Genomic DNA, 72089 nt, shown 5'->3' on the forward strand with positions numbered 1-72089 from the left:
TTTTTCTGTCTGACTCTCTCAATCTCTCTCTCTTTATCTCACTGAATGAAAAAAAATGAAATGAAATTTATGAACGAGTCTCTCTCTTTATTCTTTAATAGCCTATCTGGTCTCAGTAAGTTTTTCTCTCTTTTGAACTGTGAGTCTCTTATTGGCTGGCTTTTGCTTTTTTCCTGTTTTTTTCTTTTTAAATTTGGCTTTATCTTATCCCTTTTTTTTGGTCAGTGTGTTGGTGTTGGTGAAATATTAATTGTCATTTAGTGTAACATGTGTTGTGATTTGTGATTAGCATTGCGAAATTTTCTGATTGTAGCTGACTATTGAGATTGGGATGCATGTTGTGCTTGTCTGTTGTCTGTTGAGTGGGGTGGTGAGGGGGTAGATGGGCTCATGGGGCCGGGTAAACAATAATTAAAGCAATGTAATGTGCAGCACATTACACTGCTTTAATTATTGTGCTGCACATAGAATGTATAATGTTCGGCTCTTTTAATGTAATATGTACAAGGGGCTAAACAATATAACAAATTAAAGCAGTACAATTAATGACAAATAAATTAAAACAATATATTTTGTTGTTACGCTAAACAACAATAATTAAAGCTATATAATTAAATTAACCAATACATTATAAAAGACAAATTAATTAAATTATTTTTGTTTTTGTTTGAGGGGTTATTATTAATTAAAGTTGTATTAAAAATGGGTTGACTGTTTAAATTATAGTGGAAATTTTGTTTTTTTCTTGAGTATGATAACATTCATATAACTAAGTAAAAATTTCTAATTAAAATTTTATTTTTTAAAATTCTTTTCAGGTTAATTTTTTAGTCATATTCTTAAAGCTAAAAGAATTATGAGCAAACGAAAAACAATTGATGCATTCTTTAAGAAAAAAGATGTTAGCAATTCAGAAATTAGGACACTTGTGGCTGTAGAAACAAATGTTAATACTTCAATGCCTGATGAACACCCCTCCAAATGTCCAAAACTTCAATTTGAAGAGATAGATCGTGATCCACGATCACGTAAACAAATATGTGAATTTCCTATCAACAAACAAGATGAAATCCGACGAGCTTATCTTATACAAGGTCCATATCAACCTAAAAATATAGACTATCCATACAATGATGATACTCATCGTCATCGATTTCAACCTTCATGGTTTGATTTACATAAGGATTGGTTGGAATACTCACCTTCAATGGATGCGATATATTGTCTACCTTGCTACCTTTTTAGTAAGAAACCAATAGGTCATCCCGGATCAGATGCATTCATTTTAACAGGTTTTAATAATTGGAAAAATGTGAAAGATGGAATGAATTGTCCTTTAATCTGTCATGTAGGGAAAGAACCAAACTCCCCACATAAAATTGTTGTGAAATGTTGCGAGGATTTAAAGAATTATTCACGACATATTGACAAGCTAATTGAGAAACAAACGTCAAAAGAATTAGAGAATAATCGGTTGCGGCTCAAAACCTTAATAGAGTGTGCTCGATTGCTAGCATTCCAAGCTTGTGCTTTTAGAGGTCATGATGAAAGCCTTGATTCAAAAAATAGAGGCAATTTTATTGAATTGATAAAATTCACATAAACTTTTAATGACAAAGTAGCTAGTGTTGTCTTGGAAAATGCTCCAGGAAATGCCAAATATACATCACCCACAATTCAAAAAGAGATTTTGCATATTCTTGCTAGTAATGTGCGAAATGCTATTCGTGAAGAAATTGGGGATGCAAAATTTTACATTCTTGTTGATGAAGCCCGGGATGAGTCGAAGAGAGAGCAAATCGCCATCCTTTTGAGGTTTGTTAATAAAGAAGGTTTCATTAAAGAGTATTTCTTTCATGTTGTGCATGTTAGAGACACTACTGCATTGACTTTAAAGAATGAGATATGTGCTATCCTTTCTCATTACAACCTCCACATTGAAAATATTCGAGGTCAAGGATATCATGGGGCTAGTAACATGCGTGGTGAATGGAATGGATTACAAGCTCTTTTTCTTAAAGATTGCCCATATGCTTATTATGTACATTGTATGGCTCATAGGTTGCAATTAGCTCTAGTTACATCATCTAGAGAAGTAAATGATTATCATCAATTCTTTGATCATTTGGTTAATATTATCAATATTGTTGTTGGTTCTAGTAAGCAGAATGATGAATTGCAACATGCTCAAGCAGAACAAGTTGAGAATATGATTGCTTCTAATGAAATTGAGACTAGAAGAGGTGCAACCTAGATTGGTACTTTGCAACGAGCTAGAGATACTAGGTGGGGATCTCATTTTCAATCTATTTGTAGTTTGATTAAAATGTTTGATGCTATTTGCAAAGTTATCAACACTATCTCCGAGGAATGGGCTAACTATAAACAACGCGATGATGCCGAGGGAGCTTATCAGGTATTAATATCATTTGAATTTATTTTAATCTTGTATTTGATGAAAGAGATAATGGGAATTACTAATGTTCTTTGTCAAGCTTTGCAACAACATTCTCAAGACCTTTTAAATGTTATGCAATTAGTTTCAATTACAAAATCACTTATTCAAAAGTTGAGAGATGATGGATGGGAGCCTTTACTTGCTAGTGTTATATCATTTTGTGAGCAACATGAAATTGATATTCCTGATATGAATGCTCGTTACACTAAAGGTCGAGGTAGATATTGTCGTCAAGATGTCGATTTAACAATGGAACATCATTTTAGAATTGGCATATTTACAGTTGCAATAGACTTTCAATTGCAAGAATTGAAAAGTAGATTTTGTGAGCTAACAATGGAACTTGTCATTCTTAGTTCAGCTTTAAATCCCAAGGATGCTTTTAGATTATTCAAAATTGTTCATATATGCAATTTGGTTAAGAAATATCATCCTCAAGATTTCACTGAACATGAACAAGAACTTTTGGTGTCTCAATTGCAACATTATGAGCTTGATGTGATAAAACATCCAAATTTTCAGAATATGAGTACAATTTCCGAGCTATGTAGGGGATTAAAAATTTCAGGAAAGTCTAAAATCTATTTTTTGATTGATAGACTTATTTGTCTTGCGTTGACCCTTCCAGTTTCTACAGCAACTACAGAACGAGCTTTCTCAGCTATGAAGTTGTTAAAAACAAGACTTTGCAATAGAATGGAGGATGAGCTTTTGGCAGATAATATGAAAGTTTATATAGAGAAGGAAATTGTAGGGAATTTCACTATAGAGATGATAATGAATGAATTTTATTCCATGAAAAATCGTCGTCAGGCATGATTTGATCCGGTTGATGACCCGACCTGACTCGAATAATGAGAGATTTACTGAGGCTTAGTTCATGGAGCAGAGGTTTGGGCTGACAAAAAAATTTTGGCCCGTTTTGTAGCCCATTGTGAATCTTGTGCACAGGATATAAAAGCTGTTTTTTTTTTGTGATTTGGGTTTTGTCTTGTTGTTGTTTTTGAGAAAGAAAAACACTATAGCCGCACATTGTAATTTTCTTTGATAATAGTAAAATTTCTACAACTCTGTGAACGTAGGTAAATTGCCGAACCACGTAAACACTGTCTTGTGCGTGTGATTATTTTTCTTTTGGCATTTTGTTTTCTCTATTTTTTTGTTTCTCACCGATTTGGAATTTTGGTTGAATTCCCAACATGTTCAAGTATATAATGATATATGAAAGTTGATAATTTTGTATCCAATAGAATTAAGAATTATATTTAGTATATCTTTGTTACAACCTGACCCCCCCAAGTATTTATTCCTGGCTACGCCCTTGGGTGTCTCTCTAATATCTTGACACATCCACCATTATGCAGGATTTGCTGCAACCATGCCAATCTCTTTATGAATGTAAGACCATCCATTTGTGTAACTTCGTGCATTTACAACACTCTGAATGCGATTTTAGAGATAGGAAACAAGTTTTTTTATTTTATTTTATTTTTCACTTATTTACCACATGCTTATTTGTAATTTTAAAAATCATGTTTTCAAAACTCACATTTCTTCTAAAATCATTTAAAACATTGAAGAGGTGACGTGTCTGTTGACCCACCATGTTAAAATGGATGTTTGGTTGGTGAGATTCCGATGCATAGACTCACACATGTATGACATACAACAAAGATGATTTTTGGTAGCAAATTGGTCCAACTTTTCTTCTCCATCAGTAGACAAAATGCAACCACTTGGCTTAGGAGCAACTCACAGAGTGTCGAGTTTAACTGACATGGCCTATTGCATTGCTTGGTTATTTAGAAATGAAATTAATGTGGGCACGTACGACCCACATTCAAAGCTTGTGCAGGTGGGGATAGCATCACGTGAAAAACAACTGGCGATGAAGAATTGAGATCGTCACGTGCATTGCAATGAAGGCTTGGGTCCATTGTTGCGGTTGGGTTTTAGATAAACTGTTGTTAATTGCAGTAGCATGGAGTCCCGTTAGGCTCTCGGTCAACTGAAACCCTATTACGAAAATTCCAAGATTTGTGTAACCACCTCAAGCCTAAACTCTACTTATATTTAAACCATAGTTCAACCTTAATTTCGTGAGAAGAATGACGTCATTCGAAACATCAAGACAAACCTTGAGAGAGCAAAATTTGTCTTTCAACCCTATCCAATTGAACATCCCCAAGAGGTTGAGTGTTCAAAACATATTAGATTACCTTCATTGTGTTGGAAGCGTTGTTAAATCACATTTTCAAGAAGCCTTAGAGTGACTGGGAGATTAGTATTGCAGTCAATAGATATTGACTTACAGAATCAATGGTCCGTTTGGATGGAGGAGTGGAAAAGTGGGATGATGGAAAATTGTGAGAGGATGGAAAATATTTAGTTTCCCTCTTGTGTGTTTGGTTGGAGGGATGGAAAAGTGGGAGGATGGAAAACTCTTTTGTTTGGTTGGAGAGAAAAATGGAAGGATGAAAAATGTAATTTATATAAATTGACTATTATATCCTTGCTGCATAATATGTAAGAAATAGATTTATTTGTACTTATTACATAATATTAAATTTATCACATCATATATATAAATTTATATTATTATTTTTATTATTATAACGTAAAAATTAGATCAGGTCACGTTGAAAAAAAAAAATGGGAGGGCATTTCAGTAAAACTGCACTGAGGCAGTTTTCCCTCATTGCTTTTCCTCCCGATTTGGGAGGAAAAAAATTGTGGGCCCAGGGAGAAAATTTTCTCCCTAGTTTTCCACTCCCCCTGTTTTCTTCTTATTCCCAAACAAAGGAAAACTCAGTTTTCCACTCCATTTTCCTTCTTACATTTTCCGTCCCTCCTAAAATCCACCCAACCAAACACAGTGCAAGTGTCTACGAAGGAATAAGATTGAAGTCTGCAGTTACTATTAGGAGTGGAGAGGTAGAGTATGGTGTTTATATACTTGTATTAGTCTATTAGAAGCCTAGTGAGTATACTTTATACCGCAAAAACCTTTATAGTGAATTTGATGGGAAAATATCCCCTCCAATTTAACCCTTTAATTCACTCCCATTTTTAGCCAAATGTAGCATTTATTTGATTTTTAAATGCCACGTGTGTTATACCTAAATAAAAATTGGAGGTTACGAAAGGATTCAATTCCAGTATGGTGTTTATCTACTTGTATTGGAAGTCTAGTGAGTATAATCTATACCAAAAAAACCTTGATAGTGAATTTTTTTTTTTTTTTTTTTTTTTTGTGAGAAGACCTTGATAGTGAATTTGAAGGGAAATGATCCCCTCTAATTTGAGTTTGGTCTACCTTCAATACTGTTTTAACTAGAATTTCATTTTTTTTTTAATGAGAAACTATCACATCACCCACTAATTAAATAAAATATGAAAATTAAAACTCACTAATACTTGCCATTGTTATTTAAAAAAAAAAAATGAGATGTCCAATTAAAAAAAAATACTGAAGATAAGCCAGACTCCTCTAATTTAATCGTTTGATTCATTACCATTTTTAGCCTTCAAGTGATTTTACCTTTGGTTTTTTCACTCCGTGAATAAATGCTGGTCTATGTATGGGTTTATTTATGGTTTACTTCCTTTACTATTTATCCATGAATATTATTGTACTTGAACATGGACTAAGTAACTTCCCAATTAAATAATTTGTTAAACTTATTAAAATTAGTAGTAAGTCGTACTAAGGGTCTAAACAACATTGTTTAGACTTTGACTTTGCCATCAACTACTTTTTGGATTGAGACTACTGTGGTTGCATCAACAACTTTCTTAAAAACACAACTTTGTCTCAATTTGTAGAAGTTACAGGTTTAGAGTGGTAGACAATTGCTTTTACATAGACCCACTACTAACATTGTTTTTATTTCCATAACTTACAACCTGTTACTCCAACAAATAGTGTAAAAGTTTATGGCTACTGTTGTTTTCCTAGACTTATTCTTGCACCCAGGGCCGGCTCAAGGCCTAGGCAAGTTAGGCCTAGGCCTAAGGCCCCACCAAAAAAAAAAAATTTCCTTGGAAAAAAAGGCCCCATTTTTCATAGTTAAAGGCCCAAATTTTTATAAAATTATATATATTTTTTAAAGGTTGTACATTTTTTTTTTATTAGTGATGTACAAATTTTACTATTAGCTTACAAATTGTCATGTTATTAATCACAAAAAACATGATATAAACATTCATTAGTTAAATTGATGAAGTTCATCAATGAGAAATAATATCACATTATATTTTGAACATTTTAAATTGCTTTTAATTAGCGTATTTTTCTTTTTCATTTCTATTAAGACTCTCAAAGTATAAGACCAATAGAACCTTAACTCAATTGAAACCCTAAAATATTTCAAAAAGATGTTGCAAGTGTGTTAAATCATCAATTATAGATTAATTTCTCCTAATAGTTTGAGACTTTGATTTTTGTAAATTAATATCCTACAAAACCGTACACCAAATAATATCTGTCCCTCTCTCTCTCTCTTGAAATCAAAATATAAAATTAAAAATTAGATTACAACTTTATTTAACTATACATCGTCTTATATCCAAAATAAAGTATCTTTTTCAATTGCAATATATTTTTATTTCTTTTTATTAATATTTATAATTCAACTATGATATTCAATTCACTATATGAAATTAACATTAGTCCAGTTGGTATTATTTATGTATTTAATGTATCAAATTAACCTTAATTTGATTAATATTAAATAATTTTATTTAATTAATATTTACATATTAAAGGCCCCGCATTAATTTTTCGCCTTAGGCCTCAAATTATGTTGGGCCGCCCCTGCTTGCACCAATTACAATGATAAGTGTATCAATTATTAAAACAAGTCATGTTAGATATATTATGGTCAAGAGACTCAAACAAATTGTAGGTTGATCATATATTTACGTGTGCAAAGTTAACTTAAGGCTCTCTAGTGTATAAACGTTACATTGGATTCATTGTAAGATCAAATATTTAATATTAGAGATGAATCTATTAAGTCCTTCCTGTTATAGTGTAGGCATAACCATGTTAAAATTTTCGGACTTCTACACCCTTTTTTTTTTTTTTTTGGTACAACTTTTCGGACTTCTACACCTTTTATATACATACATATATAAATATATATATATATATATATTTGAAAGGTAGATATAGAGTGAGTGATGGGATTAATTCGCACCAAACACATTAAAAATTAAAAAGGATGCGATTTCGGTTGGGAGATCACTTTGTACCGCTCTTTTCTCGCTTTCAATTACTCAACAACTTTCAAATGAAATTATAGCCAACTAGATCCGACCTGTGTTGCCTGCAAATTAAATCTTCCATCAAACCCATAAGTTCGCATGACCGTGGCTTGATCTCGCTCAACCAAGTTCTTCATTCTTGCAAGGTAAGCAGAAGCTTTAACTTTCTACCCTTATTACCATAATATACGAAATATAATTTTATAATCCAAATTAAAAAAAAAAAAAAAAAAAAGTTGTCACATAATTAGCCAATACTAAAACTCCTAACTTTCATTCTTGCAAGGGCTCGATTTATTGCTAAAAAATTGTATTGGCTGGAAATATGGTTTTTTTTTTTCTAAAGATAGAAAAATATACACCCACCGTAACCACTGTAATTGATACAATCATAATTCTGATAATAGTCTTAACCAAAACTAAAACAAACAGTTTTTCTTTTTTCACAAGGTAGAAAATCTACTTTAATCTAATCTAAATGTGCGTTTGGGAAGCGCGTTTGCGTTTCCCAAATGCATGTTTTGCATTTTCTGTTCTTTTTTTCTTTTTTTTTGTATGCGTTTGAGAGATCAACACAGTTACTGTTCATGAACAGTAGCCGCAAAGTTTGACTTTTTCCTCCTTTTCAGCACAAATTTTACTGTTTACGGACCCATAAATTTCACTTTTCAACAATTTTTTCATTAAAAATGGATCCCACGGTACTATTCACACATTTAAAAATTATTTTACTACAATATTTTTTAGTTTTCAGTTTCAATTTTCAGTTTTCAATTTTCAACTATATCCAAACGGAGCCTAAATATATATAGGTGTAAAATTCTCTCTTGGAGAAATTTGAACCTTGATCCTTGCCCCACCATCCCACAAAAGCTTTGCATTTATAATTGTGCAATGACTATCACACTAAGGGTGCACGATGAACATGGTTTTGAAAATCAAACCAGGCAAAACTGGATTTGCCTCTGATTCCCAATTTAACACAAATTTTGACCTGTTATTGGGTTTTTTTCAGACCGGACTAGTGGCCATTCCTCGTTCAATCGGCCAGCCCGGTCCGATTTTTAAAACTATAATGGCGGACGAAACAATTGTTAATGGCCTATAAAATGTCCCATTGATTGCTAAGAATCTGAAAAGGCTGACAATGTGCTTGTTTGAAATAAAAAATATACCTACCGCTGTAATTGAATTGCTGATGTAAGTATTTAACCATAATAGTCTCAACTGAAAGACTAGTTTGATGACCTAGACAAAGTTGAAGGAGGAATTTATTGCCAAAAACAAAAAAGAAAAAGAAAAAAATCGTAAGATTATTCACCTACCACTGTTATTGAAGCAACCACAACAGCCTCAACCGAAAGAGTAGTTGATGGCCTAGACATAGTTGAAGGAGGTCTCAGCGATTCCTATAATCTGTAGGTCTCCTGGTGTATGTCAGGTAGCTCATTTCTCTCCAATATTACAAAGAAAAAAAAAATCAGTCAAATCCACGAGATTATAAACACCAAGAATTCGGTTTAGTTGCCCAATATTTGATACCAAAACTTATGAATATGCATAATCTTTTTTGAAAAACACTGTTCGTATATTTGAAATTACCCTTTGCTCATATTATAACGGTGTACAGTATATGTCAAGTGGTTTCAAAAGTATGTAAATTGCTTGGGTTAGTGGCAAAATTGTGGATAATATTGCTCAAGTGTTAATAATAGAAGCATAATATACTATCAAGAATATAAACAATGCTTATAATCTTTCGTAACAAACCTTAAACCTCCTCCGGTTCTTTTTCTTTTTCTTTTTTTCTTATTTCTTTGCTGTCTCTCTCAACGATAATTATCTCACGGAGATGGAGGGGACCCACTATATTGTTGAGCAGTAGCCTTGTCTTACAAATTGACAATAGCTCCATAGGCAAAGCTCCATATACGCCAGAATAACGAAGTGTTGGTATTAATGATCTTTTGGCCTTAAAGACTAATTTGGTTAGTTTTAAAAAGTTTCAGACTTGATTGAAATTAGCACAAATATGTGAATGGAATTTACCCAAAAATAAAGTACGGTAGTAAAATATTTTCCAAATCCTAACCATCATTGGTACATATATTTGTTTTTTGACTCTACTTTTTGCATGACTCAATTAATATGAGGCCCTCTATAGATTACTCATAGACTTTAGTAGCACAGCAATCTGTATTTTCTAGTATATATGTATGTGGTTTCTCCTTTCACCAAAGAATCACAACATCTTCCTATGGTTTTAAAAACTGAAATAATTAAAATATTCTAAAAATGTTTGGTATTCACTATTCAGTTTGTATCGGTTGAATTGGTTGTTTTTACGGTTAAACCATTGGGTTTTATGGTTTTTATCGGACTAGTTGAAGGACCGGTTCCTGTTTCCTCTTTGGCAGTTTGCTACTGATGATTTTGGTCATGCCCTTCATTATAAAATCTATAATTGTTTGTTATTATAGGTGGTGAATTTTGGTAATTAATTTAATTAGAATTTTAATAAGAAGTTCTTATAATAGTTACAAGATTTGTGATTTCTTGTCTTTAGATAATTTTTTATTAAAAAAAAAAAAAACCTCAAACCCACAAGACCAAGACAACTTCGGTTTGGTTCCCCTATATTTGATAGCTAAAATTATGAATGTGCACAATCCTTTTATATTTTATATTACCCTTTACTCATAATAACAGTGTATCGTATATGTTAAGCAATTTTAAAAGTACGTAAATTACTTGGGTTAGTGAAAAAATTGTGTATAAGCAGATGAGTTATAGGATAATATTTCAGAAGTGTTATATAATCTTCTCCCAGAAACTATAAGCTTGCTTAATATCAAAATAATATCAATAAGTTCACTTTGAGAAGCAGTTGTTTCAATATTTAATTTAACCATAGCTTAAATTAAATGACTAGTGCAACTAATTAAAATTGAAGTGTTGTTTCTGTTGGTCCTGCTTCCTCCCTGCTGCTTTCTCTATTTTCATGAAAATGAGTGCCCTTCAACTTTGTACAATTGTGTCCGTTTCTGTAGCCTAGAAGCATGGTTCCATGTACTTATCAAAGCTGTCCTAATAATGCAACTTTTTATTTTTTTATTTATTTATTTTTTTTAATTTTATACAAGATAGAATTTCTCATCTAGTCTAATCTAAGTGTATATGTATGTGAAGCTTCTCTCTGAAGACTTGAATCTCAGCCCTTATCCCCCCACACCCACAAACATTTATATTTGTGGAGTGACCACCGTATCAAGGATGTGCAATGATTAATAATGCAACTTATTAATTGTTGATTTTTTTTTAAGGATATATATATGGTTAAATGAAATGTCAAATAAAAGACTTCAATATTTTCTAACTTTATTTTTTATGTAATTTTTATATTTACTAGAGAATATATTTTTTGTAGTTATGATAAGAAATATGGTTTCCCTTGTCAGAGTTTGACTAGTGTAATGCTAGAAGTATAAGAAATACGGTGGACCTGAATTGTAGCTTCCATTTTGGCAACAATCCTTTTTTTTTTTTTTTTTTTTTTGGTAAAAAATGAAGCTAAAAGGACTAGGATTTAAAAATTAATTTCACTTTTAATTTTTAATTATTTATATATTGAACCACATTATTGGGGCACGCACCTATTACTGTCACATGGACAAACATGCTGCAACTTGATCGCACAATTTTTTGTGTTTGATTTTATGTTTTACTAGTTATTTATTTGATTTGATTTGATTTTAAATTATAATATTTTTATAAAAAATCAAATAAATATATGACATATTATAATTCGTGAAATATAAATTAGATTATAAAAAATATTACTAAGTATTTGTTTAGGTTAACTGCCAGTAATTTGAAATGTTCCAACATGCTACCACTTGACTTGGAAAGGTTTTTTAAAAGGAAACGAAAAAAGAGGATCCATTCACGTTGCCACTACCTTATAAGAAGCTGAAATGAGAAATCACGAAGCACAAACTCAAGCGCACTATTCCTAATTTCTACTTTCGGAATCACTTTCTGTTCATTTCTTGTATTGTCAATCCAACTTAACATTCAGTCTCTGGACTGGAGATTTGGGTGCTAAAGTTTGGTTTAGATACTTGAAATGTTAATTTTATTCACTAAAAAGATAATAAATTATTTAATTTTAATAATTACTTGAAATTAGAAAGAAGAAAATGAAAAGTTGAAATCATTTTTTTAAAGAAGAAAGTTGAAATCAATTTGGGTAGATGAACAGTCAAATATTTGTATATATTGAATAATAATGTTTGTTCATGATCTGTATTTAATTATTTTATATAAAAAAAATAAAAAATCATAAAGAGAAAAATGATTTAAAAAGAAAAAGAAAAAGAGTATGGTATGGCTAATGAGGCGACTCAATAAGAGAATAGTAACATTAAATGTTACGTCTCAACTTTTAAATATATATAAATTAGTCGCTAACTTGTGCAATGAATGGAAATAACTACCAAATGAGTTTCAAGAAAAAAAAAACATTATTTTTTAGTTTGACTAGTAAGCAAAAATATATGAAATTAAAAAAAAAAAAAAAAACAATTTTGTAAAAAATGGCACAAAGTTTTATTAGTTAGGCAAAAGAAAAAAATGTTGTTTTATTAATTAGTAGTTTTTTGTGAAAACAATATATGTCAACACTATTAATTAATAATTAAGTGAAAACAATATAGGTATACATAAAATAGTTTGTAATATATATGTCAAAAGGTGCCTATTAAAAAGTTATAACTCTTCAAATTTGATATACCAAAAGGTATCTATTGAAAAGTTATAACCTTTCATATTGAATATATCAAAAAATATCTATTGATCGAAAAAGTGTTTATCTAGTGAAAATGTGCTTATTAGTCGAAAATGTGTCTATTTAATGAAAATACACCTATTGAACGAAAATGTGCTTATTGAATGAAAAGTTGTCCATTGACCGAAAATGAAAAATGAAAATGCATAACTTTTCGATGTTTTTAAATGTATATGTGACATTAATTTATATAGTTACTTGACACAATAAGAAGTGGTCCACAAAAAGTCAAACATTTTGTTTTTATGTAAAAAAAAAATAAATAAATAAAAAATAAAAAAAAGACAGTAGAGCATAATTAAGTGAATAATCGTGGCAGCTCTGCCTAGATTCAATAGTTCCAGCACTAGTATTTGTCTATTTGACTAGTTAGGCAATAAGGTTATCCATTACTATAACTGAGCTCATTCAACCAAAAAAAAAAAAAAACTGAGCTCAAGGCGATAAGAATATTAATGAGTTCATTATCGGTCCATCACCATGAGTGAGTTACAAATTACGATACAACAACAGGTAACATCCTGTGGGGAAAACCTTTTGTCAAGTTGTGGACTTTTGGTTTCTCAAAAAAAAGTTGTGGACTTTTGTTACATACTTTTTGAGTCTAGTCACATCACCGGTCTATTTTTAAATTATTTCACATTTTTCCAAAGGAGTAGGGGCCACATTTTTTTGTTTTTTTCTTTTGAATTGCACAATTTTTTGTATGTATTGCAGCAGTAATTATAACAATACAAGTGTAGTTTGCATGCATTATCAATTGATAGAATCATTTTGGTTTCAAACTAAAAGTTTCCATTGAAGTTGCAACAATTAACATAATCAAATTGCTCATAAATATTGTTTTTTCTCCCCTTCTTTTGTCTAGAATCCCTAATCTTGTTTTTAAAATTTTGCAGTCTAAACCTATTGGAGAAGTACACTTTATACTGGTAAAAATTGTAAGCAAGGCTGCTCCCCAAAAGGCCTTGTCTTACAATTTGGCACAAGATAGCTAATTGATGAAGCTCCACAGGCAAAGCTCAATAACAAAGCTCCCTTTTTTATTCGTCCTGAATCATTGACCTTGTTTATAAAACTCTATGCTCAGTTCATGGATGCAACAAAAACTGATGGATGATGCTCCATTCAACATGATGAATGTAGCACGTCATGGATGTCAAGTAGTTATGCATGAACAAGTAACTAAGCAATTGCCTTTTATGTGTATCTGTAAATTATTCTTTACAAATTTTTATTTTGAATGTGAATGACGTTTATCTCCATCCAAGTAGATGCTTGTGTTTGTGGCAAAATTGATTTGTATAAGCAGGATGCTTTTGTTAAATTTCACTTTTCTGATGATTAATATCCTAAGATAGTTTTTTTCTTTCTTTTGATATTATTGCAGCTGAAAGAAGTGTTAGTATTAATAATCATCAATAAGCAAGTTGCATGGTTCATGTTTGTTGTACTTTTGTGTGGACTTGCAAGCTTGTACAACTAAAATTCAAGTGCTGTTGGTGCCGCTTCCCATAAGATTTAGATAGGGACCAGTCAGCATGGTTGATGAGAAATTGATGCCCTCCAATTTTAATTTGTCGTTGTGATCACTCGGCCCCAACATGCTTTTGTTGTAAATATATGTTAAAAGAATATTAGTGCATAACAAAGTGAAATAATCATGTCACCTCTGCCTAGCTTTAATGGTTACAGCACTAGTAATGTCAGTAATTAGGCAATAAGGGTTGCCCATTACTAAAAGCAAAACATCCAGCAGGACCTTCTCAAAAAAAAAAAAAAAAATACATCCAGCAGGACCAGCACTATAACTAAGCTCTAAGCGATAAGAATATTGGTCCACCATCAGTGAGTGGCTAAAATACAACAACAGGTAACATCCCGTTGGGAAGACCTTTTATCACATACTTTTGCAGTCTGGTCACATTACAGGTCTATTTTTAAATTATTTCACATTTGTCCAAAGGAGTAGGAGCCACATTTTTTTGTATTGCAGAGATAATCAGTCAGCAGCAATAATATCACATTCATCCGGGTCCTGAGAATCTTGAAAGTGACCATTTTTTTTTTTTTTAATCTGTACTTTTGCCTTTTGACTCTACTTTTCTCACTCAATTATTTAGAGCTAAGAGCTCCTCTATAGACAGGTAGCACGGCCAATTTGTATTTTCTTGTAAGAAGTAGTTTCAACCTCTATTGTTTTTGGTCATGCCAATCCATTATAAAATTTGTAGTTGTTTGTTATCATATACAGGTGATGAATTTTGGTAGTAAATTTATTTAGAATCTTAATAAGATGTACTTATTTTTAAGATTTGTGATTTCTGGTGTAGTTCCCCCAAATATATTTGTATATTTGTATATTACATTACTGCCCTTTGCTCATATTATTACGGTGTACAGTATATGTGATTATGTGAAGTAGCCTCAAAAGTATGCAAATTGCTTGGGTTAGTGGCAAATTTAGACAGGACCTGTCAGCTTTGTTCATGAGAAATTGATGTCCTTCAATTTTAATTTGTCATTCATGAGAAGCCACACTCATCTAACTAGTTAATCATGATTTTCATTTTTTAAATACCACGAAACAACCTGAACACTTGTTTTATAAATACCATTTTACACATGAACAAGAAACTAAGCAATTGCCTTTATGTGTTTGTGGCAAAATTGTTTTGTATAAGCATGATGCTTTTGTTAAATTTCACTTTTCTCATCATTAATATCCTAAGATAGTATTGCAGCTGAAATAAGTGTTGGTATTAATAATCTTCAATAAGTGTTGGAATATTTTCATAAAATATGCTAACGGATGCCCTTAGGGGCATTGATTAACAATCTATTTAAAAAAATGTATTATGGGAAAGGAAAAAAAATAATTAATGTTTTGATAATTTTTTTCATTTTCCATAAAAGTGGTGTTGAAACTTTTCTAAAATGAATTGTTAACCATTACCCTAAAGTATTCATTAGCATTACCCAATTATTTTTTTTTTTGATTGGATACCCAATTATTATATATGTACTTTCAAATGTTCTTTTAAAGGAAAGAATATAATCGTTTAGGGCCTGTCACGCGTTTTACTTTTTTGAAAATAAATTAATGGCTTGCAGGTGCTTTCAATTCATACCAGCCAACGTTATGTGGACCAACTCTGCCCTTGTAATTTGTAGGGTCTTAAATTTTATTGTAAATCAAATTTTTACCTTAGCGTTAAAAAAATAAAAATAAATAAAGGGTAAATTTCTTTATAGATCTTGAGATTTAGACTAAAGTCAATAAAATTTAAGATTTTTCAAAACTTATTTAAGAACTGTAACATGTCTTAATTTAAGTATTGAATTTCTTATATTTTCTATCGAAAAAAAAAAGAGGAAAGAAACCAAAGAAACGAAAACATGTTCACTAGGAAGCTACAAGGACTATTCTTGGCATAAATCCTATTCCTATTTATTTTTGTAAAAAAATGAAGCTAGAAGGACTAGGATTTAAAATGTAATTTCACTTTTAGTTTTTATTTAAGTATATATTGAACCACGTTATTGGGGCATGCGCCTATTACCAAATTGTAATCCGATTGTTAACTATTTTATAAGAAAAGTTAAATAAATACAAAGACATATTATAATTTGTGGAATATAAATTGAAACATAAAAAAATGTATTGGAAGTTTGGAACACAAAAGATAGTACAAAATATTTGTATTCGTTAAGTGCCAGTAATTTAAAATGTTCCAACACGTTATCACTTGACCACTTAGTAGCTTGAAAAAGATTTTGTGAGTTCCAAGCAGCTCAATTGGTATTTTTAATAATTGCATAGATCTACGACTAGTTTACTTAAAAATTATTGACAACTAAATTAAACTAGAGTTGATCATTTAAGACGACTTTAAGAGAAAAGTTCTCAAACAACCATAACAAAATGTTATAGCATTTTTATAGCAAGTGAAGTGACAATCTACCACAGATCAACATAAAATAAAATAAAATTATATTGATATACACTGCAAATCAAATCAATAATATTTTAAAATTATAATGAGATTTGATTGTATTACTAGATTTCTTCTTGAACTACCGTTCTTGAAGACTTGTTTCACTCGTTGGTTTTTTTTTTTTTTTTTTAATTTGTTTTTATGAATACTCATAGGTTACCTAGGTAAGTGAGGAGGAACCAAAAAAATAAAATTAAATAATGGCATAGAACTTCCAATCAATTAAGCCACCGTGCAACTCGTTGGGTTGGAATTTGGAAACAGCCAGGCACGATAAATTTCCTCTACATAAATGACCTTCAATTATTTTAAGGCCCACTCTATGGACATTATTGTTACCAGTACCACAGACAACAGCAAAGACCTGTCACGCGTTTTACTTTTTTAAAAATAAAGTAGTGGCTGGCAAGTGCTTTCAATTAATATCAGCCCACGTTATGTGGACCAACTCTGCCCTTGTAATTTGTAGGGTTTTAAATTTTATTGTGAATCAAATTTTTACCTTAGTGTTAAAAAAAAATAAAGGGTAAATTCCTTTTACAAATCTTGAGGATTAGGCTGATGTCAATCAAGTTCAAGTTTTTTCAATACTTAATAATTTAGTTCTTAAAGTTAATTTATTTCCTTAAAATTGTTAGGTCAGTTAGTTATTTTTCTTAACTATTTTAGAAACTAAGTTAACTTTAAGAACTAAATTGATTATACAAAATGCTGTGACATGTTAACCTTAATAATAAAGCAATTTGATATAAAATCTTAGAAAACAAATTAATAAGATCAATAACAAAAGTAGAAATTTGCTAATCTTAAAACTTAAAAAATCCCATTTAGATCTTAAAAAATTTAAAACAAATAAATCAAATGAGAGATCAATGAATAATTATTGCTAGGCTATGTACATTGAAAGGGATATAACTTGTAGGACTGATAATAAAGATATCATGCAATGATTTCAAAATATGAAATATCGTATAAAGTAATTATAAAACTTTAAATATTATGGTTGTTGTTGTTGTTGTTTTTTTTTTTTTTTTTTGGTGTGGTATCGATATATTCAACTTCTCTTTTTTTTTTTTAAATTATGTATAACTTATATTTTTTTATTGACCCTCCTAAAAAAAATCTTAAAACCGCAATTACTTTATGCATGGAAAGGTACTTATTCAACTAGAAAGCCCTTAGCACCAATGTTTTATGGCTCTAAACATTACCTACTATTCCTTGGAACGGTTAAAAATCAGTAGATGATTTTGAGAATTATTAAAGAGGACTAGCCAGTAGAATATTTTAGCTATTCACTTATTCCTTAATCTTAATGATCCACATGATTCATACATGAATAAAAGTAATTAAATATAAGACCCTAGACATCCTTGGATTTATGCCAATAATCAAGATTAACAACTTTCTATCTTTGTCCTTTACATTTTTTTTTGTTTTCTAATTCTTGATTGATTATTTCCACTTGTATTAGTCTTTACAGACACAATAAAATATTATTTTCATAACAATTTGAGTTATTAGACTAACTACCACATGTCAACATAAAATGATGATAAAAATGTCAACATAAATATATACTCCAAGTATATATTTATTATCCTCTACTGATCTTTATGAATTATTTTTATTTTTTAAGAACTGTAACATGTCTTAATTTAAGTATTGAATTTCTTATATTTTCTATCCAAAAAAGAGAGAGGAAAGAAACGAAAACAATTCACCGAGGAAGCTACAAGGACTCCGGTGGAACTGAATTATAGTGTCCATCTTGGCATAAATCCTATTCCTATTTATTTTTGTAAAAAAATGAAGCTAGAAGGACTAGGATTTAAAATGTAATTTCACTTTTAGTTTTTATTTAAGTATATATTGAACCGCATTATTGGGGGCATGCGCCTATTACCATATTGCAACCTAATCGTTAACTATTTTATAATAAAAGTTAAATAAATACAAGACATATTATAATTTGTGGAATATAAATTGAAAAATAAAAAAATGTATTGGAAGTTTGGAACACAAAAGATAGTACAAAGTATTTGTATTCGTTAAGTGCCAGTAATTTAAAACGTTCTAACACGTTATCACTTGACCACTTAGGAGGTGTTTGGTGAGTGTTTCTAAACAATAATTTTCAGTATTTAAACAATATTTCACGTATTTCCATACATTTTTTTACTCACACGTATTTTCACAAAATTTTTTAAACATATATACCAAACGGATCCTTAGTAACTTAAAAAAGATTTTGTGAGTTTCAAGCAACTCAACTAATATTTCTAATATTTGCATAGATCTGCGACTAGTTTACTTAAAAATTATTGACAAATAAATTAAATTAGAGTTGATCATTTAAGACGACTTTAAGAGAAAAGTTCTCAAACAACCATAACAAAATGTTATAGTATTTTTATAGCAAGTGAAGTGACAATCTACCATAGATCAACAATAAAATAAAATTATATTGATATACAATACACCTCAAATCAAAAATATTTTAAAATTATAATGAGATTTGGTTGTATTACTAGATTTCTTCTTGAACTACCGTTCTTGAAGACTTGTTTCACTCGTTGGTTTTTTTTTTTTTTTTAAATGAACACTCATTGGTTTGTTCGGTGAGTGGGGAGGAACCAAAAAAATAAAATAAAAAAGAAATGGCACAGAGCTTTCAATCAATTAAAGGCATCGCTTTCTCAAAAAAAAAAAATTAAAGCCAACGTGCAACTCGTTGGGTTGGAATTTGGAAACAGCCAGGCACGACATATTTCCCCTACATAATGACCTTCAATTATTTTAAGGCCCACTCTATGGACATTATTATTATCAGTACCACAGACAATAATATCAAGGACCTGTCGCGCGTTTTACTTTTTTGAAAATAAAGTAATGGCTGGCAGGTGCTTTCAATTCATATCAGCCAACGTTATGCGGACCAACTCTGCCCTTGTAATTTGCAGGGGTTTAAATTTTATTGTCAATCAAATTTTTACCTTAGCATTAAAAAAATAAAAATAAATAAAGGGTAAATTTTTTTATAAATCTTGAGGTTTAGACTAATACCAATTAAGTTTAAGATTTTTCAAAACTTATTAATTTAGTTCTTAAAGCTAATTTATTCCCTTAAAATTGTTAAGCCAATTAGTTATTTTTCTCAACTATTTTAAGAACTAAGTTAACTTTAAGAACTCCTTCTAAAAAAAAAGTTAACTTTAAGAACTAAATTGATTATAAAAAATGCTGTGACATGTTACCATGGTGACTTTACCATAAAATAGAAAATAAAAAATAGTATATGATATCATGAATTATAAAAGAGTAGCCAATAGAATAAGTTTTTTTTTTTTTTTTTTTAAATTATTAATGGAACCAATAGAATGAGTTAATAATCCTCGATGTTCTATGTAAAAACATTCCTTACAAAAGACCAGTGACTATATATATAAAATGCTGTGACATGTTATCACGTGACTTTGCCTTGGAATGGTCAATAGAATAGTATATGATAACCATAAAGATTAGTCTTAAAAGTGGTTTCCATTTAATTTCATTGATAAAATATCTTATTGTCAAATAAGAAATTTAAAGTTCAATCTTCATATATATTAAAAAAAAAAACTAAAAATCTGGATAACAGGTGCCCTCAAGTCATTCATTTGTTAATGGACTATTTTTATCTTTTTATACTATTTTGATGAAAAATATAAAAACTTGTAAACAAAAACAGTTTCTTGTTTCTCTTTTTATATATATAAAAAGTTTCTAATACTATTGTATTTTTAAAAACATGAACGCTATAGTTTTGAAATACTATTATATCTATTATTAAAAACAAATTAGTTCAAAATTATAATTAGTTTTTCCTTCTTAGACTTCCAAGCACTTTATACCATGAGCGAATCCACATAGAGCTCAAGGGGTTCAAATGAACCCCTAAACTTGCCCCCTCAAAAAAAATATATATATATGATTTTTTTTTTACCCCCCTTAAAATATATAAAAAGTTGAACATCATGACCTTAAATATTTTTTAAGCCCAGCTAAAATAAGTGTGAATATAATCCTCTTAACAATATTCTAACATTTTTAACACAAAAAAAAAAAAAAAAAAAAAAAAACTCAATAACAAACCAATTTGATATAAAATCTTAGAAAACAAATTAATAAGATCAACAACAAAAGTAGAAATTTGCTAATCTTAAAACTTAAAAAATCCCGTTTAGATCTTAAAAATTTTGAAATAAATCAATCAAATGGGAGATCAATGGATAATTATTGTTAAACTGTGTACATTGAAAAAGATGTAACTTGTAAAACTGATAATGAAGAATATCATGCAATGATTTCAAAACATGAAACATCGTATAAAACAATTAAAAAAGTTTATATATTATGGTTGTTGTTGTTGTTGTTTTTTTTTTTTTTTTTTGGTGGTATTGATATATTCAACTTCTCTTTTATTTTAAATTTTGTATAATTTAAATTTCTTATTAACCCCCCTAAAAAATAATCCTAAAACTGCAACTGCTTTGTGCATGAAAAGGTACCCATTCAACTAGAAAGCCCTTAGCACCAATGTTTTATAGCTCTAAACATAACCTACTATTCCTTGGAACAGTTAAAAAATAGTATATGATTTTGAGAATTATTAAAGAGTACTAGCGAATAGAATATTTTAGTTATTCACTTATTCTTTAATCTTAATGATCCACATAATTCATCCATGAATAAAAGTAATTAAATATAAGACCCTAGACATCCTTGGGTTTATGCCAATAATCAAGGTTAACAACTTTCTAATTTATCCTTGACATTTGTTTTTTTTTTCTTTTCTAATTCTTGATTGATTATTTCCACTTTGTATTAGTCTTTACAGACATAATTAAAAAAAAAAAAAAAAAAAAAAAAAAAAAAAAAAAAAACTCATTTGGTAGAGGATTTCTTTTAGGATGGGTTGAGTTATGTTTATTATTTTAGGGTATTTGAACACTGAATTTATAGAACTCCTCCCACCGCTTCTTATTTTTCAAATAACAGTACTTAATAACACTTTTATAAATATGGTAAAAATTGTATGTCCCACCTGATTATATCCCATAAATGAACTTTCTCTCAATAGTAATGATACTTTTCCTGTACTTTTCAGCTTAAAAAAAAAAAAAAACATACACATACCAAACACACATAACACATCATATTTTTTTATCCTTTACCCATCAATTTCTACTTGATGGGTAAGATGGTTGGTTAATAAGCATATATTTTTTATCCTTTACTTTCTTAATTGTTTTTTATTTTTAAGAACTGTACAGATCCTAATTTAAGTATTGATTTAAAATTTTGGAAAAAAAATAAAAGAAGAAAGAAAGAAATGAAAAAATGAAAACAATTTCACTGATGAAGCTGGAAGGACTATAGTGGTACATAATTGTAGTGTCCATTCCGGAAAAGACCTGTTCCTTTTGTTGAAATGAAGCTAAGAAGAGGAGTAAGATTTAAAACGTCATTTCCCTTTACATATCCTGATCAATGCCCTTTAATTAGTAAGTGTATATTGAACCACATAACTACCGTTGTGTATTGGGGCACGCGCGTATTTACTATAACATGGACAAAATCAAAGATGCTGCAACTTGGTCGTTAAGTAATTTAAAATGTTCCAACATGTACGTACCCAACCGCACGAACCCAACCGCACTATTGCTAATTTCCTACTTTCTGTTCATTTCTTGCTGTGTTATCACCGGTCCAACCCATCCTCCCGACCCATCTCCCGATCCGATCTCTGCATTATATATATAAATATATATTTATATATATAAATATATATTTATTTATATAATTATTTACTTTTTTTTATTTATTAATTTTTTTAATTATCCATTTTTTATTAAACTGTGTATTCATGGTATATGCATATGAAATTTTGGAGCTTTTCTGGTTGTAGGTTATTCAGGATTGGTTTTTGGTTTGATTTTTTTTTAGAATTTTGGAGCTTGACTGGTTATGCATGATTGGTTTTTGCTGTGATTTTTTTTAGAATTTGGCTAGTTGGGTTATGTGTAGAACTTTTGCTGTGATTTTTTTTTTTTTTTTTTAAAATTTGGCTAGTTGAGTTATGTGTAGAAATTTTGGAGCTTGACCTATGCTTGGTGTTATTATGTTCTTGCAGTAGAATATGTGTGTGTTTAAACCTTAATTGAAGGTGCTTTGGGTATATAGGTGATTGTAAATAGAATGTAATGTGATGGTATTGTAATATATCAATGTGCAGTTATCAATGTGATGGTATTGTGATAGTGTAAATATTGATTGTAAATAGAATGCAATGTGATGGTATTGTGATATATCAATGTGCAATTATCAATGTGATGGTATTGTGATAGTGTAAATAGAATGCAATGTGATTTGGTACTCGTTATCAATGTGGTTTGGATGTTTTATGTTTGTGGCTGTTTTTATTTACTGTGTAATCAATAGCATGCTTGTTTACATACCTATTAGACCACAGTGTTTGTGATTTTGTTAGATGAAGAAAAAAACCAAAGCTGCAATTCTTGCCTCAGTTGCATCTGTCCTCCTTGTGAGGGTTGCATTGTTAAGGAAATTGCGACGTAGACATAGACAATTGCCTAGGGCGCCTTATGTTAACCATGCCGCCGAGAGAGAGGAATACATAAATAGTGTTCTGCATGGAACTGAGAGACATTGTGTGAATCAACTTAGGATGAAGCCTATAGCTTTCCACCACTTATGTCACATCCTCACTTAGGGGGAGCGCGTACGTCCGACTATTCACATGTCTGTTATGGAGCAAGTGTTCATTTTCTTACACATTATTGGTCATAATGTGAGGTTTCGTGTAATGGGTAGTCGGATCTATAAATCAACTGAGATTGTTCATAGATACTTCAAGGTCGTCCTTAGGGGGGTCCTGAAATTATATAGAGCTCTAATAAGACTGCGTAGCGAAGATACACCCCCAGAGATAAGGAATAGCATAAGGTTTTACCCATATTTTAAGGTAAATATTACGACTTGTGTATTTTTGTAAATTGTGAAGATTTATGTAATTTTAAACCATTATGTCTATCGAAAATTAGGATTGTGTTGGAGCAATAGATGGTACACATGTTCGTGCATCTGTGCCACCTGAAATACAAGGAAGATTTCGTGGTCGCAAAGATGGAACCACACAAAATGTGTTAGCTGCCATTAGTTTTGACTTAAAGTTCACTTATCTATTGGCTGGATGGGAAGGCAGTGCACATGATTCACGTGTGTTAAATGATGCATTTGCTAGGCCAAGGGGATTTTCAATTCCTGATGGTATTATACGATTACTTCACCTTTTTGATTTATTAGTTTAATAAATATTGTGTGTTTTCCTAAGCATAATAGTGATTTGGTTTTATTTTTTAATATATGTAGGTAAATATTATCTTGGTGATGCTGGGTATGGTAATAAAAATGGAATATTGTCACCTTATCGGAGTGTGCGATATCACTTGAAAGAGTTTAGTGATCGTCCTCAAATGCGCAAGAATTGTTCAACCTCCGACACCCTTCATTGAGAACTACCATTAAGCGAGGGTTTGGAGTGTTCAAGAAACGATTTCGAGTGTTAGATGCAGAACCATTTTGGTCTTTCCCAACCTAAGTGAAAGTAGTGTTAGCGTGTTGTGTGGTTCATAATCACATTATGGGGGTTGAACCAAATGACCATATTATGGAAGATGCAATGAACCAAGTAGAGTCTAGTGACCACCAACAAGAAACACAATCACATCGGGAGTCCGTCGAAGATAGTAGATCGTGGAATGCTAAGAGATATGAGATATGCCAAGCCATGTGGTTTGATTATACCAGGAGTGGAGAGTAGTACTTTATTTAGATTTCTATGATTGTAATGTGTTTTTTCTTTTTGTTTTTTGTAAAGACAATGTATTTACTATAGACTTTTGGTGGTGTAATGAAAAAGTATTTTCAGCATTACATAGTTATTTGATGGTATTACATTGTCATTTCCAGTGTTAGCATGTTTCATTCTGTTGTGCACATTTATAAGCGTGGTTGTATGTGTGTTTGATTTGCTGTTCATGTTCCGAGTGTAATTACTAAATGCTACTCTCACTATACTATTTTCATATGTAGTAATGTCAAAGGGTAAAGAGAAACTTAGCAGCAGCAAGCAATTTAGGTGGCTGCCATCCATGCATGAAATGATGCTTAGGATACTTACAGAGGAGGCTGCAAAGGGCAATAAGCCCTCTAATACTTTTAGGGCTGGCTCCTTTGCTCTTGTAGCGAAGGAGATAACGGCCCAATTCGGGGTTGAGTGCCACCCGTCCTATGTTGACAACCGAATGCGAACTCTAAGGACCATGTGGTCCACTATTCAAACTCTTAGAAAGAAGAGTGGATTTGGTTGGGACGATAATCTGAAAATAATAACTTGCGACGCTAAAACATACCAAGAAGAAGTTATGGTATGGCTTCCAACTACATTTTCTTAATATAGATGATAATATATGTTTTTGCCTTTTATATGAAATTTATAGTGTCATTCTTTTTAGGATTCCATTGCTTTTATAAGGTTTTTCAAATATAACTTTCATGTCACCTTAGCTATGTATTATATCTATATATACCTATGTGTTTTCATCTATCTATATGTGTATATGTGTCTGAGTTACAATTTTCTTTGGTTCTCTGTTTGGTTGCTAATAAAATGTTGGAAAAGTAAAGAAAAGATTGATACTTTCTTTTTTCAGCAATGACTTGGGAATAATAGGAAATTAAGGACCCACTATTTTCTTTGATCTTTCTATTTGGTTGCTAGGAAAAAGTGAAGGAAAGAAAACAAAGTTTTTGACCAAAAGATTTGTGCTTGTTGTTGTCATTTTTTTTTTTTAATTGGGCTCTCTCAGCAATGAAGTGTGCATAATAGTAACACAATGTATTGACTTGTTCAATCCTTATTTGACAGTTTTCTTGCATTACTTGTTTGATTACTGAGAAAATGTAGGAAAAAGTATGGAGTCTTTGCTTTAATTGTTATTTCATAGCCTTTTATATTGAATTTATGAGTGGAGTTATTATTGCATTGTTATTTACGTTCCTTTCTCCCTTACAGGCGCATCAAAAGCATGCAGAATATCTAAACAAAAAAATTGACTTTTATGATGAATTAGCGATTGTTGTGGGGAAGGACACAGCCACGGGTGGCTTTTCTAAGTCCTATTTGGATATTGAAAATGAGCCAGACAATGGGGATAGTGCGGAGTTTGTTGCAGACAATGTGGAGGAAGGTGTGATTGAGAAAGGGAAGAATGCAGTTGAGTCATCCACCACTGGGTCGGGAATTTCCAAGTCCCGCAAAAGAGGGCGTGCACCTTCTAATACTGATGATAGTGTGCTGACTGATCTGTTTGATCAGCTGAAGGAAATAGCTGTGGCTCTGAAAGAAATCAATCGAGGCCCTGTGGATTACACAACTCTGTACAATGAGGTAATGGCTATGATGGCGGATAGATATAGCGAAGATATGCTGGCAACTGCCTTCGACCATCTTTGTAAAAATGAGAAGACAGCTCGTGGATTTCTAGCCAAGAATGCTAGGTTGAGGAAGTTGTGGTTAGATGGGTTTTTGTTCTCACAAATTTGATTTGTTTATTTCATGTTGACTATGATGGTAGATTTAGGAATTAACTTTTGTTGTAGTGCTAGTATTGACCTACCATTGTATTATATATGTAGTCTTTTGTATTATTGAGACGATACAATTGCCCAAATTATGTATTTTTACTGTTTTGATACCACGAATAGGTATCATTTTTGTACACCATGGAGGTGTAATGATTTCAGGTGAACGATTGATGTGGCTGTTTTTATATAAATATTATGGGTATATTCAAATGATTATTTTTGATGTTGAAGTTGATGATTATTTTTGTACTATTAAAGATATGTCTAGGCAATCCAGGTTCTTGAATTTGAATGATTATTTTTGATGTTGAAGTGGATAATTAGTTTTGTACTGTTACAGGTTTGTCTAGATAATGCAGGTGCTTGAATTTGTAACACATTTCATATTTTCCGTAAAATGATCCACAAACCAAACACCATAATTGATTTTCCATAAAAAACGAATTTCATTTTTCATAAAATGTTTAACCGAACCAAACATGGGAATTGATTTTTCGTAAAGCATTTTCCGTAAAATGTTTGGACGAACCAAAACATGGGAATTGATTTTTCGTAAAGCATTTTCCGTAAAATGTTTGGACGAACCAAACACCGGAATTGATTTTCCGTAAAACGATTTCCGAGACAGTCAAACAGCCTGAATACATTTTCCTTTTCCGGAAATTAGCATTTCCGGAAAATATGTATTTTCCGGAAAATATTTTACAGGAACCAAACACACTCTTAGACTAATACCAATTAAGTTCAAGATTTTTCAAAACTTATTAATTTAGTTCTTAAAGCTAATTTATTCCCTTAAAATTGTTAGGTCAACTAGTTATTTTTCTCAATTATTTTAAGAACTAAGTTAACTTTAAGAACTCCTTCTAAAAAAAAAGTTAACTTTAAGAACTAAATTGATTATACAAAATGCTGTGACATGTTACAATGGTGACTTTGCCATAAAATAGAAAATAAAAAATAGTACATGATATCATGAATTATAAAAGAGTAGCCAATAGAATAAGTTTTTTTTTTTTTTTTTTTTTTTTTTTTTTTTTTTTTTTAATTATTAATGGAACCAACAGAACGAGTTAATAATCCTCAATGTTCTATGTAAAAACATTCCTTACAAAAGACCAGTGACTATATATATAAAATGCTGTGACATGTTATCACGTGACTTTGCCTTGGAATGGTCAATAGAATAGTATATGATAACCATAAAGATTAGTCTTAAAAGTGGTTTCCATTTAGTTTTATTGATAAAATATCTTATTGTCGAATAAGAAATTTATAGTTCAATCTTCATATATATTAAAAAAAAAAAAAACTAAAAATCTGGATAACAAGTGTCCTCAAGTCATTCGTTTGTTAATGGACTATTTTAATCTTTTTATACTATTTTGATGATAAATATAAAAACTTGTAAACAAAAACAGTTTCTTGTTTCTCTTTTTATATATATAAAAAGTTTCTAATACTATTGTGTCTTTAAAAATATGAATGCTATAGGTTTGAAATACTATTGTATCTGTTATTAAAAACAAATTAGTTCAAAATTATAATTAGTTTTTCCTTCTTAGACTTCCAAGTACTTTATAACATGAGCGAATCCACTTAGAGCTCAAGGGGTTCAAATGAACCCTCGAACTTCCCCCCCCCTCCCCCCCCAAAAAAAACTATATATATGATTTTTTTTTTTGTTTTTTTTTTGTTTTGACCCCCTTAAAATATATAAAAAGTTGAACATCATGACCTTAAATATTTTTTAAGCCCAGCTAAAATAAGTTTGAATATAATCCTCTTAACAATATTCTAACATTTTTAAACACAAAAAAAAAAAAAAAAAAACTCAATAACAAACCAATTTGATATAAAATCTTAGAAAACAAATTAATAAGATCAACAACAAAAGTAGAAATTTGCTAATCTTAAAACTTAAAAAATCCCATTTAGATCTTAAAAAATTTGAAATAAATCAATCAAATAGGAGATCAATGGATAATTATTGTTAAACTGTGTACATTGAAAGAGATGTAACTTGTAAGACTGATAATGAAGATATCATGCAATGATTTCAAAACATGAAATATCGAATAAAGCAATTAAAAAAGTTTATATATTATGGTTGTTGTTGTTGTTGTTGTTGTTGTTGTTTTTTTTTTTTTTTTTTTTTTTTTTTTTTTTTTTTTTTTTTTTGGTGGTATTGATATATTCAACTTCTCTTTTATTTTAAATTTTGTATAATTTAAATTTCTTATTAACCCCCCTAAAAAATAATCTTAGAACTGCAACTGCTTTGTGCATGGAAAGGTACCCATTCAACTAGAAAGCCCTTAGCACCAATGTTTTATAGCTCTAAACATAACCTACTATTCCTTGGAACAGTTAAAAAATAGTATATGATTTCGAGAATTATTAAAGAGTACTAGCGAATAGAATATTTTAGTTATTCACTTATTCCTTAATCTTAATGATCCACATAATTCATCCATGAATAAAAGTAATTAAATATAAGACCCTAGACATCCTTGGGTTTATGCCAATAATCAAGGTTAACAACTTACTAATTTATCCTTTACATTTGTTTTTTTTTTCTTTTCTAATTCTTGATTGATTATTTCCACTTTGTATCAGTCTTTACAGACATAATTAAAAAAAAAAAAAAAAAACTCATTTGGTAGAGAATTTCTTTTAGGACAAGTTGAGTTATGTTTATTATTTTAGGATATTTGAACACTGAATTTATAGAACTCCTCCCACCGGTTCTCACTTTTCAAATAACAGTACTTAATAACACTTTTATAAATATATCAAAAATTGTATGTCCCTCCTGATTATACCCCATGAATGAACTTTCTCTCAATAATAATGATACTTTTCCTGTACCTTTCAGCTTAAAAAAAAAAAAAAAAAAAACACATACCAAAAACACATAACACATATCATATTTTTTTATCCTTTACCTTTATCCCTAAGCATATATTTTTTATCCTTTACTTTCTTAATTGTTTTTTTATTTTTAAGAACTGTACAGATCCTAATTTAAGTATTGATTTAAAATTTTGAAAAAAAATAAAAGAAGAAAGAAAGAAATGAAAAAATGAAAACAATTTCACTGATGAAGCTGGAAGGACTATAGTGGTACATAATTGTAGTGTCCATTCCGGAAATGACCTGTTCCTTTTGTTGAAATGAAGCAAAGAAGAGGACTAAGATTTTAAACGTCATTTCCCTTTACATATCCTGATCAATGCCCTTTAATTAGTAAGTATATATTGAACCACATAACTACCGTTGTGTATTGGGGCACGCGCGTATTTACTATCACATGGACAAAGTCAAAGATGCTGCAACTTGGTCTTTTAATTAATTTAAAATGTTCCAACATGTACGTACCACTTAGCCACTTCCTTATAAAATGCTGAATATGAGAAATGAAGAAGCACAAACTCAACCGCACTATTGCTAATTTCCTACTTTCTGTTCATTTCTTGCTGTGTTATCAATCCAAACTTAACTTTCAGTCTCCATTAACTATGGCAGCTGATGCACTACTTACTGATCTCTTTAAGCAGTTGGCTTCAACCATTTCTCAGCTGGCTAAAGAAGAGATCAAGTTGCTTGGTGGCGTTGATGATGAAGTCGAAAAGCTTCAAGACAAGCTCGGATTCATCAAGGCAATGATGGACGATGCCGAGGAAAGACATGCAGTGAAGCAGCATACTGGGAAGCTTTGGTTAGCGAAGCTCCAAGACAAATACTACGAGATGGACGACGTTTTGGACACCTGGAGCACTGCAAGGATCAAAGCAGAGATAGAGAAAGAAGAAGGAAAACCAGCTGATGTTAACGCTCCTGCTGTTGTGAAGAAGAAGGTATGCTCCTTCTTCCCATCTCCATCATGTTGTTTTAACCTTCCACTGCGTCATAATCTTGGTCACAATGATCTTGGTCACAAGATTAGAAAACTGAATGAAAAATTAGATGAGATTTTCAATGACAGAGTGAAGTATGGGATTGACTTTAACAGGCAACCTGAAGTAGTTGAGCGACCGATAACTACATCCTTTGTGGATGAGTCCGATATAATTGGTCGTGATAACTATAGGGAGGAGCTGTTGAGCAACCTCTTAGGCATGGGTAGCCCAAAGGAAAGAAATCCCCGTGTCATATCTTTGGTGGGCATGGGAGGTCTTGGAAAAACCACTCTTGCCCAAATAGCCTACAATCATAGTGAGGTGAAAGCTCATTTTGAAAAAAGAATATGGGTTTGTGTTTCTGATCCTTTCGATCAGTACAAGGTTGCCAACGAAATCATTGAATGTCTTGAGGGTCAACCTCCCAACGATACTGAATTACAAAGTTTGTTAGTTAAACTTTGTAGTTTGATTAGGGGAAAGAGGTTCTTTCTTGTCCTAGATGATGTGTGGACTGAAGACTTCACAAAATGGGAGCCATTCAGAAATGCACTCAAATGTGGTGCCGAAGGTAGTAGAATTCTAGTGACCACACGTAAAACTGGGGTTGTAAACATGATGGAGAGTTCCCTCATAATTGATTTGGGGGTATTATCCATCAATGACTGTTGGTTGATTATCAAGAGAATAGCATTTTCTGATGATTATGGGGAGCAATATAGGGATTTAGAAGAGTTGGGCAAACAACTAGCAAATAAGTGTAAAGGTTTGCCACTTGCTGCAAAGATTCTAGGGAGTTACCTACGTGGCAAGATGAGTAAAAAAGAGTGGGAGAAGGTTTTGCACAATGATTTATGGCACTTAGAAGATATTGAAAATGGTCTTTGGGGGCCATTTTTTTTGAGTTATTATGAATTGTCTTCATCCGAGAAACAATGTTTCTTATTTTGTGCTGTCTTTCCGGAAGATTATGAATTCGATAAATTTGAGTTAATCATCAATTGGATGGCACAAGGATATATCAACTCAAAAGAAAATATAGAGATGGAAGTCAGAGCAGAGCACTACTTTGAAAATTTAGTCATGCGCTCTTTTTTTCAAGACTTTAAGAAAGATGATAATGATGGTAAAATTGTAAGTTGCAAAATGCATTTGCATGACTTTGCGAAATCAATGGCAAAAGATGTGTGCTTCGAAATCAATTATAGTAGTGATAAGGTTGAGAAAGACTTTCAGAGGGCTCGCCAGTTGTCATTAATAGTTAAAGAAACATTTCCTGAGTATGTGTATAATGCAAAAAATCTTCGCTTCTTCCATTTGAATTTTTGGTCTTCTAAGACTGTCCCGCCCGAGTTATTTGATCATTTGACATGTTTGCGGACATTGCATTTGGAAGGTCAATCCACTCTAGAACTTCCAAATGAGGTGGAGAAATTAATACATTTAAGATACCTCAAGTTATCTTGTATTAGTTTAAAAGATTTGCCTGAAACAGTTTGTAATTTATGTAATTTACACAGTTTGGATGTTCGTAAGTGTCTTAAACTTGAGAAATTACCTCAAGGGATGGGTAAATTAATTAATTTAAGACACCTTCTACTTCATGATGATGGTAAAATCAAATCATTTCCAAAAGGAATTGGGAGATTAACTTGTCTTAGAATGTTAACTTACTTCCCTGTTGCTATAGGCGGTGAGGGTGATGAAATATGTAAATTGGGAGAGTTAAAAAATTTGAGCCACCTTCGTTTTTTGCGTCTAAAATTTGACACAATAGATGAAAAGACAAAGTTAAGAAGAAGAATGGACGATGATGTATTGGTTTTGAATGGTCTAGAGTCACCTCCACGCTTGGAATCTCTAAAAATTGAGTTCTACATGGGCACCCGACTGTATCCTATTTGGATGATGTCCTTGACTACATTGAAAAAGCTTACTCTTAGTCAATGCTTGACGCTAGAGTGCTTGCCTCCTCTGGGGAAGCTGCCGCTTCTTGAATCATTAGTGATAGCATCCACAGAAAATGTTCGAAAGGTGGGAGATGAATTTCTGGGAATCGAATTAGAACCCAAGAACAAAACCAAAAATAAGAAAGACGACTATGACATCGTATTTCCAAATCTGAAATTTCTCAAATTTCTGTATCTGGACAACTGGGAAGAATGGAAAGAGATCGGAGCAGCGAGAGAAGAAGTAGAGAATGGTACTCTAAGAATAATGCCACATCTTCAATCCTTGAGAATTAACTATTGTCCTAAGCTGAAGTCACTGCCAGGCTTTATTTGTACTACTCAAATCCCATCTCTCTACGAATTGGTGATCAACGAAGAACCATCTCTCTACGAATATGGGATAGGAGAGGAGTGGGACAAGATTTCTCAAATCCCAAACGTCAAAATTGGTTACCGGTATGTGCAAAGAGACGGTCATGAAGTCAAAAGTTTACTCGGAAGTCTCATCGATTCAAAAGAATTCTCACATCCCAAATATCAACATTAATTGGTAACTCCTTCTCCTTCGGTTTATTCACTCTTTTATTTTGCAAATATACATCAATTAAATATCTTGCTTTTCAGCCCAAAATTTCCACACACAAAAATTAAATAATAATAATAATAACAACTTTTGTAGATAATTTTGCTTAAATTTGCAGAAGACATTGCTATTTGATAACCTGCAATAGATGTTCCAATTTCTATGCACGCATAAATTAGCATAAACTAAAATTAGTTTTGCTCTAATCTGTTATCGGTAATATAAATCTCTTTAATTTTCAGAACTAAATTCAATCTTAAAAATTATAAGATTTTCCTAAATTTGATTTTTTCTGATTCATTTATGGTATAATGATCTTATAGTTACTTCACACCTGGTCTCTTCCGGCTGTTATTTTTATTTATTTATTACTACTAATTTATATATATATATATATATATACATATTTTCAAATATATTAGTACTATGTATGTGATCAAATCATTTTTATTAAAAGCTTAGCTCGATTTTCACATACTGGTAACACTACTGTTGGTAATGGATTGTTCTCTCTCTTTTTCCACAATTAGAGATTTTGTGAATGATGATGCTGCAATAGGAAAGGGAAATAAAGGCTCTTTTATTGATGTTTGGAATGGTTTTAGCTCTATCTCTTCTGCTTGATCTCTTCTCTCTCGGCTCAGATCCTTATCAACACCCTTTCCGCATTCTCCAGGTTTGTGTTTTTTTCTTTATATGAAATTTAATTGAAATATTTATCTGGTCCTGATCTGATTGGTGTTTATTTGCTTTCTTGCAAGATGCAGACTTTATGTGTTTTTTGGTGGTGCATATTAATTAAATAAATGGTGGAAGAGCTCAACATTAAGACGATGATCTTCACACCATCGCAAGAAAATCCAGACCTTGTTAATTGTTTCTGTTGCAGCTGACAAATATGTAAGGATAGCTGGATCTTAAATCCCATTCAAAAACTATGAATTTTAATCTTATCAGTAATGAATTCAATATTCAAAATAATTACATACTAGCAGATTTGAGTGTTAATTCTTTTTTACTTATCTCTTATATTGGTGATATCATTCGATTGGAGATGATGAAATTCCTCATATTGGTTGTTCACAAGGCAGAGTTTTTTCGTACCTCTACCCAATCAGATTGGTAATTTAAATAGCCACACAATTTGCAGAGTACTGCGCAATTTTCCACCAATTTTATATGGTTATGAATTTCCAACATTCAAAAGGAGACTGCCAATTTGATACCCTTGGATTGATTTGTTCTTTATTCATTAAAGTGTTTTACTTAGAACCAAAATTGGATGTAAAAGAATCCATGATCAAATGGTATCCACAAAAGAGGTCTCTTTGTGCATATAGGGATGATTCATAGGTTTTTATACCCACAATACAATTCCGTTGACACCAAGGGCAGTGAATTACATCAACTATAGTCACTTGGTGTTCAAACCACTTTTCAGACTTGAACATGGTGGTTCTGGCCTTGGCATGTCACCAAGGGGCTCTGATGCCTCTAAAATTGCTGACAGTATTCAAGAGTGAGGCATAAATTAGATCAACTTGTCTGCCATTTCCATTCATAGAGATCTATATCTCAATGTACATTGTTGCATCCGCATTTTCAATCAACTCCTAAATATGGAATTCAAAATTATTATTGTTTGATTTTTTTCTCAGGTTTTAAGAGGAGATCGAACTTACAAAGGGGCTTCTATTATCTTTGAGGTAATGAGAGTTATGTGGCTTTGACACTGATCTGTAGTGCTAGAAATGCAAGGATTTTTAGTTTTTTGAGTGATGGAATATGTGAAAATTTTTGCAATCATATTATGTAGATTTTAGAGGTTTAATGCTGGAAATCAGGAGGCATGATCTTTAAGTTGCAATTGTGGGAATATTGAAGGCAATTAATGACATTCCAGTACTACTCAAGCCATACTCAGCTTCAAAATTTGATGGTCATATACTCATATATACCAGTCTTGTGATGCAAAATTTAAACTTTGATTTGATATTGAAGCTGTTTCGTATTGTATATTATCCTCTTCGTAGTTCAGGTTATTGATATGTCATTTGGATTCGGCACTGCTGAGAGGGCTAAACAAGCTATTCATCACCTCATGTTAAATCAGAAAGCATTGAGAATGGTATCAGTGTGGTCTAAGTTAACGGGCCACTACAATGGTAAGCTTCATTGCTTTGCATGGCTAATTTGATAGAATAAAGATATAGGTTACTCTTGAAAAATTGTTGGTTGAAATCCATATATTTTTATTACTCTGATAAAACTATGAAGATTCAACATTCATGGCTGAAAAACAAGGGCAACTATTCAAGATTACCCTATATTTTTATTCCATTTCTCTTTTTCATTGACTGTGATATCTATGCATGGATGGGGGATGCCTCCATCACTTAGGAGCAGTTTATGTTTCCTTTCCGTTATCCCCCTTGTATCCTGTATTTTTATACTTTGGCTTACTTCTTATTTGAGCTATATATTTGTTATAGTTGTTTTGATTTATCTCTAATTCATTTGCTTGATTTTAACCCCAGGTTCATCTGTTCTTTACTTCTATCTAAACAAACCTTAGGCATCCTTAAGTGATCACCATTGGTCAATCCAGGTTGCTAACTGGGGCACAGCCATCTGGTAATTATGCCACCCAGGTCAATTAGGTTTCTCATTAAGGGTCTTTCTTTTTGAAGTGCTTCTTTTCATTAATCTTCTTAATCGAAACAACCAATTTTTTTAAAGAGAAACCTGTTTCTTGAATTTGCTTCACCTAATTTTTGTATGTTAGAATATTTCATGTAAGATTCATTGCGAATGTATGCTACCCTTGTTTGCTGTGATGTGGACTGTTGCTTGATTGCAGAGTCATGTTTTTAATTTGAAATCATTGGGAAAAGACTGAAAGAAAATGGGCACATGGTTATATTAATAGTTGAAGGTACTTCTTTCTGAAAGCATGCATACAAAAGACCAGCAGGATGCTACTCCAGCATGTGAGTACGTGTATATCTCAGAAGATGAAGGTATGTTTGCTATATTGTATTGTCCTTTAGTGTTAAATATGTTGTTTGCCATGCCTGGCAACTGTGAACATCTCAGTTTTGAAATTTAGTAATGAAAGAACTTGGAGAGGATTATTTTTGTGGCAACTAATTCTAACCTTAAGGCTTTGCCTATAATTTCCTTCAGTTTGCTTTAAGACGTGATGCCAGAGATGTTAAAGTAATTTCAACTGTTGCTTAATGTGCCCCTTTTCAATTTGACAAATAGTAACCATGGCAGCTGGAAATGATGCGAGTATAGTTGGGTCTTAAATCCCATTAAAACAGAATGAATTCTTAACCGTATCAGTAATCAGTTCAATAGTGAAAATTATTACATACTGGTGGATTGAGTGCAAGTCTTCTTTTTTACTTCTCTTATATTTGTGATACCATTTGATTGGAGATGATCAAATTCCTCAGATTGGTTTTTCATGAAACAGAGTTTTCTCATGTATGAATAAACAAAACTATTTTCTCAAATGACTTCTGTAAAATAATCCCACCAATTGGACGTTATTATTTTTGTTCTTGAATATGAAAGAATGAACGTCACTTTCTCTTCTAATCTTGACAATGAAACATTATACTGTCAATGCAAATATATGAACATTATCGGAAAAATGTTTCAAAGTATAATCAGATCAACTTGTTTGACATTTTCATTCACAGATCTAGATCTGCCTTTTCAACCAACTCCCAAATGTGGCATTAAAAGTTATTATTGTTTGATTTTTTTTTTCTCAGGTTTACATAACAGGATGAGATGGAACTCGGAAAGGGGTCTCTGTGATTTTTTAGGTAATAGAGTTACCTTTGACACATCCTTAGTGCAAAAAAAAAAAAAAAAAAAAAAAAAAAAAAAAATAATCCAAAGTTTTTTTAATGGGGAAATTTTTACAATCATATTATGTAGTTTTTTACAAAGCCGATGTTTAATGCAGTAAATGAGGAGCCATGGTCTTTAAGTTGCAATTTCAGGAACATCGAATGATGAGGACATGCCAGTACTGTTCATGCCATACTCGACTTTTGAAATTTGATGGTCATATATACTTATCTGATGCAAAACTTTGACTTGATATTATGACTGTCTAATATTGTGTATTATCATCTTCTTAGCTCAGGTTATTGACATGTCCTTTGGTTTTATGTTGTAAAGAAGGCTCAACAAGATATTCATGCAGCCCATATTAACTCAAAAGGCATTGAGAATGGTATCAGTCGTCGAGTTAATGGGCCACTTCAGTGGTAAGCTTCATTTCTTTGCATAGCTATTTTAATAGAATAAAGATGTGACTTGAAAAAATGTTGGGTTGATGTGAAGCTATGCTTAATATTACAGTTAAATAAGCTTACAAGGAAAAGAAAGCTATATATATTTTACTACTGATAAAACTATGAAGATTCAACATTCATGATTAAAAACAAGGGCAATTATTTAAGCTATATTTTTATTTTATTTCTCTTTTTCATTGACTTTGTGATATCAATGCATGGATGGGAGATGCCTCCATAATTTAGGAGCAGTTTATGTTTCCTTGTCTCCTTTCTTTTTTTTCCAAATTGTACCTGGGTACCTGTATATTTCTTTTTGAGAAATTTTCATTGTTGTCTATTGCGATATTATGCCATCTTTAAACTTCTTACTTCTAATTGATACTTGTTAACTTGAATAATCCCTGCAGGGAAAACGTTGGGCTTCTGATCCCCTACTCCTTTGCAAATCTGCCTCCAACAATGCGTGTGCAAAAATCCACTCAAACTTCATGGAAGGTTGATAGAAGATGCCCTTAGAAACTGACAATGGCAAACAGAATTGCGAGGCAGCAATACCAGATGCTTGGATGCGTGAACCAAAGATCAGCTCATCAGGGCTTATTTATTTCTCCCTACCAAAAGAAACAATACCCACATATATAGAAAGTTTGGCAAGAACTTGGGGATATAAGCAAAGATCCTAAACAGCCAATGAAGTAAGTCTTTCTTTTTTGGCATATTAATATTGCCAATGACTAAATCTTCTTTTATGGTTGTCATTAATGACTTAGATCACAGATGAGGATCATTAAGCTAGTTACACAAAGTTATAAGCATGGAAAATGATGTTGTGCACTATGGTGTTGAGCTTTATAGCGATGATGACTTCAAAAATTGGGTTTTAGTTTCATCATTTGAAGCCTTAATGTCTCCGTTTTCTCCTCATCATTAGGCATTCTTTGAAGGTTTGCCTTTTCTTGACTTGAACATCTATTCGATCTTTCTTTTGAAATTCATTGCCTATAGTGTTTGCTGAGACTTTGCTTGTGCAGAGTCAGCCGCTTATTTGCAAAGTACCTGAAACTGAACCATATAAAACTTTAGGTTTGGGCACTTATGTGTTGAGATTGTTTCCTGTTAGCCTTTTTGTATTATCTAAAGTAGAACAATATAAATAGTGGCAGCACACTGCCCAGGCTAGTTCATACAACTACTCCCCACTACAACAGTAACTCTTTACAACAACTCCGGTGATTATTATTCAAATTGTTGCCAAATCCTTCTACAGAAGGAGCATTCACATTGAAAGAACAAATGCTCCTTGCTTTCCATACAACTGTTGCAAAAACTAGATTTTCATCTTTGTATCCTCACCTAATTAATATGTCAAACTTTGCTCATAAGTATGTTTTTCTATTTTCTATCCTTTGTCTGGAATTATTGATCTTGTTTGTAAAAACTAATGCAGTTTGAACCTAATGGAGAAGCACAGTCTTATATTGGTGAAAATCGTTGAGCAAGGATGCACTTTAGATAGCCACGTCTTACATTCTGGTGCAAGATATATTTGGTAAGCTTCATTGGCTGCAAAGCTTGATCAGTTAAAATAACAAAGCTCCCTTCCTCTCTGCCCATTATATCCTAAATCTGTTCTGTAAAATAATCCTATCAATTGAACTTCATTATTTGTATTCTTGAATTGAATATGAATGGTAAACAGTTTTGAAATTGGAACTATTTCCTCTCACTGTTTCGGCTTATGCTTAGGCCAAGAGTTTTGAAATTGAACTTCATTATTTCCTCTCACTGTTTGATTGGAGTGATTTGAGGGAAGATGAAAAAAAAAAACATATGGGAGAAAATAACTTTTTGTGTTATTTGAAGAGATCTAGGGTTCAATCTCCGCCTACGCCAAAAACCGATTGGTGTCTTGGTCTAATGATAAAGAGCTATCATCAGAAGCGGACGTCATAGGTTAAAACTTAAAAAAATAAAAATAAAAAATGCAAAGGACAAATTTGCTCTTCATTTTAACGTTGCTCATCTTATATATATAACTTAAAAACTTTTTTTTTTCTTTTCATCCTTATCCAAAACTTATCTTAGCAAAGACTGACATTGTTCTTTTTTTTGGTGGAGAAACAATACCAGCGTCCAAATCCTAGGTTCCACAAATCATTCGAGATTTTTTTCTTCATTTTATAATATTTTTATTTTAACCAATTTAATTAATCACGTTTTTTATATATAAAATTAAACAAAGAGAAATAAATTAAAATAAAGTTTTTTTTGGAGAGGATAATTAAAATAAAGTAATAATTGTATTGTGTCACTTTTATAATATGTCTAATTATTTCTTATATACTATGTAATCGAGGATGTTTTTTCCTTCAATAAATATCCTAGACTAGTAGTCTGGTTTCTCAAAATAAAAAAGTACAATTGGGGCATAAAAGTAAATTCATGCAAATTATATTTTCCATTCTCTCACTTTTCTACTCAACCAAACAAATAAGTTTTACATCTTTCCACTTTTCTATCCCTCCAACTAAATACACGGAGAGAAAATTAAAATATTTTCTATTCCTCTACTTTTTCATTTTTTTCTTATTTTTTATTCTTCCACTTTTCTACCTCTCCAAAAGAAAAATGTAGGATAAATTGCCGATTGCTAAGATAACAAACAGTTGCATTTGTTTCAGGTGAAAACTAGTTTAGGAACATGTTTTACACCTTGTCTGTTTGGCTCCAACGGTAAATATGGTCAAACAAAATTTGGTTTACACTTTAACCATAAAAAGACCCACTTCACTTGTAAAACCAAATCAGTTCTCATTTTACCTTCAAACCATTTTACATTGCTCTCACTCCTCATATGCCTCACTCTCAGCACACACTCTCTCCAAAGCTCAGCTGTGACCACTCATCCATCTCAGCAATAGCACTGCTCTGGCACCACCTCACGCACAGATGCGACGAAGCTCACTTAGACCACCCAAGTCGTCCATTTCCTCCACTCAATGGTGAGTTTTCTCCATCTTTTCTTCCCACTCAACCTCACCGCCATGCTCCACCGTTGCATGTCTCTGATCCGCCACCGCCATCATCCACCCCCACCATTATCCAAGCTACCCTCCTCCATGAGCTCCGATCCACATCCAAGCTACCCATCTACCCACATAACCTAATCCCCATTTCGGCAAACCCACACCCACCTTGCCCGATCCACACCTACCATGCCCACACCCACCTTGGCCAATCCACATCCCACATACCCACACCCACCTTACCCGATCCCCATCCCCTCATACCCATCTACCCACACATATATATATATATATATATTTATATGTGTGTGTGTGTTTTATATTTTTATATAAATATTTATATATTTTGATATTTATGTATTTATTTCTTCATTTATTCATGTATGTGTCAGATTATTGATTCAGATGTTCACAATTGTAGTTTGGTGATCAAAATTTTAAAGGCATACATGTAATAGGTGCTTATATGAGTTATCATTGTGATTTGGATATTCTGAACAATGTATATGGCAGCCTGTGAAGGCATGTGCACACACTACTACATTTGGTGATTTGTATATTCTGCTGAGTATGGTTGTGTATTCTGATTGTGTTAGAGATTACATTCTTGAATGTTGTCTTTGTGCTGTTCTTGTGTTGGTTGACATGTGTCGGGGTGGGTTTTTGCGCGTAGACACGTTTCTTCCACTGGAAGTGTGACTTTGCTAGACCCGAATTTATTTTGGGGAGTGTAATCCGGAACTCGACATTGGGCCGCATAGACCAATGGCTTCCGGTGCATTTTTAAGCTTACAAAATAAATAAATCCCAAAGTCTTAGAATCATGATAATAGTTGAAATAAATAAATAATATATTTAATTGAATAACTTTGATTAAATGATTAGTTGAACATCATTATTATGTTTATTAAGAAATGTCCAATATTAGAAAGTAATTAATTAGGTGTCATATGTCCAATAATGGGATGAGTCCAATAGTCCATATCAAACTGTGGTATAGTTCATGTCTAATATAATAAGGTATGTCCAGCAATGGTCTATGTCCAAATAAGTTATGTCTAGCAATGTTTTATGTCCAAATAATATATTTTCATCGGTGGTATATGTCCAAATAATATATGTCCACTGGTGGTTTATATCCAAATAATATATGTCTCGTGGTGGTTCATGTCCGAATAATACATGTCCAACGGTGGTTTATGTCCGAATAATACATGTCCGGTAGTGAGATGGATTCAATTTATTAATATGTGTTTATTAATAAAGCATTAGTGAATCCATGTTTATTAAATAGTGAGATAATATTAAAGTACTTGCATCCAGCGGCATAATAATAATGAATTAACATGTACTTAATAATGTAATCTTGAGGATAGAGAAATATTGACTCATCTTGTGTGTTTCTGACTCCAGCTGTATAGCATCACTTTGTTCTTTATATGATTTATGGTTCCAGTCGTATAGCATTAATGAGCTGATAACATTCCAACGGCAAAATAATATGAGTACAACAGTATAATGATAATGAATTAAAATATACTCAATAGTATAATTTTGGAGATAAAATATAAAATGACTTATCTTCACAGTTTGTAGCTCTAGCCGTATAACATCAGTGGACTTATAACATTTTAGCAGCATGAGAAAATGAGTCCAGCAGTGCGGTATGATATTGAGTCCTTTCATGGTGACTTCATGATTGAAAGGGAAAAATGGGTGCAACTGAAGGGAGAGAGAATATATCCAGCCGTGTGCATAGGTCGGTTAAGTTTATCCTCTTTATCATGCACTTAAATGATTTTCCCTATGTAATGTTCTTTTATTTTTTAGTCAAGTATGAATGATATTGCCTTCCATAAGAAGGGCTTTTAATTTTATAAGTTTATGCCTTTCATAAGAATAGCTTTAAGTATTAGAAATGTATGTCTTCAATGAGAATGACTTTAATATGAAGTCTTTGTGCCTTTTAGGAGAAGGGCCTTAGTATTGATGTTCATATGTCTTTCATGAGAAGGGCTTCTGTAATATGTTTTTGGAAAAGTGTTTGGTATCTTTAAGATGTATGGAGATAGTAAGAAATATACATATGTTTTGTGAGATATGGTGTTTGTAAGATAGATTAGAAACATATATGTGAGAAGTATGTATGGATAGTTTGTGAGGAATGTATTTGTAAAATATATAAAAGTATGAGATAGATAATATAAAGGTTAAATAGAGTAAAAGTTGCTGCTGGAGTTGTTTTTTGTGTTATGACATTGGTTATGTTGCTTTCTAAGAAGAGAGGTATTGTACGAGAAATAGAGAAAGAGATGGAGATGTGTTTATGAGCAGCAAAATGATGATATTTCAGAATAGTAGAATGTGGGAAAGATGGGTGAAGGATAATGGTGTGTTGTAATATGTGTGTTGTGTTGTTATCTAAGAAGAGAGATTTTGTAAGAGAGATGGAGAAGTATGAAAATGTGTATATGGTAGCAAAATGAATGAAGTTTCAGAATAAGGGGGTGAGAGAGAGATGGATAGTGTGTAATGGTGTGGTTTGGTCCTCTTTATATAGAGCCAAGTATGTAACTAGATTAGAATTAGTTGAAGGAAAATTTAGCAAATAAGGAAAAATCTTTGACAAAGTAAGTGGTTTCATTAGTGGGGTTTTGGTTTTTAGCCAAAAGAAGAAAGTTTGAGACTTTAAGGTTGCTGCTGCTGCAGTACAGCTGTAGCTATTGTAGCTGTCAGGTCTACAATAGTAGCACAGCTGGATGATGTCAGCTGTGTAAGGTCTTTTGCTAGAGAAAATATTTTGCATTCATGGGTTTGGCTAAAAATAATAAGATAACCTTTATAGGACCTTCCTATTTCTGGTACTGCAGCTGGAGGCTAAGGATCTTAACTTAAAATTATAGGATTTATTTTATAGGATTCTTACTTCTTTTGGTAAAGTAGGTAGTTGCTAGGATTGACCATTAATGGGTAAGTGATGTCATTTTAAGACATGTGTCAACTACCTAAGTTGCTGCTGGACCTATTGCAATTGCTGCTGGAGGTATTATAGCTTCTGCTGGAGCTGTTGCAGTTTTTGCTGGAACTGCTGTAGCTTCTGCTGGAGTTAAGGCAGTTTCTACTGGAACTGTTGCTAGTATTTTTGGCTAAGTTTCCTCTTTTGGAAAGTTGTTTTTGTGCTGTTCTATAAAATAGCATGCATGTTTATGTACCCCTTAGACCACGATGTTTGTTATTTTTAGATGAAGAAAAAGACGAAAGAAGTAATTCTTGCATCAGTAGCATTTGTCCTCCTTGTGGGGGTTGCATTAGTAAGGAAATTGAGGCGTAAAAGACAGTATAGGGCACCTATTGTTAATTATGCAACCACAAGAGAGCATTACATAAATAGTATTCTGCATGGAATTGACCATAATTGCGTAAGTCAAATTAGGATGAAGCTTGTAGCTTTTCATCGGTTATGTGACATCCTCACTGAGGGGGGGGGGGGGGGGGGGCACACTCAGTCGACTGTTCGCATGTCTGTTAGGGAGCAAGTCATAAGTTTCTTGCACATTATTGGTTACAATGTGAGGTTTTGGGTAATTGGTAGTTGGTTCAATAGATCGACTGAGACTATTCATAGATATTTTAGGGTCGTCCTTAGGGGGGTTCTTAAATTATATAGAGTTCTAATAAGACTGCCTAACAAGGATACACCTCCGGAGATAAGGGGCAATAGAAGGTTCTACCCATATTTTAAGGTAAATATTGGGACTTTTGTGTATTTTTGTAAATTGTGAAGATTTTATGTATTTTTCTAAACCACTATATTTATTGAATACTAGGACTGTGTTGGAGCGATAGATGGCGCACATGTTCGCGCATCTGTGCCACCTGAATTACAAGGTTTCATGGTTACAAAGATGGAACCACTCAAAATGTGTTGTGTGCCATAAGTTTCGACTTGAAGTTCACTTATGTTCTGGTTGGATGGGAAGGTAGTGTGCATGATTCACGTGTGTTGAATGATGCATTCACTAGGCCAGGGGGGTTTTCAATTCCTGAAGGTATTATAGGATTACTTCACCCTTTGGGTTTAATAATTTAATCAAATTATATGTGTTTTTACTAAAGACAGTAGTGATTTGGTTTTATTTTCATTATATGTAGGTAAATATTACCTTGGTGATGCCGGGTATAGTAATAAAAATGGAATCCTTTCACCTTATCAAAGTGTTCGATATCACCTTGAAGAGTTTAGTGATCGCCCCCCTAAGAATGAATGTGAATTGTTCAACCTCCGTCACTCATCCTTAAGAACTACCATTGAGCTCTGGGTTTGGAGTTTTGAAGAAATGTTTTCGAGTCTTGGATGTAGAACCATTTTGGTCATTTGAAACCCGAGTGAAAGTAGTGTTAGCATGTTATGTGATTCATAATCACATCATAGGGGTTGATCCTACTGACTACATAATGGAAGATGCAATGAATCAAGTAGAGTCTACTGGTAGAGACTAGGAAACACGTTCACGTCGGGAATCCCCCGAAGAGAGTAGACTGTGGAATGCTAAGAAAGATGAGATATGCCATGCCATGTGGGCTAATTATACCAGGAGTGGAGAGTAGTACTTTACATTCAGTTGTTTTATATGGTTGTAATATGTATATTATTTTCATATGATTAATGACTCTAATAATTTTAAGTTTTTGTTGTGGCAGAACAATGTATTTACTATAGACATGTGGTGGTGTAATGACAAGTATTTTCAGTGTTGCATTTAAATTTACAATTTTATTGTGCACTCTAGTATGTTTAATGAATGTGTATTTTCCTCATTTCCGCATGGTTGTATATGTGCTTATTGTGTTGATGATATGCATAGTTACTATTAAATGCTACACTGATGATATACAATTTTTATGTGTAGCAATGTCAAAAGATAAAAAGAAGGAGAAAGTCTATTCTAAGCAATTTCAGTGGTTACCCCCGATGCACACCACCATGCTTACACTCCTTGCCATTCAATTTGGCCTATCTCTCATCTGCACACCATTCCTTTAGAGAGATGTGCATTTTTGTATGCGTTTGTCATGGATGCTCCTATAAGCTTTTACTCATCTTTTCATTCGTTCTTTGATTGAGGTTTATTGGAGTAGTTCTACTGCTCATGCTCTTTTTTTTCCAATTTTTATTCATTGGATTCTTTTGCATTTGGGTTTAGAGGAGTTTCCCGCATTTGAGCCTGTTCGTATAGTTGCTCTTATAGGTGCCACCTTTCTTAGGCAGAGGGATGCTCAGATGAGAGCAAGCTCTAAATGCCCTAAAGTTGAGTCGTTTGGTGTCGTACCTCCTCCTCCCTCTTCTACAGGTGATACTACTGCTTAGGAGTTTGTTGATCCTACTGCTGCTGTTCCTCCACCTTCTACTTCGGATGATTCAAACATTCGACGTATGTTGGAGACTGTCATGACTGTTCAGGCAGCTCATGGTCAGCTTTTGGTGGACATGCTTGATGACCTTCGTGCTTTGCAAGTCTATTTTTGGAGAGACTTAGACGATCACCTCCACCACCTCCTTTTGATGATGAGTGATTGCCCTTTGGAAATTCGTCACAAAAAGGGGGGGTACATTTTGTTTAAGTTCGTGTTTTGTCACGAATTGCCAAAGGGGGAGTTTGTTAGGTTCTAAGGAATTAGGAACTAATGTATTAGAACTTCATTTTGTAATGTTGGCAAACCATGATCAAAACGTTTTAGTCTTGTTTAGACTTGCTCAAAGTATATGTTTTTATGTAAAGTTGGAATCGAGTGACTGTAGGATTTACTGTGTAAATCTTCCTGGCTCGATCGATTAAGAATTAGACTCGATCGATCGAAGCTCGTGCAGATTTTTTTTTTGCAGAATTTTTCAACTTAGCCCAAGCCCGTTTGACGTGTAGGGTTTTATGTTTTGCCTTAAGTATAAAAGGGAAAACCCTAGCCGCGTTTTGTGGTTGCTCTTTATGCTGTGTGTGTGAATCTTTTATGAGATCTAGAGGTGGTTGCCTTCACATACACTTAGGGTTATCAAGAACGAGATTTATGTCAAGAGCTTGATGATCAATTCAGTTGCTGTTTCAAGAGCTTAAAGATATACAAGTGGGAGTGCTTGTGCTTGCTGTGAATCCAAGAGAGAAGTAGTCTGTGGACTCGGAGCTATCACGTGGTCGTGGTAGTAAGTTTCCTACTCGAGGTAGCAATAGGATGTTAGTGGTCTAAGTCGCTATTGTGTAAACTTCAATTCTCTATAATGGATTTGTTTTACCTTGAGGATAGCTAGGTTAAATCCTCCCCAGGTTTTTTACCGGTTTGGTTTTCCTAGGTCATCATATTATTGTGTTCTTTATTTTCCGCACTATACAATGATATTGTAAAGTTGTGATTTACAACTATATTTTATGTTGGCTTTATTCCATAATTGCTTTAATTTTGTTCATTGTATTTTGTGGGATTTTATTATATTGGGTTTAGTATTAAGTTGGTGAAGACTTAAGCTTAATTGAAGATCAAGTGGATTTCGCGAGAAGCTAACCCGCGAAAGAGCCATGTGAGGAGCACATGACTGGAAGCTAAAGAGTCGTGCTAGGCTATCGTTTTTACGAGTGTCTCGAGGGTAAGGCCTTCCTTTGAGGTAGTTGCGAAACATTCTGCCTGGAGGATTTTCTAGTGTGACTTTCTTACCCTTCACCCATATTATATGTACCCTCATTACCCACAAATGTAAAGTAGGCTATTCAGAGAGAAAAACCCTAGAAAGGTTTTCTACAACACACACACCCATCTTTTTGAGAGAGAGCTACTCATCCTTAGTGAGAAATCATTGTAGCCTCTTCTCCATCCCTCTCCCATTGTCATACCTTGAGAAGAGATTTGTACCCAAACACAACCCACACCTATTCAGAGTGTAAAGAGTGTTTTGGAGCTTGGGAAGCTTTGGGGAATTGCCAAAAGAAGCCGGTTAGGCTTGGTTGATGCTATGGGTTATAGCAGGATCCGGTAAGCTAGAGAAGAGAAAGGTTCGGCGTGACCTCGTTGGAGCAAAAAGCTTGGAGGGCTTAGGTACACTGAGTAGATTAGGCTTGGAGGGTCTTCTGCTGTTCATGTATCCCAACTTCATTCTTTAGTGGATTATTGACCGCTTGGAGGGCGGCGGAGAGGTTTTACGTCGAGGACTTCGGTTTCCTATTCGATAACACATCGCTGTGTTGTCTTTGTGTTTGCATCTTTCTTCCTTACTTTTTTACCTTTCATTTTACTATTGTGTTATTATGAATATGGGTTAGAGTAGCTTGTTTGTTTATACGCTTGCATTTACTCTTTTCCGCACTTAGTAAAAGTTAAAGTAAAATCTATCGAGCCGTAATTTTAATTTGGGGGTCTAAATAGCTCTTGTGTTTTCACACATTTTAGAGCTTTCAGATATGATATATTTGTGTTAACCTAGTTCTGATAATTTGACTAAGTAATCACTTGGCTAATTAACTAGGTTAATTTGGTTGTGTTTTAAGGGGTCTAAAAACATACAGTTCTATTACAACACATTTTTAGTAAGTGTTAAGGACCGTTTTTTCGGCCCACATGGCATTACTTCATTGGTAACCCATGCCACATCAACATATTATTGATTTTTTGGGTAAATCTATTTAAAGCCCAAAATAAGCTCATATCTCATTCAACTACATGGATTGGGCTCACATGGCCCGCGAGATCCTTACTTCAAGAAGCGGATTCATGGTCCACATTTCCTCTTCATCAATTGGGATCATAACCCCATGACATCATCAACATCAACATATGGATCGGGCTTAAGCAATGAATCAAAACTCACGGCCCATATTACCTCTCTTACACTCATGGCAAGCGGCTTCTTCAACAAGAGCCCATATTTACACAAAATGACAACATAACCCGAGGTACGTCATCTTATCTTCGGCTTATGATCCAAGCTCATAAGTCTCTTTGGGAAAAATTTGGGAGTCATGGTTTAGAGGGCTAAGAGGTATGTTCAGTAAAGCTCCAGCGGTTTAAAGTTGATAAAAGAAACTTGTTGCTTGGCGTGTCTTCTCCAACTTCCTAAACTCTGACGAGTCCGTGTGTAGCGGGTAACATATGGTAAGCATCTCTTATCACGTAGCACTTAAAATGATAAAATTCCCCATTGCCCTTTTCCTAAAACTTAATATTCATTATGTGACAAATACTCAATATCTCCAGCCATCTAACTGCTGGGAAGATAACTGTTCATTCAATCCCCAGCTATTGCTATATAAATTTAGAAACTTCATTATATTATTCTACATAAATCTTATTACTACTTTCAGCTAAAATCCAACTTAAACTCATGGCCTAATCTGATTGGCTATCTTTTATCTCCAACTATATACAAAATATTCTTGATATCTCTAATACTCAGCAGCTGTCTGCCACAATCAAACCATATATTTCTCTGCCAGCCGCTAGAGCAGAGCATTAAATGCTCTTCTTGCTCACCAAGATTATGTCACAACCCAATGAGACCTTGACTAAATCTCTAAAGCTTCCTTAGCCTTCAACCAATCCTTCTATTACTTACTAGAAATGTGTTGTAATGGAACCTTGCACCAAAAACACAAACACCTAAAAAGGGAAACATTTCCAGCTGAACTCTAGTAGTGTATTCAGCACTTAACACCTGGCTGGAAGTGATATCATCAGCCATTTAATGCTGAAATCCTAGCAACCAGTTGCTATACCCAAAATAGCAAGATACCCTTCAAAGAGATCTTACCATTTTTCAGCCAAATCCATGAAATGACCTCTCCAGCAGTCTGAAATCACCCATCTGACCTCATTGGCTTCTACCCAAAGCAAACAGCTTTCTTATGACAGCTGTGACACCTGTCTCATGATAGCTGTCACAACTTTTCCTGACAACTGGGACAGCTTTTTCATGATAGCTGTCATAGCTTTTCCTGACAGATGGAACAGCCTTTTCAGAACAGCTGTGACAGCTGACCCAGCAGCCTGAGCATTACTGATTTTTCCACATTTGGCTAAAACCAAAACCAACTATTGTAACTACCTTTCTCTTGCTAAAATACTTTCCTTTTCTGCTACTTTTTCCCCATCAGCTCTTACCCGAAACAGCAAGAATACCTTAAAGCTAAACATACCATTTTTGGCCAAATCTTAAGATGGATTCTCTGAAGATTTATTGCTATTTGGGATAGATTTTGACTGAAATTATTTGCTAAAATACCCCTTTAAACTCAACTAAATGGAACCCTTCATCAACACCTCAAAGGGGAGACCAATGGAGAACTCTCTCAAAAAAAAACTTCTCTCTCCCTCTTATGATCTTTCTAAGCTCTGAATGAAGTGCTGAACTTCTGAGTTTTTAGTTTCCAAATCAGGAACTAAACTCTTCAGCCCTTAGCTCATAAATGCCTTCATATACAATCCCAGCAATAAATCCCAGCAACATTGTTAAACACACTACAACACCATTACTCTCTTATACTCATTATCTCACTCTCTATATTCTGAAAATACATATATTTTGCTGCCCATATCTCTAAACATCTCTTTCTTCACTTCTCTTACACAATCTCATACACATTTACTACACCTCTACATATAACACACCACAACTCTTATAAGCTCCACTCTCATACTCTCTCACTCTGAAATTCTACTGTTTTGCTGCCCATAAACACATCTCAATACTCTTCTATACCTATCTTACTGCTCTTATCTCCAAATGCCTAAACACATCTCCATACTTTTCTCTTACAAAATCTTTCCTCTTGGAAAGCAATCTCTACAACTTCTCCAGCTGTTTTAATCTCATATTTTTACTATCTTTAACCTCCATATCTCTCATACTTCCTGATATCACACATATTACAAATACTACATCCCACAACACATTTATATCTTTTACCATCTCCACACTTCTCAAGAGATATCAAATACTCATACTAAAAGCCGTTCTCGTAGAAGGCACAAATACTCCATACAAAAGCCCTTTCTCATGGAAGGCGGCACTATTCAAAACTTCACAACAACTATCACAACAACTAAAAGAGCATTGTCAAAGGGGAAACTCATTTAAGTGCATGATAAGAGGAGCAAGCTTAACCAGCCTCTACACACAGCTGGGCATACTCTCTCTCCCTCCAGTTGCACCCATTTTTCCCCTTCAATCTTGAAGTTATCATGGCAAACCGCCTCTCTACATTTGGCATTCGGCTGGAATCCTATCAGCTCGCTAATGCTACACAGCTGGGCTGCAAACCATAGGAGATAAGTGACTTTGCTTCTGATGGGATAGCGAAAAAATTCGTTAATCTCCAGTTCGTCCATAAGGATCGTCCAGGGCCAATAGAGCAAACAAGATCAAGAATCACCCAAGAAGAAGAAAAGATGTTCATGGACGATAATATCGCTCTTGAACAATGAAGTCTCCCATAGACGATAACTAGGTCGTCCATAGAGGTCGTCCATGGACAATGATCAGACGTCCAGGGATGACCAAATCGTCATACAATGGACGGATGAACACGCAACACTTAGGAAACTTTCGACTCTTTAGAACGGTTACTAAACCCGTAGTTATCACCATGAATTCCTCGAATGAGTTAACTTCCGTTAGTGGTTACAACTTCAGTAGCCGTTGAGGAAGTTATCTCCGGACTTATTGGCTTCCACAAATCTTGGGGAAGTTATTGGGCAAATAACCGTCCCTAGGGTCTCTATATAAAGGACCGGTCTGAACCAAATGAAGGTAAGAACATTCTGATACTTTACTCCCAAAAAGTTGGAACTCCATTCCTGTGAGAGACTAACTTTGCCATCGGAGGGTGTTTAGCCGGTCTTCTCCGGTCCCCTTTTGATTGCGTGTTTACTTTTGTAGGCCTTCCACAGTCACCAGTAGCCCATCGAAGCCGGAGCGTTCAACCTACTGATTTTGCGCGATATCAGTTGGCGCCGTCTGTGGGAAGGGAGATTGTTTTGCAGTTTTCTTTTCCGTGACAAAAGGTTGGATGGTCAGGACCAGATCGAGGGCTACTAGCCCAGGCCATCAGGGAAGCAGAGATGCTTCAAGCAATCCCCAACGTGATCGCCAATCTGCACCGGTCATGCAGACATCGTCTGTCCAACATGTGCAATCTATGGCGGCTGCAATGGCGGAGTTAACTTGCCAAAACCAAGAGTTAAGAATGGAGATTAAACTGAGAAGGAGGAGGACAAACACAAAGTCATGATGATAGAGAAAATACTGAAATTGGAAGTTAGTTAAGAGGCACCACTTCACGAACGGTACCACACTTGAAAGAAGGGATGGACCAAATGAAGAAAGTTATGGAGGAAATGAAAGAGAATATGAGAAGGGCGAATCCTATAGAAGATTTGGTCCACAGAACTGATTCCCCCTTTACGGCTTCCATCAACGGTCACCCTCTACCATCAAAGTTCAAGTTGCCTTCTCTGGATTCGTATGATGGAACGCGTGACCCATTTGATCACATTGCTACTTTCAAGACAACAATGCACCTTTAAGTCCCTGATGAAATCATGTGTAGAGCCTTCCCTATCACCCTTAAAGGTCCGGCACGAGTCTGGTTTAGCAAAATACCTCCGAATTCTGTAAGTTCTTTCGAAGAGTTAAGCAAGTTGTTTGTTAATAATTTCATTGGGGGACAAAGACACAAGCGTTCCTCGTCCAGCTTGTTGACCATAGAGCAAGGGGAGAATGAGAGCCTGCAGTCATTTATCACCCGCTTCAACAGAGAAGCCCTAAGTGTGGACGAGGTAGATGACAAGCTTCTATTGGCGGCCTTCCATAGTGGGGTGAATTCGGACTTATTTATACATAAACTCTATGAAAAAGAGCCTCAGTCCATGGCCGAACTCGTCCACTCGGCCTAAAATTTTATGAATGCAGAAGACGTGATTATTGCTAAGAAGAGGAAGAGATCTGAAAGAGTAGAAGCACACCCTGCACGCCACTCAGAACAAGGCCCTCGTTCAAAGAAGGGACGAACGGAAGATAAGAAGGAACGAGATAATAGGAAGACGGGGCCCTCCTTAGGAAGAAGTCAGAACTACACCCCCTTAAACACTCCACTCGATCAGGTGCTCATGCAAATCAAGGATGACCCTTCTTTAAAGAGGCCGGAGAAGATGAAAGGAGATCCCAATAAGCGCAATAAGAATAAATATTGTCGCTTCCATAGGGACCATGGGCATGACATGGACGAATGTTATGACCTGAAGCAGCAAATCGAGAATCTCATTAGACAAGGAAAGCTGAGGCACTTCGTTGGAAGGGATCATAAAGATGAGAAGTTGAAGGGAAAAATGGAAGAATCATCCCGGCCCCCACTAGGAGAGATAAGGATTATCATAGGAGGAACTTCGACGGGGCAGTCTACCAAGTCGAAGAAGACGTATCTCAAAGTGGTGCAAAACGTCCAACTCTCTGGATGATCCCCAAGGACGAGAGACATTGACGAGCCTACTATTTCATTCACCGACGAAGAGGCTGAAAGGATCCATCACCCACATGGCGATGCAATTGTCATTTCTCTTCTCATTGCAGATTATACAACCAAGAAAGTGTTAGTAGATAATGGAAGTTCAGTAGATATATTGTACTACCCTGCCTTCCAACAGATGAGGCTTGGGCGGGATCAACTTCGTCCAGTGTGCTCACCATTGATAGGGTTCGGAGGAATGAAGGTACAACCCGTAGGCACCATTACGTTACCTGTAGTGGTGGGATCATACCCGCAGCAGATAACTAAGGAAGTCAATTTCCTCGTGGTGGATTGTTCATCCTCATACAATGCTATTATTGGAAGACCAACTTTGAACAGTTGGAAGGCGATAACATCTGCCTACCATCTATCAATCAAATTCCCTACGGAGTTCGGGATAGGACAAGCACAAGGAGATCAGTTGGCAGCTAGAGAATGTTATTTAGCCATGATGGCTTTAGACGAGCAGGTGCAGACAATGAATATTGAGGAAAGAAGGGTTGTTGCAGAGCCCACTGAAGTGCTGGAATATGTTCTTCTGCAAGAAGATGATCCCGAGAAATTCACCAGAATTGGAACAAGTATGAAGGAGAAGGCAAGAAAAGACCTCATCCAGTTCCTGAGAAAGAGTATCGATGTTTTTGCATGGAGTCATGACGACATGCCAGGAATCGATCCAAGTGTAATCACTCATCGATTGAATGTGTACCCCTTTTCTAAGCCTGTTCGTCAAAAGAAGAGGGTGTTTGCTCCTGAGCGAGATAAGGCAATTAAGGAAGAGGTTCAAAAACTAACCACAGCACAGTTTATTAAGGAAGTCTATTACCCAGATTGGTTAGCCAATGTGGTGATGGTGAAGAAAGAAAATGGCAAGTTGAGAATGTGCGTAGACTTCACTAATTTGAACAAGGCTTGTCCTAAGGATAGCTATCCTTTGTCACGCATTGATCAATTGGTGGATTCTACAGCTGGCCATCAGTTGTTGAGCTTCATGGACTCCTTCTTTGGATATAATGAGATAAAGATGGACGAGGTTGACCAGGAAAAGACCTCCTTTATTACCAGTCAAGGTTTGTTTTGCTATAAGGTGATGCCCTTTGGTCTAAAAAACGCAAAGGCAACTTATTAAAGGTTGGTTAATCACATGTTCCATCCACAGATAGGACGGAATGTAGAGGTCTATGTCGACGACATGCTTGTGAAGAGCCTAGTCGAGGGAAGCCATTTGGACGATCTCCAGGAAACCTTTGAAACACTTAGGCGATATAAGATGAAACTGAACCCAAGTAAATGTGCATTTGGAGTATCGTCGGGAAAGTTTCTGGGGTTCATGGTTTCGCAAAGAGGAATTGAAGCGAATCCAGACAAGATCCAAGCCATATTGAACATGGAACCACCGAAGAATATCAAGGAAGTCCAATCCCTTACTGGGCGAGTTGCTACTTTGAACAGGTTTGTTTCGAAAGCCACAAACAAATGTTTACCCTTCTTTAAAATCCTCAGGAAGGCGTTCGAATGGACGGACAAATGTCAAAAGGCCTTCCAAGATCTGAAGAATTATCTCACTATAGCTCCATTATTAAGTCCGTCCGTGCAAGGAGAGGAACTGTATCTGTACTTAGCGGTGTCTCCACATGCCGTGAGTTCAGCGCTAATCAGGGAGGAAGGAAAGGTGCAAAAACCCGTGTATTACACTAGCCGAGCACTTAGAGGAGCAGAAGGAAGGTACCCACTGATAGAGAAGTTGGCTTTTGCACTAATAACAGCTTCTAGAAAGTTAAGACATTACTTCCAAGTTCATGTCATCAATGTCATGACAGACCATCCACTCAAGAAGGCAATGAACAAGCTGGAAGCTGCAGGACGACTGATTCAATAGGTAGTCGAACTTAGTGAATTTGACATTCAGTACCAACCGAGAAATGCAATAAAGGCCCAAGCCCTGGCAGATTTCATTGCAGAGTTCACTCCAAGTTATGAGGACTTAGGCGGAAGAGAGGAAGATAAAAAATGGGTCGTCCATGTAGACGGATCGTCTACACTGCATGCTGGAGGTATAGGAGTTGTTTTGCAGTCACCAGAAGGAGACAAATTAAAGCACAAGGTTCGTTTGCAATACCAAACCACTAATAATGAAGTGGAATATGAAGTCCTTCTTAAAGGGTTAGAGTTGGCTAAATCGGTAGAAGCAGACTCAATACTTGTCTTGGGAGACTCTTAGTTGGTCATAGGCCAAGTAAATGGGACATGTGAAGCCAAGGAAGATAGAATGAAGAAATATTTAAAGAAGGTAGTATGCCTTGTGAAGAAATTTAAAGAAGCTGATTTCATTCAAATCCTAAGGGAAGAGAATGTGGAAGCAGATACTCTGGCAAAGGAAGCCTCCGCGAATGAAGCAATGGGCGAGTTGGATGAAGTACAATACATGCCAAGTATAGACATCCCAGAAATGTTGCAGATAGAGGGTGATGAAAATTGGATGACCCCAATAGTGTCATACTTGAAGGACGGAAGGCATCCAGAGGAGAAGGACGAAGCCAGGAAGCTCAGGGTTAAATCAGTCAGGTACATCCTTATGGACGAAGTGTTATACAAAAGAGGTTTTTCCCAGCCTTTCCTAAGGTGTTTAGCTCCGGATGAGGCGAATTACATGTTGAGGGAGGTTCATGAAGGAGCATGTGGTAACCATTCAGGAGCCAGATCACTCGTCCATAAAGTCATCCGTAGCGGATACTATTGGCCAACCATCCAAGCTGATGCTAAGGCATATGTTAAGGTATGTGAGCAATGTCAGCGCTTCAGTAACACTCCTAGACAGCCAGAAGAGTATCTTACGCCAATGATGGCCCCTTGGCCTTTCGCACAATGGGGATTGGATATTTTGGGGCCTTTTCTAACTGGAACTAGGCAAATGAAGTTTTTCGTGGTAGGAATAGATTATTTCACTAAATGGGTGGAAGTCGAACCCCTAGCGAAAATTACACAATAGAATATCAAGAACTTCGTCTAGAAGAACATTGTATGCAGATTCGGGGTACCTAGGGTACTAGTGTCTGACAATGGACAATAGTTCGACAACACGCCCTTTAGGGAATTTTGTGAACAACTTGGAATTAAGAACCATTACTCCTCACCCTCCCACCCACAGGCCAATGGCCAGGCAGAAGTAGCAAACCAATCCTTGTTGAAGATCATCAAGACTCAGCTTGAAGGGGCAAAGGGAGTATGGCCAGATGAGTTACCGGGTGTTTTATGGGCATACAGAACGACAGTGAGAACTCCCACAGGGGAAACTCCTTTTAAACTAGCCTATGAAAGTGAGGCAGTTATACTGATAGAAGTACATATGGCTAGCCACAGGGTGAAGAAGTATCAAGCTGAAGAAAACAAAGAACAGCTCCGTCTTAACCTTGACCTTATGGACGAGGTGAGGATGGATGCAGAACAGAGAACAACAAGGTACAAAAATCTTATGGCAAGACAATATGATGCCATGGTCAAGCCCAGGCGCTTCAATATTGGGGATCTCATCCTGAAGAGGGTTACCTTGGCAACAAGAAACCCGGCCTACGGGAAACTGGGGCCAAATTGGGAAGGACCTTATAGGGTTATCAACTGCAAGAGGCAAGGATCCTACTATTTGGAAGTTTTGGATGGACGAAGGCTGGAACACCCTTGGAATGTTGAGCACCTAAGGAAATACTATCAATAAATGCTGACTCTGGACGAAAGTGGCCACGGACGGGATACCTAGATGAGCGAAATTTAGTATTCTCGTGTTTGTTTGTTTACTACTACTGTGTGTTTTGAGTATTTCAATAATCCCCTAGAAAGTACATTAGTGTTTCACTTTTGTACTATTCATGGACAAATTTGTGTGTAAGTATTTTTAATTTCCCAAAGGCACTAGCTCTCAAGCATGTGCCATGTCTGTGGACGAATGTTTGCATAAGTTTGGATTTCCTAATATATATATATGATGTATTTTCAAGTATATACATAATTGTATGGGAATCCTTTATTTTTGTAAATTCATTCAGAATGATCCACGAGAGGTGAAACGAGCAAGGACGAATAAAATCCTTGGACGCAAGGATGTATCGGCCATAAGCCTTCCTTAAAGGAAACAAAGAATAAACCTAAGGTACATCTATCTAAAGCTTAAGACGAGATGAAACCTAAGGAATGATCGTCCAAACCATGGATGAATAAAGATCGTGTAAAAGCACGAGCTCATAGACTAACCTAACCAGCATAACAATCCAATACATGGACGAGCAATTGTTGGGAACAATTTTACCAAGGACGGAAATATGATCGTCCTTAAATTTAAATAACGAATAAAGCTAGCCAAGAGGAACGTCATTCATAGACGAACTGCACTTCATGGCTAAAGGATTCATTTTGCTCTATTTCGGTGATGTAATAAGAAATTCCCCCATATACTCAAGACGAGATAAAATGATTTCCTAAGTGGACAAACCACATAGCCATAGAAATAGTATGGACAATGTAAATAAAGTTCATACATAAAGCTGTAAATGTATTCAAACATAATGAAAGGTGAAAATGGAAAACATTCATTCATTCATAGAATTTAAAGAAGGGTGGACGACCCACATCCAAAAAAACCCTTAAAAAGTTATGTAAATATAATTGATTGTATATAAGGCTCGTCCATAACCTTAGACGAGATAATTGTACTTGAAAAAAAAAAAGGGAAAAACAAAGCCCAAAACAACGGGCACTTCCAAATAAAAGTAAAATAAAGGAAAAGATATCACTTGGGTAAGCTTGTCTTGGGGTCGTCTTGAGTCACTTCATTGTTAGTATCGTCCATTATGTTGACGTCCTCAGAACTCGTTTGCAGCAAGGAGCTTTCATTAGCAAGTGGAAGCTTGAAAGAATCGAAGTCCAAGTCAAGATATGTTTCCTTAGCATCAGCACGGAAGTCCTCATAGCCAGCTGCATAGTGACTGTCTAGAGCCTTCTTGAAGGCTACTATGGCTTCTCCACGTGCTTTCTCTAAGGACGAGACAAACTCAGAAACTTGTCCCTCGAGATAGACGATACGAGTATCTTTCTCTATATTATCAGCTTTAAGCTCTTCCACCTCGTTTTGCAGCTTCGTCTCACTCCCTTGCAGACGATTAAAATCTTCAGTCAACCTAAGCACCTCCCCCTTTTTTAGAAGAATTTCATTGTTCAGCTCCTTAGCTTTGTCCTTAGCAGTCTTAGCCTCTGTAGCGAGCTCCTTAGCCTGACAGGTTGCTGTATAAAATTTTGACATAGCCTGTGTTTGGACGAAGGGAAGTTAGACATCCAATTCAAAAAAAAAAAAAAAAAAAGAATGAAGACACGCATGGACGAGTGAAACACTGACCTTAAAGAGGTCATGGATGCCAGAGCGTTCAAATTCTTTCACTAACATGTTGTAACATTCATTGACTTCATGCTTAGTGACGATTCCTTTGAACGTCCTCCATGCGTAGCTCTCGTCCAGCACCAGGTTAGAAGGACGATTAGATGGCTCTGACGAATTAGGCTTGCGAGAAGTTTTAACTGGAGGGGGAGGAGGATCAGTCTAGACGGGATGAATGGTTTGAACAAGCTCCACATCAACTGAAGGGTCGTCCAAGTTTACCGTCGGGGGTGTGACCTTGGAAACATTAGGAAGGGAAGCCTTACCAGGCTTTTGCTTCTTAGGACCTCCATGACTTGGAAGGTCGTCCAGATCCACAGCACTAGATATTGACTTTGACTTTCTCTTCTCGGTCTGGACGAAAGTCGTTTGGACAACTGGTGGTGCAGTTGGGGGTGCAGTAGCATCTTCGTCCCCACTAGTTATGGTTTTTTCTTTGTTTTCCCTCATTGTAGTTATCCCTGCGAAGAGGAAAATCAAATTTTAAGAACAAAGAAAAGAAAAAGAAAAGAAATGAAATAGAGCGAACGATACTTACTTCGACGGGTAGTTTCTTTGTGACTAAGATTTTTAGCAGTAGGTACTAGGCCAAGCCCCCAAGATGCTAGACAACTGAGAGTAACAAGATCGTGAAAAGTTCTCTCAGGGAAGGTACAAACTTCGTCAATCCGATCTAGGTAAAATTTGTCCAAACATGGACGAACAACAGCTATATCACCAAAAGAAAGAATTAGACGATTGAAAGATAGAAAACATGTAAAGAGAAACAAAATAAAATGGAAAGGAAACATACCCTCAGGACAAAGACGACCTAGAGGGCTGGTAAAAGATGGGAAGGGGGGATTACCCACATCAGCTGGGTCCCCAACCCAATTTCCAGAAATAATAAAAAATTCTTTTTTCCAAAGTCTGTCAGATGAACTACGGCCCTTTATTAAACTGTATTAAGAGCCCATGGATGAGAACTGGTAAAAACCAACAGACTTCTCTATCTCCGAGGGCTTATAACAGTAAAGGAACTCGTCCACCGTAATTGGACAGTTCCCTTCCAATGCCTCACGCCATAGCACTTGCATGGCGACTATCGTCCTCCAACCATTGGGGTTGAGCTGGTTAGGTCCAATACCCAACCTATGGAAGAGATCTCTGCAGAAGGAATTTAGAGGAAACCTAAGGCCAGCTAAAAGATAGGAAGTGTATACCCCTAAACCAGAGGAAGGAGAACAACACCATTCTCCAGCCTTGGATAGACGAGGGTTAAGCTCCCTAGGAATCTGATATCTATCTACAAGAGTTTTTAACTTGGCAGTGTCTAAGGTGGATGCTACCTCTGGGGCACAACTATAAATGACATCTTTCTCGTCCTCTTCCTCGTCTTGAGGAGGGCTAGGTGGCTGTCTGGACGAGCTAGCCCCAAATCCAGAAGCCATCCTACGTTGTAGTTCCTGAAATTCCTCCAAGGGAATGCCAGGAACCCCAGACGAATAATACTTGTCTGAAGAATCGCTACAGGACAAGCTACCTTCATTACTCTCATCACTACCCTTACTCCCAGAAGAATCGTCTCGGTACTCATCTATCTCCTTCTTTAAGCTACTAGATGAAGACATGGTTGAAATGAAGAAAGATTAAGATGAAAGCCTAAAAAGAAAGAGGAAATACCTGATAGAACTAGGAGGAGAGCTAGACGAAGCTCTTGGACGAGATGGCAGAAAGGAAATGAGAGGAAAATGAGGGGCATGAAAGAGAATGCACTATTTATAGGCCCCAGAAACAGGGTCAGTGAAACGACGCGCGCCACTCAAAAATTGACACGTGGCGGTTCCTTTGGAAAACGAGATCAACACAACTGGCCAACCAACAGTTTCGCGACACGTGGCTCACAAAAGAGTAAAACTTGGTTAAAATCATGTAAATACGCGTTAAATCACGACAATATCCTGGACGACCCTTTGAACAAAGGGGCAACTGATGGGATAGCGAAAAAATTCGTTAATCTCCAGTTCGTCCATAAGGATCGTCCAGGGCCAATAAAGCAAACAAGATCAAGAATCACCCAAGAAGAAGAAAAGATGTTCATGGACGATAATATCGCTCTTGAACAATGAAGTCTCCCATGGACGATAACTAGGTCGTCCATAGAGGTCGTCCATGGACGATGATCAGACGTCCAAGGACGACCAAATCGTCATACAATGGACAGACGAACACGCAACACTTAGGAAACTTTCGACTCTTTGGAACGGTTACTAAACCCGTAGTTATCGCCATGAATTCCTCGAATGAGTTAACTTCCGTTGGCGGTTACAACTTCAGTAGCCGTTGAGGAAGTTATCTTCGGACTCATTGGCTTCCATAAATCCTGGGGAAGTTATTGGGCAAATAACCGTCCCCAGGGTCTCTATATAAAGGACCAGTCTGAACCAAACAAAGGTAAGAACATTCTGATACTTTACTCCCAAAAAATTGGAACTCCATTCCTGTGAGAGACTAACTTTGCCATCGGAGGGTGTTTGGCCGGTCTTCTCTGATCCCCTTTTGATTGCGTGTTTACTTTTGTAGGCCTTCCACAGTCACCAGTAGCCCACCAAAGCCGGAGCGTTCAACCTACTGATTCCGCGCGATATCAACTTCCATATCTTTAAATTTACATCATTAAGTACATGATTACTTTACTTCTGAATAAATATTTCAACTGTTATTACAACTACTAATCAAAGCTATTATATCAAACATATATTACATATTTACTCAACCATTATCGTGATTCTTAGATTTTGGCCTTAATGATTTTGTAGGCTTAAAAATACGCCGGTAGCCGTTGGACCACGTGGCCCAATGTTGAGTTCCGGAGGCAACTCCCCAAAAAGAACCTGGGCCTAGTAAGGTCATCCCTCCAACGGACCACACGTGGCCGAGGAACCGAAAAATGCCCTCAAACAGTAAGTAATAGAATGATTGGTTGAAAGTTAATGAACCTTTAGAGATCTTGTCAAGGTCTTCATTGTGTTGTGACTTAGTCTTGGTGAGTAAGAAGAGCATTTAATACTCTGCTTTAGCAGCTAGCAAAGAAATATCTAGTATGATTGTGGCAGACAGCAGCTAGGTATTTAGAGATATCATGAATATTCTATATATTTGGAGATTAAAGATAGCCAATCAGATTAGGCCATGTGTTTGAGTTGGATTTTAGCTAAAAGTAGTAATGTAGTTTATGTAGAATAATATAATGAAGTTTCTAAATTTGTATAGGAATAGCTGGAGATTGAATGAATAGTTATTTTCTCAGCATTTAGATGGCTGGAGATATTGAGTATTTGTCATATGATGAATATTAAGTTTTAGGAAAAGAGCAATGGGGAGTTTTGTCATCTTAAGTGCTATGTGATAAGAGATGCTTACCATATGTTACTTGCTACCACGGACTCGTCAGAGTTCAGGGAGTTGAAGAGGACACGCCAAGCAGTATGTTTCTTTTACCAACTTTAAACCACTGGAGCTTTACTAAACATACCTCTTGGCCCTCCAAACCACGACTCCCAAAGTTTCCCCGAAAAGACTCATGAGCTTGGATCATAAACCGAAGATGAGATGACATACCTTGGGCTTTGTTGTCATTTTATGTAAATATGGGCTTTTGTTGGAGAAGCCGCTTGTCATGAGTGTAAGAGAGGTAATATATGTTAGGATTAGTGCCCTTAAATCCTATTGTATGATGCTATGTATGATATTATGTATGACTTAATATTGTAATTAATAAAGTTGTTTTATTATCATCTGAAATAATGGTAACATGAATATTCAGACATTATCATATAGTTCATGAGATGCATAGTATGTGATTTAGTCACAGAAGATATAAGTCACAAGTTCTTTGTAAACTCAGAATTGTAGTTAATAGTCGGTGACGAAATTGGGCGTTTCATCTGCGAATACTATAACATATTAACTAAGATGATTTGTCTTGATCATGGAAGTGGTGACTTCTAGTTGATATGTTGATATGTTTTAAGAGTTAAGACATATTGAGCTGGACCGCTGTGAGATTTATTATTCTCCTAATGACTGTCAATTGAATAATAAATCTCACGACTTATATTTACATGAACTCTTAATCCTAAGAAAACAATGGATTTGATTATGAAGTGTAGGTTGCTTTGATATATCAGGAGTGAGATATAAAGTAACGGTCAAAACGTATGTTGGGCAGCCACATTTAGTGTTGATGGAACATATATTCTCAAGATGGAATTCATAGTCTCTTAACGGAGATACAAAATATTCCCTTGAGATAAGTTTAATGGGTTTGTTATTCAGAGAGTTAGGCCTAACCACTTTAGTAAGACTAAAGTATATATTTATGAAATTGGATTTCATAAATCTATGGTGAATAATTTAAAAGGATTAAACCGGGTATTCAAGGATTAAGATTTAGTAATTCACAAAGTGGCAGTCTTCATTCATGACTTTGTGTTACTACGAATATTTTATGAAGGAGTTGCATGTACAATAAAGTCTTGGGATATAATTTATTAATAAGGCCTAGAGTGCAATTATATTTATATAGTGGTATTAAATATAATTAATGGCAACTTTGGACTTGTCAAGAGTTGACAAAAAAGCCCAATGCCCATTGGAGCTAGTGTCTTATTTGTTCCCTTTTGGTCCCACTCCAAGCCACATACTAAAGCCCAATTGGAAAGACCCAAAAGGCTAGCCCAATTAGATAATCAGTTATTAGGAGAGAAACATACAGAATTTGAGTAAGTCACATCAATAGTTTTGTATGTGAGTGTTAGACACTCTTTCATTCTCTCTAAAACATACACACATAACTGATTGAGAGACCACACTTCTTGAGCATCAAGTGGAATTGGAGTGAAGATTAAAAGTGTTTCCAAGTACTTTTCATCTTTGGTTTTGAATTTCACCATACCAAGGTACACTCTCTTATTCTTATATTCTGAAATTTACATAGAACATGTTATCAATTGCGAATGAAGTAGATCCGTTAATTTTTCACTGCGTATGTTTTGTATGCGATACAAACATGTATTTTCCATCAATATAGGCCGTGAGTTTTGATTCATTGCTTGAGCCCGATCCATATGTTAATGTTGATGCTGATGATATCATGGGGTTATGATCCTAATTGATGAAAAGGAAACGTGGACCATGAATCCGCCTCTGGAAGTAAGGATCTTATGGGCCATGTGAGCCCAATCCATGAGATATAAGTTTATTTTTGGCTTTAAAGAGATTTACCCAAAAAAATCAATAATATGTTGATGTGGCATAGGTTGTCAATGAAGTAGTGCCATGTGGGGCGAAAAAAGAATCCTCAACATTTAGCCCCCCAAGTGCATGGGCTTGTATTGCAAGGGCATGCACGAGTAATGGGTTAGCTTGAAGACTTTTTTTAGATGAGCCAGTTTGAGATTGTTGATTGTTGGAGATGATGTTGCTGGATTAAAGGCAGTAAGACAATGTTGTAGTTGGTCAGGATTGCAGGTGGATGTGGTGCAGCTGGATTGAGGGCAGCAAGGTAATGTTGCAGCTGGTCAAGATTGCAGCTAGATGTGGTGCTGCTAGATTGAGGTTAGCAAGGTGATATTGTAGCTAGTTAGGATTGCAGCTGGATGTTGTGCTGCTTTGATTATGATTGAGTTTGTTGAAGCTAATGCATTTGGAGCTAACTTCATTCTTGTAGTTGCAACTGCGGTTGGTCCATTCAGAAATAGTATGAGCACAACTCTCAATGCTACGGCTGGAGAGGATACAACTCTTGATTTAGCGGATTGAAGTTGTTGCTGCTAAAAGTCTGAATACTGAGCTTACTACTAGAGTAGTCTAGAATGTAGTTTGATATCATAGCAGATGAATATTTTGCTAATACAGTTGATTGTAGTCAATTCTCGAAGAAATTTGATAGAGATGGCCAAAATAATATGAGCTTTTCATTGAGATTCCATCCTTGTTGGAAGAGTTGCTTTAGGAAGCATGGAGATTGAATGGCCACTTGTAGGAATGGCTACATGATTATGATTGCACTGATATAGTCACAAGTGATGATCATATTGTTGGATTTGGTAGTACTGCTGGAGTAATAAAATAGGTGCTGCTGGACATGTGCATATTCAATGTAGCAGAAAGTTCCATAGCTGGAGTAGTAGCCTTGATTTAAGTGGTGGAGTGACTAGTCTTCATGTAGATCTATATGTAGTCTTCTCAAATAGATAGTGAGAGGCCAAGCCCCCAAGTGTAAGATCACTGCAACTTTGATGATGACGTTGCAAAGATTCCAGCGGTGTGATGCATAAGACCGCTATGATTCGAATAGTGTAGTGCGTGGGACTACCACGGCTTTGAAGAGGGTGCGTAGGACTTCCACGGCTTTGAAGAGGGTGCGTGGGATTGCCATGGCTTGATATAATAGTACTCCAATGGATAGAGCTTCATTTGTTGTTTGTAATTTTGTGAGAGTGCCGAATTGATAAGTAATGTGTTCTTGAAAGAAGTTGGCCGCTGTTGGACCAATAGAATTGTATAGTGGAAATGCCTCCATTGATATTGTTGTACTTTGTTGTGATAAACATCCAATTGTAGCCCCCGAAGATGGAACCTTTAGATTAATAAGACCAAGCCCCCAAGTGTAGAGAGGCCTTGGATAAGCATATATTAGCAAGTAGGGAGTACCTTGACAAATTTAGCAGTGAAATTGGCACTTCGCTGCTTGAAATAGTGTAGGTACTTATGGTAATGATCTTGTGTGATGATTGCTTGATAAAGCATGCTAGATCAATAAGTCTGTCTGCTGGAGGCATCTGTATAGACTGGTGGATCTGCTGGAGTTCTGAACATGAGTAGATGGAGCTTCTTCTGTCTGCCCAGGCAAGCTACTGGGTGTGTGTCAGTTTACTGTTGGAATAATCTCTTCTTGATTTGAATAGGTGATTCATCATTCTGGATGACTTTCTGATTTGCTGAATGTAATGACTGTTGAGTAGATGATAATGATTGAAAATATTTGATCTTTGTGTCATTGTCTATGAAGGAAATAGTATTGGTAGCTTCTAGGAAAGTATGGCTGGCATGAGTTCCAGCGATAAGATAGGAAATACCAGATTGATGGCGATGGTCAGTAATAGAATAGTATAGTGGCAGCTTTCCCCTTGTGTTTAGAAAGTAAGTTCAGCTGAACCTCTTGTTGCCCTTAAGTAAGAATCAAGGGTGCCACTTTGAAATGTTGATGGATGATCCTTTGTTGGACTTACATAGTTTGGAAACTACTTCTTCTTTTCCAATGATAGGTGGATTCTTGTCAAGTTGTTGGCCATTGGCTTCTTGCATTTTTCACCATTCTCTGGATCATTATCAGAAGTTACAAGGACCGTGGAGTACTCATCTTGCTTTCCAGCGGTGCAAGGGTTTTATTGATGCAGTAACTTTTCAGACCTTTGCAGCAGCTGCATAGATTGTGTGATGTGAAGATACAGCAGTTGGTAGTTTGGAATAGTGCAATGGAATTGCTGGATGTATTCAAGTAAGACTTGGATATGATTTTTGCTTGTGGAGGGCAGCAAGCGTGATCCTTAATTCTTCATGAGAACATTTTTCAATAAAGATCCCCCATGTGCAATGGAAGTAGGTTAAATGGTGATGTAGCAAGATGTTGGCATGATCTGTGATGGATTAAGAAAGTTCTCTTGCAAAGTTCTCCATTTCTTGGATGTAGGTTTTGAATGATAACTTGAATGTTAGTGAAATAGAGATAATTACCATGAGATTTACCATGGGCTTTGATAATTAACTGCCATGGGCTTGAACCATGGGCTTTTAATATGGGATTGAATTCCATTGATAAAATAGATTTGCCATGCACTTGAATCATGGGCTTTTGAAATATATTGTTGCCAAAGTACTAACTTTGGGGTTTGAGCATAATATAATATTATTTGCCAAATAATATTTGGGCTTTAACGAAATAATCATTTGTCAAAAAAGTAGTAGTTTTGGGTTATTGATAAGATGTTGCCAAAATAGTATTGGACTTTTGTAAAATATTGCCAATGATAGTATTTGGGCTTTTGTAAAATTTTTCCAAAATAGTATTTGGTGTTTTGATAAAATATTGCCAAGGATAGTACTTGGGCTTTTGAGTATTTGTAAAATTTTGCCAAACTAGTATTTGGGCTTTTGATAAAAAATTGCCAAGGGTAGTGCTTGGGCTTTCAGTAGTTTTTTGTAAATAGTTGCCAAAATAAATTTGGGCTTTTTGCAAAATAGTTGCCAAAATAATATTGGGCTTTTAGAAATAGTTGCCAAAATAATATTTGGGCTTTTAGAAATAGTTGCCAAAATAGTATTTGGGCTTTTTTTTGTAAATAGTTTGAGATTTTGTAAAGATATTGCCGTGTAGCAACGAACTTAGTAAGGGGTGCCGTGTAGCAACGGGCTTTGTAAAGGGTGCCGTGTAGCAACAGACTTTAGGGTGCCATGTAGCAACGGGCTTTGTAAGGGTGTCGTGTAGCAACTGGCTTTAGAGGTGCCATGTAGCAACAGGCTTTGTAAGAGTGCCGTGTAGCAACGGGCTTTAGAGGTGCCGTGTAGCAACGGGCTTTGTAAGGGTGCCGTATAGCAACGGGCTTTGTAGAGGGTTTTGTTGGGCTTTTTGATTTTGCTTTGGGCTTTTTATAGAGATGGTATAATTTTGTGGTCCAATACAGTAATGGTATGGTGAGTATTTGTGTGGACCCAAAATGATTTATAGGGCTTGTATAGAGAGTATTTGTGGGAGCCCAAGTTGGGTAATAATGTGGAGAGTATTTGGGTAATATGTGGCAAGTATTTTGTGGGGGTTATTTGAGTATTTTGTATTTGGTGAGTGGGTAAATAAGGACTTGAGATGTAATAATTCATCCAGCTGAAGAAGAGTTTTTTGCTGGAGGCTTTTTTGATTGAACTGTTGGAGAAGAAAATAGATTGTTCAGCAAAGTGAGGGCTTTCTGCGATGAGGCCTGCTGCTGCGGAAGTGATGGATAACAATGAATGTGTCTAGCAGCTTGAGGGTTTGCTGCTGACTAGACCCTTTATTATTGGATTGCTAGATAATAATAGATCTGTCCAGTTGTATAAGGTTTGCTGATAAGGCCCTTTAATGTTGAACAGCTGGATAATAGTGCAGTCAAAGAAGAGTAATCTGTTGCTGAGCCCCTTTGCTACTGGAGAGATGAGCATGTCCAGTAGTAAAAAGGGTTGCTGTCAATTAGACCCTTTCCTTTTGGACTGCTGGATAGTAATAGATCTATCTAAAAGGATGAGGGTTTATTGCTGATGAAGCCCTCTAATTTTGAATTGCTGGATAGTGCAGCCAAAGAAGAGTAATCTATTGCTAAGCCCCTCTGTTGCTGGAGAGATGAGCATGTCTAGCGGTAAAAGGAGTTGTTGTCGATTAGACCCTTTCTTTTTAGACTGCTAGATAATAATAGACTTGAACAACTGCACAAGGGTTTGCTGTTGATAAGGCCCTCTGATGCAGAACTGTTGGAAAATGATGAATAGTGCCAAAGAGGGTAATCTATTGCTGAGGCCCTTTGCTGCTGGAAAGATGAACATGTCTAGCGGTAAAAAGGGTTACTGTTGATTAGACCCTTTCTTGCTTAACATAATGGTACATATTTCCAACGAAAGGAGAGTTTTTTTTTTTTTTTTTGCTGATGGGCTCTCTCTTGCCGAACCACTTGAAAATGATGAATAATCCAACCAAAGAAGGATTTTCCATTGCTGAGACCCTTTGCTGCTGGAGAGATAAATATATCCAGTGATAAAAGAGGTTACTGCTGTTGGGGCCATTTATGGCTAGAATGATGTATTTGTCTAGCAGTATGAAGGTTTATTGCTGATGAAGCCCTCTGATGTTGAACTGTTGGATAATAATGCAACCAAAGAAGAGTAATCTATTGCTAAGCCCCTTTGTTGCTGGAGAGATGCGCATGTCCAGTGGTAAAAGGGGTTGCTGTTGATTAGACCCTTTCCTTTTGGACTGCTGTATAGTAATAAACAGTGCCAAAGAGGGTAATCTATTGCCGAGGCCCTTTGCTGCTGGAGAGATGAACATGTCCAGCGGTAAAAAGGGTTGCTATTGATTAGACCCTCTCTTACTTGAAATAATGGTACACATTTCCAACAAAAGGAGAGTTTTTTTTATTTATTGATAAGGCTCTTTCATGCTGAAGAGATGAATATGCCCAGCGGTAAGAGGAGTTTCTACTACTGAGTCCCTCTGTCGCTGGAATGATAGATAATAACAGAGACCCCCAGCGGTAAGAGGCGTTATTGCTGCTAAGGCCCTCTGTGGCTGGAATGATAGATAATAGCGAAGAGCTCCAGTAGTAAAAGGGGTTTCTACTGCTGAGACCCTCTGTGACTAGAATGACTGATAATAGCGAAGATCTCCAGCGATAAGAGGGGTTTCTACTGTTGAGGTCCTCTATGGCTGGAATGATAGATAACAGGAAAGATGGTAAGAGGCATTTTTGCTGCTGAGGCCCTCTGTGGCTGGAATGATAGATAATAGCGAAAAGCTCCAGTGGTAAGAGGGGTTTCTACTACTGAGACCCTCTGTGGCTGGAATGAGTAATAATAGCGAAGATCTTCAGTGGTAAGAGGGGTTTCTACTGCTGAGGCCCTCTATGGCTGCAATGACAGATAACAGGGAAGATGGTAAGAGGGGTTTCTGCAGCTGAGATCCTCTGTGGCTGGAATGACTGATAATAGCGAAGATCTCCAGCGGTAAGAGGGGTTTCTACTGCTGAGGCCTTCTGTGGCTGGAATGATAGATAATAGTAAAGAGCTCAAGCGGTAAGAGGGGTTTCTGCTGCTGAGACCCTCTGTGGTTGGAATGACTGATAATAGCAAAGATCTCCAGCGGTAAGAGGGGTTTCTACTGCTAAGGCCCTCTGTGGCTGGAATGACAGATAATAGGGAAGATTTCCAGCTGCAAGAGGGGTTTTTGCTGCTGAGACCCTCTGTGGCTGAAATGACTTATAATAGCGAAGATCTCCAACGGTAAGAGGGGTTTCTGCTCTTGAAGCCCTCTGTTGCTGGGATGATGGATAATAGTGAATATCTCCAGCGGTAAGAGGGGTTTCTGCAACTGAGACCCTTTGTAACTGGAATAACAAATAATAGGGAAGATTTCCAGCTGCAAGAGGGGTTTCTGCTATTGAGGCCCTCTGTTGCTGAAATGACAGATAATAGGAAATATCTCTAACGGTAAGAAGGGTTTCTATTGCTGAGGCCCTCTGTGGCTAGAATGATGGATAACAGTGAATATCTCCAGCGGTAAGAGGGGTTTCTGCTACTGAGGCCCTCTATTGCTGGAATGACAGATAATAGTGAATATCTCTAGCGGGAAGAGGGGCTTTTGCTGCTGAGGCCCTCTATTACTGGAATGGCAGATAATAGTGAATATCTCCAGTGGTAAGAGGGGTTTTTGCAACTGAGACCCTTTGTGGCTAGAATAACATATATTAGGGAAGATTTCCAGCTACAAGAGGGGTTTCTGCTATTGAAATGACAGATAATAGGAAAAATCTCCAGCGGTAAGAGGGATTTCTACTGCTTAGGCCCTTTGTGGCTGGAATGATGAAAGTGCTTCTTTTATGGGGTCAATAAGCTCATAATAAGCATGTTGCAGCCTTAGAGCTGCTTGAATGGTAGAGAGAAAGACATGTGGAATAGCATTTTCGTAAATAAATATGAGATAATATTGTTGTGACTCAGTGCCATGAGCTGCTGGATCAAGAGATTTTGAGTATTTGCAGTCGAGTTCTCCTTTATGATATGTGATTCTAGACTTTGGAGGCATGACATGGAAATACATGCAACTCCCCAGTGGAGTCGCCAAATGTTTAGGGGCCTTTTTCGGTTGCTTGGCCACGTGTTGTCCGCTAGAGGGGTGACATTACTAGGCCCGGGTTGTGTTTGGGGAGTTGCATTCGGAACTCAACATTGGGCCACGTGGTCCAATGGCTACCGGCGTACTTTTAAGCCTACAAAACCATTAAAGCCAAAGTTTAAGAATCATGATAATGGTTGAATAAATAAATAATATGCGTTTGATATAATAGCTTTGACTAGTAGTGGTAATAAAGTAATATGTATTTAAATGTGAAGTAATCATATACTCAATGATATAAATTTAAAGATATTGAAGCAAAGTCACTTATCTTTGTATGGTTTGTAGCTCCAATTGTATCGCATCAGTGAGTTGATAGCATTCCAGCAAAATGACTCCAGCGATGTAGAGACAGTTTGCCATGATAACTTCAAGATTGAAGGGGGAAAAATGGGTGCAATTGGAGGGAAAGAGAGTATGTCCAGCTGTGTGTAGAGGCTGGTTAAGCTTGCCCCTCTTATCATGCACTTAAATGAGTTTCCCCCTTTAACAATGCTCTTTTAGTTGTTGTGAAGTTATGAATGGTGTTGCCTCCCATAAGAAAGGCTCTTGTATGAAGTATTTGTGCCTTCTAAGAGAAGGGCTTTATGTAAGATGGATTTGTGCCTTCCATGAGAAAGGCTTTGATATGAGATCTTTGTGCCTTCTAGGAGAAAGGCTTTAGCATTAGAAGTTTATGCCTTTCATGAGAATGGCTTTTAGTGTGAGTGTTTGATATCTCTTGAGAAGTGTGGAGATGGTAAAAGATATAGACGTTTTGTGGGATGTGGTATTTGTAATATATATGATAAATGGAAGTATGAAGGACATGAAGGTTAAAGATAGTAAAAATATGAGATTATAACTGCTAGAGAATTTGTAGAGATTGCTTTCCAAGAGGAAAGATTTTGTAAGAGAAGAGTATGGAGATGTGTTTAGGTATTTGGAGATAGGAGTAGTAAGATAGATGTATTTTCAGAATATGGAGAGTAAGAGAATGAGTATAAGAGGGGTAATAGTGTTGTAGTGTGTTTAGCAAGTTGCTGGGATTTACTGCTAGAGGATTGATAAGGGCTTATGAAGAGAATTTATGAGCTAAGGGCTGAAGAGTTTAGTTCCTAATTTGGAAACTAAAAACTCGTAAGCTCAAAACTTCATTAAGAGCTTAAGAAGATAATTAGAAGGAGAGAGAATAGAGAAGTTTGTGAGATAGTTGTTCTTCTCCATTGATGTCCTCCTTTGAGGTGTTGATGGGGGGTTCTATTTAGAGCTGAGTTTAAGGGGGTATTTAGCAAATAATCTTAGTCAAAATCTGTCCCAACTAACAATGAATCTTCGGAGAATCCATCCTAAGATTTGGCCAAAAATGCTATGTTCAGGTTTAAGGTGTTCCTGTTGTTTTGGGTAAGAGCTGCTGGGGAAAGAGCAGCAGAAAAGGAAAGTATTTTAGCAAGGAAGAGATAGTTACTTTAGTTGGTTTTGGTTTTTAGCCAAATGAGGAAAAATCAGTAATGCTCAGACTGCTGGGTCAGCTGTCACAGTTGTTCTGAAAAGGCTATTCCAACTGTCAGGAAAGCAGTCACAGCTGTCATAAGACAGTAGTTGCTTTGGGCAGAAGCAGATGAGGTTAGTCGGGTGATTTCAGACTGCTGGAGAGGACATTCAGCATTTATTTCATGGATTTGGCTGAAAATGGTAAGATCTCTTTTAAGGGTATCTTGCTATTTTTGGTATGGTAGCTGGCTGCTGGGATTTCAGCATTAATGGCTGGTGATATCACTTCCAGCCAGGTGTCAAGTGCTGAGCACACTACTGGTGTTCTACTAGAAATGTTTCCTTTTTTGGGTATTTGTGTTTTTGGCCCAAGGTTCTATTACAACACATTTTTTAGTAAGTAATAGAATGATTGGTTGAAAGTTAATGAAACTTTAGAGATCTAGTCAAGGTCTCATTGTGTTGTGACTTAGTCTTGGTGAGCAAGAAGAGCATTTAATACTCTGCTCTAGTAGCTAGCAGAGGAATATCTAGTCTGATTGTGGCAGACAGCAGTTGGGTATTTAGAGATATCATGAATATTCTATATATTTGGAGATTAAAGATAGCTAATCAGATTAGGTCATATGT

General features: G+C 35.3%; 3 protein-coding genes across 11 annotated transcripts; all 3 read left to right on the top strand.

The window, feature by feature from the left end:
• Window positions 1–2467: 2467 nt before the first annotated feature.
• LOC126728920 (uncharacterized) lies at window positions 2468–3277 on the top strand. The gene has a single exon (XM_050434671.1). It carries the CDS (start codon window positions 2468–2470, stop codon window positions 3275–3277), a length of 810 nt encoding a protein of 269 aa, XP_050290628.1.
• Window positions 3278–23603: 20326 nt separating this feature from the next.
• LOC126727638 (uncharacterized) lies at window positions 23604–26497 on the top strand. Its single transcript, XM_050433512.1, has 3 exons — window positions 23604–23902; window positions 24005–25062; window positions 25710–26497. Exons 2-3 carry the CDS (start codon window positions 24730–24732, stop codon window positions 26238–26240), a joined length of 864 nt encoding a protein of 287 aa, XP_050289469.1. The 5' UTR covers window positions 23604–23902; window positions 24005–24729; the 3' UTR covers window positions 26241–26497.
• A 3150-nt stretch (window positions 26498–29647) lies between these two features.
• LOC126727634 (putative disease resistance protein RGA3) lies at window positions 29648–46359 on the top strand. Of its 9 annotated transcripts, none has more exons than XM_050433498.1 (14): window positions 29648–32685; window positions 33249–33394; window positions 33486–33618; window positions 34377–34424; window positions 34535–34657; window positions 34757–34883; window positions 35256–35352; window positions 35579–35738; window positions 36504–36557; window positions 36701–36801; window positions 36919–37007; window positions 37445–37732; window positions 38485–38586; window positions 44974–46359. In XM_050433498.1, the coding sequence occupies exon 1, from the start codon at window positions 29701–29703 to the stop codon at window positions 32680–32682; it is 2982 nt and encodes a 993-aa protein (XP_050289455.1). In that variant the 5' UTR covers window positions 29648–29700; the 3' UTR covers window positions 32683–32685; window positions 33249–33394; window positions 33486–33618; window positions 34377–34424; window positions 34535–34657; window positions 34757–34883; window positions 35256–35352; window positions 35579–35738; window positions 36504–36557; window positions 36701–36801; window positions 36919–37007; window positions 37445–37732; window positions 38485–38586; window positions 44974–46359. The 9 variants fall into 9 exon arrangements, with proteins under 9 accessions (XP_050289455.1, XP_050289454.1, XP_050289460.1 ...); XM_050433497.1 differs by lacking the exon at window positions 44974–46359 and adding an exon at window positions 39907–40671; XM_050433503.1 differs by lacking the exon at window positions 44974–46359 and adding an exon at window positions 37808–37981 and having other exon boundaries at window positions 38485–38753.
• The last annotated feature ends 25730 nt before the right edge of the window (window positions 46360–72089 follow it).

This window comes from Quercus robur, chromosome 5, assembly GCF_932294415.1.
Source record: "Quercus robur chromosome 5, dhQueRobu3.1, whole genome shotgun sequence".
In the NCBI taxonomy this organism is placed as follows: Eukaryota; Viridiplantae; Streptophyta; class Magnoliopsida; order Fagales; family Fagaceae; genus Quercus; species Quercus robur.

Bases quoted from the DNA above. Each gene is read 5' to 3' on its own strand.
- LOC126728920 (XM_050434671.1), top strand. From the start codon at position 2,468: ATGGGAATTACTAATGTTCTTTGTCAAGCTTTGCAACAACATTCTCAA.
- LOC126727638 (XM_050433512.1), top strand. From the start codon at position 24,730: ATGTCAAAGGGTAAAGAGAAACTTAGCAGCAGCAAGCAATTTAGGTGG. The intron at 25,063-25,709 runs GTATGGCTTCCA...TCTCCCTTACAG, and splicing joins CATACCAAGAAGAAGTTATG to GCGCATCAAAAGCATGCAGA.
- LOC126727634 (XM_050433498.1), top strand. From the start codon at position 29,701: ATGAAGAAGCACAAACTCAACCGCACTATTGCTAATTTCCTACTTTCT.